This window comes from Gorilla gorilla, chromosome 20 (assembly GCF_029281585.2).
Source record: "Gorilla gorilla gorilla isolate KB3781 chromosome 20, NHGRI_mGorGor1-v2.1_pri, whole genome shotgun sequence".
Taxonomy (NCBI): Eukaryota; Metazoa; Chordata; class Mammalia; order Primates; family Hominidae; genus Gorilla; species Gorilla gorilla.
This window is the reverse complement of record NC_073244.2, coordinates 23,966,768-24,027,715: the sequence shown is the minus strand read 5'-3', so window position 1 is coordinate 24,027,715 and position 60,948 is coordinate 23,966,768. Positions and strand designations below refer to the sequence as shown.

The 60,948-nt window shown below is 52.8% G+C and overlaps 2 protein-coding genes across 4 annotated transcripts; both read right to left on the bottom strand.

The window, feature by feature from the left end:
- Positions 1–1,771: 1,771 nt before the first annotated feature.
- On the bottom strand, positions 1,772–28,395 carry COLGALT1 (collagen beta(1-O)galactosyltransferase 1). The gene is made up of 12 exons (XM_031004317.3): positions 27,963–28,395; positions 24,494–24,604; positions 23,450–23,567; positions 17,407–17,541; positions 16,239–16,443; positions 12,341–12,460; positions 7,643–7,719; positions 7,447–7,553; positions 6,825–6,957; positions 5,331–5,458; positions 4,031–4,237; positions 1,772–3,762 (listed from the first exon to the last, which is right to left on the bottom strand). Exons 1-12 carry the CDS (start codon positions 28,220–28,222, stop codon positions 3,495–3,497), a joined length of 1,869 nt encoding a protein of 622 aa, XP_030860177.2. The 5' UTR covers positions 28,223–28,395; the 3' UTR covers positions 1,772–3,494.
- Positions 28,396–30,298: 1,903 nt separating this feature from the next.
- NIBAN3 (niban apoptosis regulator 3) lies at positions 30,299–56,745 on the bottom strand. 3 transcript variants are annotated; one of them, XM_019015092.4, is made up of 15 exons: positions 56,617–56,737; positions 53,132–53,262; positions 51,649–51,774; positions 50,315–50,429; positions 46,471–46,638; positions 44,625–44,740; positions 44,438–44,542; positions 44,124–44,286; positions 43,317–43,507; positions 41,616–41,774; positions 40,476–40,592; positions 40,278–40,385; positions 37,122–37,233; positions 34,384–34,467; positions 30,299–30,626 (listed from the first exon to the last, which is right to left on the bottom strand). In XM_019015092.4, exons 1-15 carry the CDS (start codon positions 56,669–56,671, stop codon positions 30,376–30,378), a joined length of 2,001 nt encoding a protein of 666 aa, XP_018870637.2. In that variant the 5' UTR covers positions 56,672–56,737; the 3' UTR covers positions 30,299–30,375. The 3 variants fall into 3 exon arrangements, with proteins under 3 accessions (XP_018870637.2, XP_018870638.2, XP_030860176.2); XM_019015093.3 differs by lacking the exon at positions 30,299–30,626 and adding an exon at positions 31,891–32,137; XM_031004316.3 differs by lacking the exons at positions 30,299–30,626; positions 40,278–40,385 and adding an exon at positions 31,891–32,137 and having other exon boundaries at positions 56,617–56,745.
- Positions 56,746–60,948: the final 4,203 nt, after the last annotated feature.

Genomic DNA, 60,948 nt, shown 5'->3' with positions numbered 1-60,948 from the left:
AGTAGCTGGGACTACAGGCGCTCACCACCATGCCCAGCTAATTTTTCTGTATTTTTAGTAGAGACGGGGTTTCACCATATTGGCCAGGCTGGTCTCGAACTCCTGACCTCATGATCCGCCAGCCTTGGCCTCCCAAAGTGCTGGGATTACAGGTGTGAGCCACCGCGCCTGGCCCCTGTGTTAGTTTATAAAAGTCTCGGGTATATTCTTGCACACCCTAAAGGTGTAATAATCCTGAGGATTTGTAAGCATTTGACCCAGAAAATCCAAATGCAACTGGGCATGTTGGAATGCCCAGCCCCCTCTCCCTGGGGTGGGACCACTCTTTCCCTTCTTGTCTCACTTCCCTACTGCTCCACAGCAAGTTCCTGGGGTCACTGATAATGTAAGTGCCCTTCAATCCTCATCTTGGGGTCTGTTTCGGGGGACCCAAACCATGACAGCCCCTCATTTGAAGTCATCTGCGACGATCCTGTGGTTGATCCAAGGTAGAATGAAGTTGGCCACCTGTCCCTGGGCTATTTCAGGGAAGTTTTCTGGTTTTGTTTTATAGAAACAGGGTCTTGCTCTGTTGCCCAGGCTGGAGTGCAGTGGTGTGATCATGGCTCACTGCAGCCGCAACCTCCTAGACTCAAGAGATACTCCTGCTTCAGCCTCCTGAGTAGCCAGATTACAGGTGTGCCCTACCATGCCCAACTAATTTCTCAATTTTTTTTGTAGAGATGACGGTCTCTGTTGCCCAAGCTGGTCTTGAGCTCCTGACCTCAAGCAATCCTCTCACCTCCTCAGCCTCCCAAAGCATTGGGATTATAGGAGTGAGCCACCTCACCCAGCCTAATCCTTTTTGTTTTTTGTTTTTTTTTTGAGATGGAGTCTCATTCTGTTGCCCAGGCTGGAGTGCAGTGGCAAGATTTCAGCTCACTGCAACCTCCACCTCCTGCATTCAAGCGATTCTCCTGCCTCAGCCTCCCAAGTAGCTGGGACTACTGTCACACACCACCATGCCTGGCTACTTTTCGCATTTTTAGTGGAGACGGGATTTCATTTTATTGATCAGGCTGGTCTCGAACTCCTGACCTCAGGTGATCCACCCACCTTGGCCTCCCAAAGTGCTGGGATTACAGGCGTGAACCACCATGCCCAGCCCTAATCCTCATGTTGAGGTCTGTTTTAGGGGGACTCAAAGCACGACAGCCCCTCTTTATTCGAAGTCATGTGGAAGGATCCTGAAGTTGACTCAAGACAGAGCTGTCGGTCCCCCGCCTGTTTGGGGGAAGTTTTATGGCATGACAGGACACAGGGCTCTTACCACACCCTCACCCCACAGTAGCTCCACTGGCCAGCCCTTTTTTTTTTTTTTTTTGGTTTGATTGTGTCTTGCTCTGCCGCCCAGGCTGGAGGGCAGTGGCTCAATCTTGGGTCACTGCAACCTCCACCTCCCAGGTTCAAGCGATTCTCCTGCCTCAGCCTCCCAAGTAGCTAGGATTACAGGCACCCCCGCCCCCGCCCCATTACACTAGACTAATTTTTGTACTTTTAGTAGAGAGGGGGTTTCACCATGTCGGCCAGGCTGGTCTTGAATTCCTGACCTCAAGTGATCCGCCCACCTTAGCCTCCCAAAGCACCGGGATTACAGGCATGAGCCACCATGCCAGACCCCAGTGGGCAGCTTCCCTACTGCACCTGCCCTGGTTTCCTCCCAAATCTTGTCGGCCATCCAGGGGGTGGGGAATATGGGCAGTGTTTTGGTGCTGAGCAAAATCCCACAAACTGCTGTGAAAACCAACCAGGAACATTTATTAAAAAAATAAGCAAGTTATCCCCAAGAGGGTGAAGCACCGCTGGCTGGTTCTGACATTCGATTCAGGCTGAAGGCACGGCAGCTCCTCCAGCCCTTGCTGGGAAATGTCCTACCCAGGCCACGGGCAGTGCCCCAGTGCAGCTGGGTCCCCTAAAAGCCCCCAAACACATGATCCCACCAAAGGCTTGAACAGAGCAACTTCATCAAGCAGGCAGGGACCACACCTGAGACGCAAGGGCAGGGAGGTAAAGCACAGGGGACCGGGGGTGGGCCAGGGACACCCAGCCCCCGTCTCCAACTGGCGCCCCCTCCAGGGGGGCTAACATGTGGCGTGGGGCCACCAGGACCTGTGGTTGCCCCTGGTGGCGGAAGAGCTACCCTCCCTCTTGGGTGGTGGGGGGATGTTGTCTGCACACAGCTCAGACGACCGGGGGTACAGGAAAAATCAAACTCAGTCAACCATTCTTGAACCCAACTGGGAGTCTGTGAGGCCTGGCACACAGGTGCTCAATAAACGCTTGTGGCATGAAGAAGTGAAGGAACCGATCTTGTTCATCTCTGTGCCCCAGCACTCAGCATGTAGCCCATGATCGAAAATGCAGACTGAACAACTGTCACATTCTTTTGTATCACTAGTGCCCGGCACACAGTCAGTGCTCTTCAGGTGTGTGGGAAAGAAGCCAATGAGTGAGAAGTTCCCACACCGTCTAGCAGTGAGGAAAACAAGAAAAAAGTGAAAAGTACCTTGTTTACTCCCATTCCCATCCCATAGCTCAGCTCCCTGCACACAGCAGGTGCTCAGTAAGTATACCGAATCAGGAACTTATCTTCGTGACACGAGTGCCAGGCACACAGTAGGTGATCAATATGTGCTTGAATAAATGGATAGAAGCATCTTATTTATCTCAATATTCCCAGAGCCTGGGCTGGGCACAGTGGCTCATGCCTGTAACCCCAGCACTTTTGGGTGGCCAAGGCGGGCAGATCACTTGAGGTCAGGAATTCGAGCCCAGTCTGGCCAACATGGTGAAACCCCGTCTCTACTAAAAATACAAAAACTAGCCAGATGTGATGGCACACACCTATAGTCCCAGCCACTTGGGAGGCCGAAAAACAAGAATTGCTGGACGCTGGGAGGCGCAGGCTGCAGTGAGCCAACATCACACCACTGCACTCCAGCCTGGGTGACAGAGCGAGACTCTACTCTTAAAAAAAAAAAAAAAAAAAATCCCAGAGCCTGGAATGGCACCCAACACATAGTAGGCACTCAATAAATCCTTGAATGAATTTTAAAAATGAATGTGTATCACTAGTGCCTGATTCTTAATCTGATCAGTAACTGCTTGATGACTGAATCAATCGCTGATGGAGAGAACAATTATGCCTCATTCACTGCCGTAACATGGGAACCTTGCATACAGCCGGTGCTTAATAAATGCTGGGCACATGAACAGATGAAGAGGGCTTGGTTCCTCCCAATTCCCCAGGGCCAAGCCCTGTTGCTGGCATGCGGTAGGCACTCCATTAATGCTGCCTGTGTGCACGTGATTGCTTAGCAAGAGCTGGCTGGACACCACCCCACACGAGAGCTCTCTGTGGCCTGCCAAGGGGTCCAGAGGTGGCCCTGATATCCTCAGTAAGCACGTGGAGCCTAGGCCACCGATGGCTGCTTTGGCTTTCTGGCTGCTACCCCTCAGAGTTCATCCCGGGCAGCACTGTCCAGTGGGGACTGGAGCACGTCCGAGTTCTTGGCCTCACGGCTCAGTGCCTGCTGCTCCCGCATCTTCTGGGACTTGGCGCGGTCCCAGTCGGTCTTGACGTGCTCATTGTTCCATACGACTGAGGTCTCGGTGTCACTCACATAGCCATCGTCTCCTGTGTAGTGTGTGGGGTAGATGAGCAGCGGCTCCACGGAGAAGGCATGCAGGTTGCGGAGGGAGAAGTGGGCCTTGTACTCGGACCTGGGGGGAGGAGGAGGGGAGTGAGGGGCAGCAATGGCTTCAGGGGAGGGGACAGCTGGAGGAAAAATTGGGGGTGAAGTCAGCGGGGACAGATTAAAACGTAAGTGTGCAGGGGATACAAATGGAGACAGATCTGGGAGGGGGCAAACGGAGGCAGAAGCAGGCAAAAGAAGAGACATCTTCTCGGAGCCCGTGAGTCTCACACCCCCACTCTCCCAGGACAGACCCACCGTGAAACCCCAGCCCAGCAGCCGCCTGCCCCTCTCACACTGGGTGTTTGTCGAACATGACAGGCAGGAACTCGTCCACAGGCAGCATCTTGGAGAGTGGCTCAGCAGCCAGCAGTTTGCGGGCGCCTTGCAGGGAGATCACGTAGGCCAGGGTCCAGTAGGAGTAGTCGGCCTCCACCAGGTTCCTCACGCGGGGCACAGCCTTCTCGGGGTGCTCCACCTGCATCCGCTTCCGGCCCACATAGCTGGGGTGCAAGATCGGGCCTGTCACTCTCCTCCCGCCCTCCGGAGGGAGCTTGCCCAGAAAGCCAGGGATCTAGTTACCCCGTCAGGTCCTGGGATGGGAGCAGGCTCAGCATGTTTGCGGAGCGCTGTGACTGGATGGAGCGAATGCAGGAGCCCAGGGGTCTGGCGGTCATGGGGGAGAAGAGTGAGTTTTTCCAAAGGGCGTGAGGGAGCCATGGAGGATTTGGAGCTGGGGAGAGCAGGATCACGCAGACGTTCTCTGAGGCTGAAGCTGCTCTGAGTTCAGAGGACAGTGGAGGTGGAGGTGGGCGAGGTGCCCTGATGGGGGGGGGGGGCAGTCAGGAATGGAGGGGTGCAGTTACTATTCACATGAGGCAGTGTTCCCAGAATGCAGATTAGGGCACTGCACATGGAAGGGAAAAGAGGTGGAGGAAGGGAGAGGACAAACCAGCCCACCTACAGAAGAGAAGGACGGCTCCAGTGCTGGAAACATGTTGGTGGCACTCCCATCCCGGGGCTTGTCTAAGACCCAGGCGCCCTGGCCACGCCCCCACACTCTTCGGCCACACCTCCAGCTCTGACCACACCCCCATGCTCTTCAGCCACGCCCACAGGCTGCCCAGTCAAATTTTAGCCACATCCACCTCCACAGGCCTCAGTCAAGTCTCTAAGCCCTGACCAAGCCTGCAGGCTTCTGGCCAGGTCCCTTGAGTTCTGGGTGATCCTTCCAAGCCCCTTCCCTATAGGCTACAGCCGTGACAGTGCCTTCAGGCCCAGGGACCACGTGAGCCCTCCTGCTACGCTTCCAAGGGTTGGCCACGCCCACCACCCTGACCACACCCAGACATACAGGCTCTAGGCTCAGCTGCAGCGCTGTGGCCACGCCCCTAGGATTCAGCTCCACTCCGCCTCCCAGCCCCACCTCTAAGCCCTGGCCATGTACCTAGGCTCCAATTCCACCCCACCTTCAAGCCCCGCCTCTAAGCCATGACCCATCCACAGGTCCCAGCTCCACCCTGCCCCCACCCCCACCTCTAAGTCCTGGCCTTGCCCCAGGCCCCAGCTTCACCCCACCCTCAGACCCCCACTCACATGAGGTCCCAGTCCAGGCCCTCCCGCTCCACATCCCGCATGAGGTTCATCAGGCGTCTCTTGAAGAAGATCTCGAAACGCAGGTCATCCTCAAACACAAGCGATTTCTGCAGCCCCCGGTCCACCACCTGAGGGAGGAAGCCCCGCCACGTCACAGGGAGGCCAAGGCCAGGCCTGACCCTAAAGCACAGAGCTTTGCTTTGAGAAGGTTTGAAAGACCCGTAGAGAAGCCAGTGCATCTCCCTGCCTCTCCTAGCTCCAGGGACATCTGGACATCCAAACCTCTGCCCTCTCCCATCCATGATGGATCTCAGAAGAGAAAGGCCTCCCAGCCCCTCAAATGCCCACGCCTCATGCACCTCCCGCCTTGCAGCCGCACACCCCCATTTGGCTTCATGTTTGATGATAACAAGTTTTTCTTTTCTTTTTCTTTTTTTTTTGAGACGGAGTCTCGCCCTGTCGCCTAGGCTGGAGTGCAGTGGCACGATCTCAACTGCAACCTCCGCCTCCCAGGTTCAAGTAATTCTGCCTCAGCCTCCTGAGTAGCTGGGACTACAGGCATGTGCCACTACACCCAGATTTTATTTATTTTTCTTTTCTCAAGATGGAGTGTCACTCTTGTCGCCCAGGCTGGAGTGCAATGGCATGATTTCAGCCCACTGCAACCTCTGCCTTCTGGGTTCAAGTGATTCTCCTGCCTCAGTCTCCCAAGTAGTGGGATTACAGGCGCCCACCACCACACCCAGATAATTTCTGTATTTTTAGTAGAGTCTAGGTTTCACCATGTTGGCCAGGCTGGTCTTGAACTCCTGACCTAAGGTGATCCGCCTGCCTCGGCCTCCCAAAGTGCTGAGATTACAGGCATGAGCCACCACGCCCAGCCATTTTTCTTTTTTCTGAGACACGGTTTTGCTCTGTTGTCCAGTCTGCAGTGCAGTGGCACGATCTGGCTGACTGCAGCCTTAACTCCTGGGCTCAAGCCACTCTCCCACTTTAGCCTCCCAAATAGTTGGGACCACAGGTGTGCGCCACCATGCCCGGCCCTGACGACCCAAGTTCGAAGCCCAGTCAGACACCCTCCTCCAATCACAGCCTCTCCCTCTGAGGGTGGATGAGGATGCCTGGGCAGGTGCTGGTTTAAAGTGGCTCTGTGGCCATGACTTCTAGTACTAAACGTCAAGCATAGAGACCAGGCTGGGAGTAACGAGGATTTGTTTACAGGTCCCAGGCCCCAGACACCACCTGCTGCTCAAAAGGGCTCACCCCTTCCCCCAGGCTCAGTTTCCACATTTGCGCAATGGAAGGACGGCAGGCACACCTGGGGTTGATACAGCTGGTGTGGCGCATCATTCACTAAAGAGAGGCCATGGGTCCCATGGCTGAGGCTGGATGCCTAGCCGGGGCTTTGGGGAACTCCTTCAACCCCTTCCCCGTCCAAATCTCCGATGAGATCTAGAGTCATAACTCTGGCCCCGCCCATCACTCAGGACACACCTCCTTCCAGATGTTGTAGTGGCTCAGGAAGCAGCCCAGCTCACCCTTGGTGAGGGGCCGGCCGTGGTAGGGGTCCCGGTAGCCAGGCAGCATCTGGATCCCCAGCGCCTCCACCTGGCTGGTGTTCATGGCTCTGGAGAGGAGGAGGAGAAGGTCACGAAGAAGGTTCACCCTGCCTGCCATTCTGCCATCCCCGGCCATTCCACCACCCCCTGCGGCGTTGAGCAGCTGGTCCACCTCTTGTAGCACTGGCACCCCTTCCAGGCACATGGGGCCTCACTCGCCTGCACATGGTATACACTCGCGGGCAAACCTGCTCTCCTCCCCTCCTGTGGTCTGACTGACTTACCCCTCCATAGTCCCCACCAGTCTACACTGGCAGCATGCAAACCTACCCATTCCCCTGGGTCAGGACTCACTTGCCTTCCATGGTCTACAACTGTGAGGATCTGCCCCTTCCCCAGGGTCCCATTCACTTCCCCTTCATGACGCCCACTGACGTGGTCTACATCTGTTTGGACACCACGCCCGCCCCCATCTGAATCACTTGCCGTCTACCAGCGAGGTCTACACCCACATCCACGTGCGGACCCGCCCCCCCACCCCCAGGCCTCGGACTCACTTGCCGTCCACGGCCTCCACCAGCCGGCACTCGATCTCCTGTGCCTGCAGCGCCCGCAGCATGCGCTCCCGCCGGTCCTGCCGCCGCCTCAGGTTGATCATGAAGACCTGCAGCCCGGAGAGTCCCCAGCCAGATCAGCCCCTGCAAACAAGGGCCCTCCAGCCCCCGCCCCGCCTCCAGGGAAGGCCCAGCCCACCTCGTCGAAGCCCATCTTGTCCGGTGTCTTGGTGGGAGCCCAGATGAAGCGGGAGGGCTCTGCTGGCGGGTGCTTCACTGTGGGGCACAGACGTTGAGGAGTCGCTGCGGTGAGGAGCCTCCAGCCTCTCTCCAACACGCTTTCCCCACCCGCTCCATGGCTCCCAGTCAGACTGGCTCGGCCCACAAAGTCGACCTGGCTCCGCCCACATCAGCGCTGCTCTCTAGGAGCCCCTCCCATGTCATTTGAACCCTGCACAGCGCCCAAAGCCCTGGCCACACGCCAGGCCCCAGCTTCACCCCGCCCCCAGTCCTGCCTCTCAGCCCTGGCCACACCCCAGGCCCCAGCTTCACCGCGCCCAAGGCCCCACTACTCAGCCCTGGACTCGCCCCAGGTCCCAGCCTCACCCTGCCCTTAGCCCCGCCTCTAAGCCCTGGCCACACCCCAGGCTATAGCTTCAACCTGCCCCCCAGCCGCACCACTCAGCCCTGGCCACGCCCCAGGCCCCCGCTTCACCCCACAGCCTCCCCCAGCCTTGCCTCTAAGCCCTGGCCATGCCCCAGGCTCCAACTTCACCCTGCACCCCCCCAGCCCCACCTTTAAACCCTGGCCATGCAACAACTTCGCTCCGACCCCCAGCCCCGCTTCTAAGTCCTGGTCACACCCCAGGCCCCAGCTTCACCCTGCTCCCAGCCCCGACTCTCAGCCGTGGCCACGCCCTGGGCTCCAGCTTCACTCCGCCCCCAACCCCGCCTCTAAGCCCTGGCCACGCCCCATGCTCCAGCTTCACTCTACCCCCCCCCAGCCCCACCTCTATGCCCCTGCCAACCCAAAGAACCCCCATTCCTACCTCACGGCCTTTGCACATGCTGGGTCCCTGCTTGAAATACCCTTCCTTTCTCTGCTCTGTAACCTTACTTCTCAGCTATGATGCCCTGGGCATGGGGGTCACCCTCCCCACTCCCACCTCCCTAGGCTGAGCCAGGCACCTCCTCTGGGCCCCAGCAGCACCTGGACTTGCACCACCAAAGCTCGCATCCTTGCTGCCCTAACCCCCTGGCCCTGTGCCTGTCTGTTGTGAGCCCCTTGGGAAGGACACCACGTATGTCTGCTCACACTGGGCCCCTAGTGCCCAACACAGGGGCTTGGCACACAGCAAGCACTCAGTAATTGCTTGCAGAATGAACCAAGAAATGATGGCATGCTGTATATTCTTGATTGGCCTGAGCCTCAGCTTTCGTCATCTATAAAATGGGCCAATAAGCCACTGAGAGGTTTCACAAAGAGATGTCATGAGATCACACACTATGTCATGGGGTGAACTGTGTCTCCCCAGTGCCAACCACCAGTACCCCAGGATATGATCCTATTTGGACACAGGGTTGTGTACAGAGGTCATCGAGTTAAAATGAGGTCATCAGGGTGGGCCCTAATCCATATGGCTTGTGTGCTTTTAAAAGGGGAAATCTGTAGCTCCTTGGGAGGCTGAGGCAGAAGGATTGCCCAGGAGTTCAAGGCTGCAGCGAGCTATGATGGTGACACTGCACTCCAGCCTGGGTGACAGAGACTCCATCTCCAAAAAAAGCAAAAAAGAAGGCCAGGCACAGTGGTTCATGCCTGTAATCCCAGCACTTTGGGAGGCTGAGGCGGGCAGATCATGAGGTCAGGAGTTCGAGACCAGCCTGGCCAACATACTGAAACCCTGTCCCCACTAAAAATACAAAAAACTAGCCGGGCGCAGTGGCTCACGCCTGTAATCCCAGCACTTTGGGAGGCCGAGGCAGGTGGCTCACAAGGTCAGGAGATCGAGGCCATCCAGGCTAACACAGTGAAACCCCATCTCTAATAAAAATACAAAAAATTAGCCGGATGTGGTAGCAGGCGCCTGTAGTCCCAGCTACTCGGGAGGCTGAGGTAGGAGAATGGCGTGAACCCAGGAGGCGGAGCTTGCAGTGAGCCGAGATCAGGCCACTGCACTCCAGCCTGGGAGACAGAGCGAGACTCCGTCTCAAAAAAAAAAAAAATAAATAAATAAATAATAAAAATAAAAATACAAAAAATTAGCCAGGCGTGGTGGCAAGCGCCTGTTAAACCCAGCTACTTGGGAGGCTGGGGCAGAAGAATCACTTGAACCCGGGAGGCAGAGGTTGCAGTGAGCCAAGATCGCACCATTGCACTCCAGCCCAGGCGACAGTGCAAGACTCCATCTCAAAAAAATAAAAACCAAAAAAACCAAAAACCTAAATTAACAAATTAGCTGAGCATGGTAGTGGCATGCACCTGTGGTCTCAGCTACTTAGGAGGCTGAGGTGGAAGGATCGCTTGAGTCAAGGAGGTTGAGGCTGCGGTGAGCTGTGATTCTGCCACTGCATTCCAGCCTGGGTAACAGCGAGACTCTGTCTCAAAAAAAAAAAAAAAAAAAAAAAAGGAAATGACAACACAAATATATGTGAGAACTTAAACTGGGAAAACTCTGGTAGCCACAGAGACGCTTCTCAGGCCCGTTTCTGATGGGAGTTGGTGATAAATGGAGACCCACCACCCCCAACTGTAGCCGGGTGGGACCTGGACACCTAAGTATGCCACTCTTGGGTGTTGTGGGGGGCCTGCCCCAGTGACTGTGCAGTCTCCAGGTGTCACCTCAAAAAGACTCAAAAGTCTCCCCCAGGCCAGGCGCGGTGGCACACACCTGTAATCCCAGCATTCTGGGAGGCCGAGGCAGGTGGATCACCTGAGGTCAGGAGTTCGAGGCCAGCCTGGCTAATATGGTGAAACCCCATCTCGACTAAAAATACAAAATTTGCCAGGTGTGGTGGCAGGTACCTGTAATCCCAACTACTCGGGAGGCTGAGGCAGGGGAATCGCTTGAACCCAGGAGGCGGAGGTTTCAAGTGAGCCCAGAATGCGCCACTGCATTCCAGCCTGGGTGACAAAGTGAGACGCCGTCTCAAAAAAAAAAAAAAGTCTCCCCAAAACACAAAGAGCAGGGTGCTATTCCATCTTGAGCCACCAGGGGGAGCCGCAGATAGACTCGTTCAGAAATCAGTAAGGCTGGGGAAACTGAGCCCCGGGACAGAGGCCTCACCCCTCCCACCCAGTCTCCATCTATGCAGTGGTGGGAATGGCAGTGGCTTTGGCAGGGCTTTCTGCGCCCAGTGCAGGGCGAGGCCCACATTAGCAATGGCTGAGATGGGAGCACCAGCCCTAGACAACCTCAATTACAGCTCAGCCCTGCATGCTCCTTCAGCTTTAGAGGGACGGCTGCTGGTTTCATAGTTCATGGATTTTTAAAAATTTTTATTTATTTATTTATTGATACAGGGTCTGGCTCTGCTGCCCAGGCTGGAGTGCAGTGGAGCAATCATGGCTCACTGCAGCTTCGACCTCCTGGGCTCAAGGGATCCTCTCGCCTCAGCCTCCCGAGTAGCTGGGACCACAGGTGTGTGCCATCACACCTGGCTAATTTTTGTTATTTTTTTTTTTGGTAAAGACAAGGTTTCACCATGTTGCCCACGATGTTCTCAAACTACTGGGTTCCAGGGATCTGCCCACCTCAGCCTCTCAAAGAGCTGGGATAATTATTTTTTATTGTTATTATTTTTGAGACAGACTTACTCTATTACCCAGGCTGTAGTGCAGTGGCACGATTATGGCTCACTGCGGCCTCCAACTCCTGGGCTCAAAGGATTCTCCCACCTCAGCCTCCTGAGTAGCTAGAATACAGGCATGTGCCACCATATCAGACTAATTAAAAAAAAATTTTTTTTTTTTTGAGACGGAGTTTCACTCTGTTGCCAGGCTGAAGTGCAGTGGCACGATCTCGGCTCACTGCAACCTCCGCCTCCCGGGTTCAAGTGATTCTCCTGCCTCAGCCTCCCAAGTAGCTGGGACTACAGGCATCCGCTACCACACCCAGCTAATTTTTTTTGTATTTTTAGTAGAGATGGGGTTTCACCATGTTGGTCAGTATGGTCTCCATCTTTTGACCTTGTGATCTGCCCGTCTCGTCCTCCCGAAGTGCTAGGATTACAGGCATGAGCCACCGCACCCGGCCAAAATTTTTTTTTATATAGAGATGGGGTCTCACTATGTTGCCCAGGCTGATCTTGAACTCCTAGGTTCAAGCAACCCTCTCACTTTGGCCTCCCAAAGTGCTGGAATTACAGGTTTGAGTCACCATGCCTGGCCTATACATGCAGTTCTTTAGTGAAAACTTTGCTGTCCTCTCAGTTTTCATGTCCTCTATAGCTCCTGACTGTCCTCAGGGGGAAAGTCCCTTCCTCAGCCTGGTCTCTGAGGCCATCCACCCTGGTCCTGGATACCAGCCCCAGGGGATCACTGACCTTGCCTGTTCCCCAGGTTCACGTCCCTTCCAGCCTCCCGGCCTTTGCCCACACTACCACCTCCTGCTGCAATCCCCTTTCTGGTGAACTCCTACTCAACCTGCCCCTTAATGCCACCTCCTCCAGGAAGCCCACCCGACAACCCCAAGCATGCTGTGTACAGCTACCTGCAAACCAGCACTCTGTGAGAGCAGGGACAACCCTCCACCTCGTTCACACATGCCCTTGCACCCAGCACCCCCCACAGGGACTTCCATCTGCCTGGCACTCAGTCAGTGCTCACGGGACAGATTCGAGACATCAGTGAAATGGAGGCAACCTGGCACCTCCCAGGGTGGTGTGCAGGCAGACTCACCCATGACCTCCAGCTGCACGTGCATGAAGCTCTCGGCCTCATCCTGGAGGGTGCTGTGGGCGCGCAATGGCACTGGCAGGAATCCGTACTCCTCCTTGTTGCACACGTACATCTGAACCTCTGCAGTGGGCAGAGAAGCAACAGACAAATGTAAAAACAGGCGAGGCCCAGTGGCTCATGCCTTCCATCCCACGGCTTCAGGAGGCCAACGCAGGAGGATCGCTTGAGGTCAGATGTCTGAGACCAGCCTGGGCAACAGAGCAAGACCTTATCTCTACAAAACTTTTTTTTTTTTAAGACAGAGTCTCACTCTCCCAGGCTGGAGTGCAGTGGCACTACCTTGGCTCACTGCAACCTCCGCCTCCTGGGTTCAAGCGATTCTCCTGCCTCAGCCTCCCTAGTAGCTGAGACTACAGGCACATGCCACCATGCCTTGCTAATTTTTTGTATTTGTAGAGACAGGGTTTCACCATGTTAAGCCAGGATGGTCTCCATCTCCTGACCTGGTGATCCACCTGTCTTGGCCTCCCAAAGTGCTGGGATTACGGGTATGAGCCACCACGCCCGGCTCTACAAATAATTTTAAAATTAGCTGGGAATGGTGGTACCTGCCTATGGTCCCAGCTACTCGGGAGGCTGTGGCAGGAGGATCACTTGAGCCCAGGAGACTTGAGGCTGCCATGAGCTATGATGGCACCACTGCACTCCAGCTTAGGCAACAGGGCAAGGCCCTGTCTCAAAAACAAACCCAACAAAAAAACAGTAAAAATGCATGTTGAGGCACAAAAAGGAAAGTTTGACAAAATGTGAGTTAAGTTACTTCCTTCTACATCTATCCTTTTCTGGATGGTTTAAATTTTTATGAGTGTGTATCTTTTTTTTTGAGACAGAGTCTCGTTCTGTCGCCCAGGCTGGAGTTCAGTGGTGCCACCTCGGTTCACTGCAACCTCCGCCTCTGGGGTTCAAGCAATTCTCCTGCCTCGGCCTCCCAAGTAGCTGGGATTACAGGCACCCGCCACCACACCCAGCTAATTTCTGTATTTTTTTTTAGTAGAGGTGGGGTTTCACCACGTTGGCCAGGCTGGTCTCGAAATCCTGACCTCAAGTGATCCACTGAGCCCGGCCAAGTTTGTATCTTTTTTAGACTAAAAAACTCAATGATGCTCTTTTAATTTAATTATTTTTTTTTTTTTGAGACAGAGTCTCGCTCTGTCACCCAGGCTGGATTGCAGTGGTGTGATCTCGGTTCACTGCCTCCTGGGTTCAAGCAATTCTTGTGCCTCAGCCTCCCAAGTAGCTGGGACTACAGGCACCCACCACCATGCCCAGCCAATTTTTGTATTTTTAGCAGAGACGGGTTTCACCATGTTGGCCAGGCTGGCCTCAAACTCTTGACCTCATGTGATCTGCCCGCCTCACCCTCCCAAAGTGCTGGGATTACAGGCATGAGCCACTACACCCGGCCTCTTTTAATTTTAATTGGTCAATTTCTTCTATAAAGGGCCAGGTGGTAAGTATTTTAGGCTTGTGTGCCAGACGGTTTCTATCTCAATGACTGTGTTCTGCCTGTGGCACTTGAAAGCAGCTACAGACGACACTTAAATGAATGGGCTTGGCTGGGTACTGATGACAATTTATTGATGGGCAATGAAATCTGAATTTCATACAGTTTTCATATGTCACAATATTCTTCTTCTTTTGATTCTTTTCCCCAGTGATTTAAAAATGTAAAAATTGGCTGGGTGTGGTGGCTCATGCCCGTAATCCCAGCATTTTGGGAGGCTGAGGCGGGTGAATCACCTGAGGTCAGGAGTTTGAGACCAGCCTGGCCAACAGGCGAAACCCCATCTCTACTAAAAATACAAAAATTAGCCAGGCGTGGTGGTGCACACCTGTAGTCCCAGCTACTAGGGAGGCTAAGGCAGGAGAATCAATTGAACCTGGGAGGTGGAGGTTGCAGTGAGCTGAGATCATGCCACTGTACTACAGCCTGGGCAACGGAGGGAGACCCTGTCTCAAATACATAAATAAATAAATAATAAAAATGTAAAAATTGTTGGCCAGGCGCCATAGCTCACGTTTGTATTCCTAGCGCTTTGGGAGGCTGAGGTGGGAAGGATCACTTAAGGCCAGGAGTTCAAGTCTAGTCTGGGCAACATAGCAAGACCCCACCTCTACAAAAAACATTCTTTTTTCAATTAGCTGGGCATGTCGGCAGGTGCCTATAGCCCCAGCCAGTCTGGAGGCTGAGATGAGAGGATTGCTTGAGCCCAGGAGGTTGAGGCTGCAGTGAGCTACGATCACACCACTGCAGTCCAGGCTGGGTGACAGAGTAAGACTGTGTCTCTAAAAAAATAAAAATAAAATATAAAAGTTGTTGTTAGCTTGTGGCCATATAAAAGTAATTAGTGGGGCCGGGTGCGGTGGCTCACGCCTGTAATCCCAGCACTCTGGGAGGCCGAGGCAGGCGGATCACAAGGTCAGGAGATCAAGACCATCCTGGCTAACACAGTGAAACCCCGTCTCTACTAAAAATACAAAAATTAGCCGGGCGTGGTGGCGGGCGCCTGTAGTCCCAGCTACTCGAGAGGCTGAGGCAGGAGAATGGTGTGAACCCAAGAGGCGGAGCTTACAGTGAGCCGAGATCGGGCCACTGCACTCCAGCCTGGGCAACAGAGCGAGACTCCGTCTCAAAAAAAAAAAAAAAAAAAGTAATTAGTGGGCCAGGTTTGGCCTGCAGGTCAGTTGGTCAGTTTGCCAACCTCTGGTTTCCAGTAAACAACAAGTCAACATGAGGCTGTGCTTTCTGTCTCTTTAAATATTCGTTTTCCCAATTAAACAATTAATATATGCTCAACTGTAGAAAATTAGGAGAACGGCCCAGGTGCAGTGGCTCCCTCCTGTAATCCCAGCACTTTGGAAGGCCGAGGTGGGCGGATCACCTGGGGTCAGGAGTTTGAGACCAGCCTGGCCAACCTGGGGAAACCCTGTCTCTACTATAAATATAAAAATGAGCCAGACATGGTGGCGTATGCCTGTAATCCCAGCTACTTGGGAGGCTGAGGCAGGAGAATCTCTTGAACCAGGAGGCAGAGGTTGCAGTGAGCCAAGATCGCACCACTGCACTCTAGCCTAGGTGACAGAGCAAGACTCTACTTCAAAAAAAAAACAAAAGAAAATTGGGAGAATATAGAAAAGTATGAAGATTGAAATAACATTTGGGGTTGATCATGGAAAATTGCGTAACGGGTTCAATGTATATTATTTGGGGATGGATGCCCTAAAATCTCTGACTCACCGCTTCACAATCTATGCACGTAACAAAATTACACTTGTGCTCCATAAATTTACACAAATTAAAAAATAATAGTAACATGCAATCAATAGGTATTTTTTTCTTGAGAAGGATTCTTACTTTGTCGCCCAGGCTGGAGTGCAGTGGCATGATCTCGTCTCACTGCAACTTCCGCCTCCCATATTCAAGTGATCCTCCCGCCTCAGCCTCCCGAGTAGCACCACCACGTCCGGCTAATTTTTGTATTTTTAGTAGAGATGGGGTTTCACCATGTTGGCCAGGCTGGTCTCAAACTCCTGACCTCAAATGATCCACCCGCCTTAGCCTGCCAAATTGTTGGGATTACAGGCATAAGCCACTCTGCCTGACCAACCAATAGATCTTAAAGAGCTAGGGAATGAAGCTAACCAGCAAAGCCAGGGCTGGAGAGAAACTGGGTCCTGGAGACATTATCTGAACACCTAGATACAGCTGCACCTGAAGTCAGCCCTGCGCTGCATTGTTTGGGTTCTGTGAATCTTCAGTGTGCTCTGAACTGGCTTAGTGCAAAACCCAAAGAACCAGGCAGATGCCCCTGCGATGGCAGACCCCTCATGTACGTACCTGCCTGCTTGCAGGAGAAGGCAAAGACGATGATGTCGTCAAAGGACCAGGTGTAGTCAGGGTGAGGTGGGTAGAAGGCCAGGTTCCTGGACGCCGCCTTCCGCAGGTCGATCAGGAAGGTCGAGTGCACCATGGGAACTGCAAAGCAGCCCCGGCGGTCTCGCTTGCGGATGGGGATGTAGGCAGGTGTGCGCTTGTAGTAGCCCTGTGGGGAGAGAGTGAGAGTTCCGCGTAGGGGTCTTGAAAGGTGAGGATGGAGACCCGTGATAGTGGGCGGCATGGAACAGGACCAGACGGACAGCCAGGCACAGCAGTGTGCGCCTGTGGTCCCAGGACCCCAGACTCAAGCCCAGTGTGGGACCTGTGGCCAGGCCTGGCCAATAAGAAAGAGCCTTGTATTTCCCCAGCTTCAGTAATGAGTTCAGAGGTAGTGTAGAGAGGAGACTAGCAATTGCCCAATCAGAATGGATGATGGCTGGACGCTGCTGGGATCACTCTCAAGCTGTCTGAGAATGAACCCACCCAAAGGATGGAGAAAGACAGTTATCCAAACACCTGGATCAAGCCATGCCTGAAGTCCCATCCTGACACCACCACTTGCTAGCTGTGTGAGTTTAGGCAAGTCACTTCCTCTCTGTGTTTCTGTTTCCACCTCTGGAATAGCATGGTGGGGGACAATCAAGGACCCTCTATTCTTCCCTCCTGTCTGGCCTCAGAGGGCTGTTTAAAGATTACCATAATGAGTTTTTGTTTTGTTTTGTTTTTGAGACCAAGTCTCACTCCGTCACCCAGGCTGGAGTGCAGTGGCGTGATCTCGGCTCACTGCAACTTCCGCCTCCTGGGTTCAAGTGATTCTCATGCTTCAGCCTCCCGAGCAGCTGGGAGGACAGGCATGTGCCACCATACCCGGCTTATTTCTTTAATTTTTTTTTTTTAGTAGAGATGGGGTTTCACCATGTTGCCCAGGATGGTCTCAAACTCCTGAGCTCAGGCAATCCGCCTGCCGCAGCCTCCCAAAGTGCCGGGGTTACAGGTGTGAGCCACCGTGCCCAGCTTCCATGATTTTTGTAAAACACACACCACGAGGTTGTGTGACAGTAAGTTACACTCTAGCCACGGCACCCCCCTGCTCAGCCCAGTCCCCACAGTCCCCAGGCCCTCACTCTACCTGGGAAGTCATTCCACACCAGAAGTTGGAGTACGCAGCCCGGGAATCCAGCATGGGGGCGACCACCGTCTTGTTCTCAGCGATGAGCAGGCTCAGTGTGTCAGGGTTGAGGATCAGGTTGTCCGCATCTACAAACTGCAAAACACCCCACGAAGCATCAGCATGGGCTGCCAGGGTGACCCCAGGTCAGGCTACCATTCAGAACAGCTGGGGCAAAGGCCAGTGCCCTGGGGGTCTGGCAAAGACCTCTGGAAGCACCCCCGGATGAAATGAAGCAGGGACCCCGTTTTGGGGGCCTGCAGGATCCCCTGGATCATGGAAATAAAGCAAAGGTCTTCAGTTCCTTCAAAGAAAATTCTAGGCACTGAGATAGCCCTGAGAAATAAATGAACAACCAATAAGCAAGAAGGTAGCAAAACCTTCTCTTTTTTTGAGCCGGAGTCTCGCTCTGTCACCCAGGCTGGAGTGCAGTGGTGTGGTCTCAGCTCACTGCAACCTCTGCCTCCTGGGTTCAAGCGATTCTCCTGTCTCAGCCTCCCGAGTAGCTGCAACTACAGCCGTGCACCATCACACCCGGGTAACTTTTTGTATTTTTAGTAGAGACAGGGTACCGTCATGTTGGCCAGGCTGGTTTTAAACTTCTGACCTCATGTGATCCGTCCACCTCGGCCTCCCAAAGTGCCGGGATTACAGGCGTGAGCCACCATGCCTGGCCTAGTATTTTACTTTTTCTTCATTTTTTATTTTTTAAAGGGATAGCATCTTGCTGTGTCACTCAGGCTGAAGTGCAATGGTGTAATCGTAGCCCACTGCAGCCTGGAGTTTCTGGGCTCAAGTGATCCTCTCATCTCAGCCTCCCAAGTAGCTGAGCGTACAGGCACGCATCACCATGCCTGGATAATGTTTTCATTTTTATTTTTATGTTTGTAGAGACAGGATCCCTCTACATTGCCTAGGGTGGTTTTGAACTCCTGGGCTCAAAGCGATCCTCCCGCCATGGCCTACAATAGTTCTGGGATTACAGGTCTGAGCCACTACACCTAGACTAAAATTAAATATATATATATATAAAATCACACATAGAAAATGATTAGGTCTGGACGTTCCCCCTCTACCAGGATGTAAAGACACAGAAGTCATGATATATCACAGAACTACTAGAAGGTTTTTTGTTTTTGTTTTTTTGAGATGGCGTCTCCTGTTGCATAGGCTGGAGTGCAGTGGCGTGATCTTGGCTCACTGCAACCTCCACCTCCCATGTTCAAGCAATTCTCCCTTAGTCTCCCAAGTAGCTGGGATTACAGACACATGCCACCACGTCAGGCTAATTTTTGTATTTTTTGGTAGAGATGGGGTTTCACCAGGTTGGCCAGGCTGGTCTCGAACTCTTGATCTCAAGTGATACGCCTGCCTCGGCCTCCCAAAGTGCTGGGATTACAGGTGTGAGCCACCGTGCCCGGTCTGGATTTTTTTTTCTTTTACTGCTGGTCCACAGAGATGCTTTCTGTTACCCAGGCAGTATCGTTTAGAATATTTGGATCAACTGCCATAAACAACAACAAAAACTAGAATTCCAGTATCCCCTGGCAACTTGAGAATACCATTTCCACATGGCAACCTTCAGTTGCAGAGGGGAGGTGGCTGGGTCTTAGGACAAGCCCTGTGGTCATGTTACACACCCCATCCGGTCCCTCTGGATGTTTGAATCTGTGACCTTTGAATATTAATGCAGAACAAACAGCCAGATCACTGTGGCAGTTCCTCAAAAAGCTAAACATAGAATTACTACATGATCCAGGAATTCCATTCCTAGGTATGAACCAAGAGAATTGAAAGAAAGGACTCAAACAGCTTCTTTGTTTGTTTGTTTATTTGTTTTTGAGATAGAGTCTTGCTCAGTCACCCACGATGAAGTGCAGTGGCGTGATCTCGGCTCACTGCAACCTCCACCTCCTAGGTTCAGGTGATTCTCCTGCCTCAGCCTCCTGAGTAGCTGGCATTAAATACAGGCACGCACCACCATGCCCACATAATTCAAACAGGTCTTTGTACACTCATGTTCATGTCAGAATCCCAACAGCCAGGCCGGGTGCAGTGGCTCACACCTGTAATCCTAGCACTTTGGGATGCCAAGGCAGGCAGATCACATGAGGTCAAGAGTCCAAGACCAGCCTGGGCAACACGGTGAAACCCCGTCTCTACTAAAAATAAAAAAAAAATAAAAATAATTAGCCGGGCATGGTGACATATGCCTGTAATTTCAGCTACTCGGGAGACTAACGCAGGAGAATCGCTTGAACCTAGGAGATGGAGGTTGCAGTGAGCCGAGATCGTGCCACTGCACTGCAAACCTGGGTGACAGAGCAACACTCTGTCTCAAAAAAAAAAAAAAAAAAAGGAGTCTCAACAGCCAAAAAAGGTGGAAGTGACTGAAGTGTGTCCATCAACGGATGAGGAGATCAACACAACGTGGTCCACCCAGACAACGGAATAAGAGTCAGCCATACAAAGGAAGGAAGCACTGATCCAGGCTGTAATGAACCCTGAAAACTCAATGCTGAGTGAGAGAAACCAGACACGAAACGCCACATAGTGTGACATTCCACTGACAAATCCATAGACAGGAAGCAGATTAGTGGCTGCCAGGGCCTAGGGGAGAGGAATGGGGAGTTGGGGAGTGACTGCTGAAGGGAATAGGGTTTTCTTTCTGGGGAATGAAAATGTTCTAGAATTAGAGGTGGTGGTTGCAAAACAAATAAATATATATGTGAACTGACTTCAATTAAACCAAACAAGAAAGAGGAGAAAGTGAATCTCTCCAGGAGATACAATTAAAATTTAGATGCTGGCCAGGGGCGGTGGCTCACGCCTGCAATCCCAGCACTTTGGGAGGCCAAGCCAGGTGGATCACGAGGTCAGGAGATCGAGACCATGCTGGCCAACATGGTGAAACCCTGTCTCTACTAAAAATACAAAAAATTAGCCGGGCGTGGTGGCGGGCGCCTGTAGTCCCAGCTATTCAGGAGGCTGAGGCAGGAAAATGGTGTGAACCTGGGAGGCAGAGCTTGCAGTGAGCTGAGATCGCACCACTGCACTCCAGCCTGGGCGACAGAGTGAGACTCCGTCACAAAAAAAAAAAAAAAAAATAGCCGGGCATGGTGGCAAGCGTCTGTAGTCCCAGCTACTTGGGAGGCCAAAGCAGGAGAGTCATTTGACCCCAGGAGATGGAGGCTGCAGTGAGCCAAGATTGCGCCACTGCACTCCAGCCTGGGCGACAGAGTGAGACACTGTCTCAAAAAAAAAAAAAAAAAAAAAAAAAAGAAACACGAAAATATTATTTTGTGTCAAAAGCCACTTTGAGTTTTGAACCAGCACTTTGAGCTCCACCCCGGTTTGCTGAGGGAAAAAAAAAGCTAAAGCCAGGCAACCTCAAACCACAAAAGCAAAATCCTAGAGGCAGGACAAGGCAGCTTTGTGTCAGAAGGCTCTGGAAGGCTCCAGATCCACCTCTCTGCCTCCTTGCCAGTTCTGACACCCCACCAGGCAAGATGTCCCCTCCCTCTGTCAGCCTCTGTTTCCTCATCTATAAAATGGTCTGGTAAGGCACCAAGCGAAAGGGTCCCCTCAGGAGCTCCATCCATCCTCCCTAGACGTGGCACTGTCCCAGTTCCTCTCTCCCTGGCACCTTCACATCCAGTGTCAAAGCAGAACCTGTCTCCTTCACCTCGTGACGCATCCTGAACCCCCTGCCTTTCTCCACGGCCCCCACCCCATGCAGGCCTGTCCATCAGTTGCTGATACCCTGCTTGGGCCTCTACTCCAGCCTCCTGCTAGTGTGTGGCTTTTTTTTTTTTTTGAGACGGAGTCTCACTCTGTCGCCCAGGCTGGAGTGCAGTGGTGCGATCTCAGCTCACTGCAACCTCTGCCTCCCGGGTTCAAGAGATTCTCCTGCCTCAGCCTCCCAAGTAGCTGGGGTTACAGGCGCGCAACACCATGCCAAGCTAATGTTTATATTTTGGTAGAAACAAGGTTTCACCATGTTGACCAGGCTGGTCTCAAACTCCTGAAGTCAAACAATCCACTTGCCTCAGCCACTCAAAGTACTGAATTTAGAGGCAAGAGCCACCACGCCTGGTCCACAGCGGCTTCTGAAAATCTCAAATCAGAACACAGACCTCCCCTGCTCACACACCTTCCATGGCTCCCCATTCCCCTCCAAGTAGACACCAAGTGCCTCCACTGGCCTGTGTACTTGGACCTCTAGCCACCACTGCATCGTAATCACTTTGCTCACTTGACTCTTTGCTTTTTCTTTTCTGCTTTTTGTTTGTTTGTTTTAAGAGATGGGCTGGATGTGGTGGCTCACACCTATAATCCCAGCACTTTGAGAGGCCGAGGCAGCTGGATCACCTGAGGTCAGGACTTTAGAGACCAGCCTGGCCAACATGGCGAAACCCCGTCTCTACTAAAATTACAAAAATTAGCCAGGCATGATGGCGGGGGCCTGTAATCCCAGCTACCCAGGAGGCTGAGGCAGAAGAATTGCTTGAACCCAGAAGGAGGAGGCTGCAGTGAGCCGAGATTGTGCCACTGCACTCCAGCCTGGGCAACAGAGACTCTGTCTCAAAAAAACAAGAAAAAAGAAAATCAGGAGAATATAGAAAAGTATGAAGGCTGAAATAACATTTGGGGTTGATCATAGAAAATTGTGTAATGGGTTCAATGTATATTATTTAGGGGATGGATGCCCCAAAATCTCAGACTTCACCACTTCACAATCTATGCATGTAACAGAATTACACTTGTGCTCCATAAGTTTATACAAATTAAAAAATAATAGTAATATTCAATCTATAAGTCTGTTTTGTTTTTTTTTTTTGAGACAGAGTCTCATACTGTGGCCCAGGTTGGAGTGCAGTGGCGCGATCTTGGCTCAAGAAAAAAATAAAAAGACTCAACCGTTCCCTTCCCCATGAGACAATGTCCCCACAGGAGGAGGAAGTGCAAGTCAGGCCTCAGCAATTCAATGTGGCCACCACCCCCCAGCCCTGACCCCTTCCTCCTGCTTCTTGGAAGTGACCCAAAGGTTTGGCCATTACATATGATGGTGATAAAAACAGACGTGACACGGCCAGGCACGGTGGTCCATGCCTGTAATCCCAGCACTTTGGGAGGCCGAGGCAGGAAGATCACTTGAGCCCAGGGGTTGGAGACCAGCCTGGGCAACATAGCAAGACCCCATCTCTACAAAAATATTTTTTATTTGTTATTTTTGAAAAATACTTATTTATGTATTTATTTATGAGATGGAGTCTCACTGTGTCGCCCAGTGACTGGAGTGCAGTGGCATGATCTTGGCTCACTGCAACCTCTGCCTCCTAGGTTCAAGAAATCCTCCTGCCTCAGCCTCCCAGGTAGCCGGGATTACAGGCACCTGCCACCACGCCCGGCTAATTTTTGTATTTTTAGTAGAGATGGGGTCTCACCATGTTGACCAGGCTGGTCTCGACCTCCTGACCTCAAGTGATCCACCCGCCTTGGCCTCCTAAAGTGCTGGGATTATAGGCATGAGCCACCATGCCTGGCTTCCACAAAAATAAAAATAAAAAATTAGCCGGGCGTGGTGGTGGGTGCCTGTGGTCCCAGCTACTCAGGAGGCTGTGGCAGGGGAATCGCTTGAACCCAGGAGACAGAGGTTGCAGTGAGCCGAGATTGCGGCACTTCACTCCAGCCTGGGCACCAGAGTGAGTCTCTGTCTCAAAAAATAAAAAAATAAAAATGTACTTGACCCAAGTGTCCAAACACAGGGGACAACTGGGGACAGAAAAGCCCATTCATTCCTAGTGCTGAGGATCAAATGAATCCCAGCTCCTCCTCCACTGACCAACCATATCACCTCAAGCAACTCATCTCCCCTCTCTAAGCCTCAGTTTACCCTTCTGCAAAACAACATTAAGGATGGTCCTGGCATCCTGCTGCTCCGCCTTCCCTGGGGATACCCAGACCTGCCTGTGATCCATATCCCGCCGGCTGAGAAACTTACCAGGATGTAATCAGCCCACATGTCTCGAGCTGATTTCAGGGCTGCCTGGCGCAACTTCATGACATGCTCGTAGCGTGAGTCAGACCAGTGTTTCGGGCCTTCCTCGTCCGGGTAGGACCTATGGGGAGGCAGCTGTGATGTGGACATCACAAGGCACTATCAAAGCCCAGTGAGGGCCTGAGCTGCCTTCGGGGTACTCAGAGAGAGCTTCCTGGAGGAGGGGACGTGTAAGCTGATCTGAGGGATGGGAAAAAGTAAACGACGAGGAAAGAGAAGTGGGGAGAATGTTCCTGGCCGGAGGTACAGCCTGTGCAAAGGCCTGGAGGGAAGAAAGCCCGAGGCACACTGGAGGGAAGGAAGGAAGGAAGCTCAGCGGGGTCCAGTGCAGTGGCCCACGCCTGCGATCCCAGCACTTTGGGAGGCAGAGGTGGGAGGATCACTTGAGGCCAGCACTTTGAGACCAGCCTGGGCAACACAGTGAGACCCTATCTCTACAAAAAATACAAAAACATTAGCTAGGCATGGTTACATGTGCCTGTAGTCCCAGCTACTCAGGAGGCTGAGGTGGGAGGATGGCTTGAGCCCAGGAGTTAAAGGCTGCAGTAAGCTGTGTTCACTCCACTGCACTCCAGCCTGGGTGAGGGAGTGAGACCCTGTCTCAAAAAAAAAAAAAAAAACCAGAAAGGAACTGGGTGGGGGCAGGGAGTCCATGCTGCCCAGGGCTTTAGGGAGTAGATAAACAGCAAAGCCAGTGCTGGGACCAAGACTGAGTCAGTGAGCCAGGGAACAAAGCAGTGGGCGTCCCCAGAAGAAAAAGGGAGTGAAAGAATTCTAGGTACAGGGAACGGCTTGGGCAAAGGTCTGAGAGGAGGATTATGGTCTATTTGTAAAGCTGAGGGAGGGTCAGAGTAGCTTAATGCTGCCTGGCTGGGCTGGAGGCAGGGACTGAGGGCCTGTAATTGTCCTGGGGCAATGGGGAGCCATAGAGGGTGTGTGAGCAGAGACAAAGCCCAATCAGACTAGGAGCAGGGGAAAGATGCTCACCTGGGCTCCTCTGCTGGCCGCCACTCCACGGAATGGTACAAACTCTTCACGGCCACCAGCCACTCCCGCAGCACAGTTGATGTGTTATCCATGTTGTGGTCCGTAGCCACCCTGCAGGGAGAGGGGACAGGCAGCGTACTTGGGGAGACTGAGGCAGGACCAGGCAGCAGTGAGGCAAGTCAAGGACCACCATCCCCAACTGGCCTCCCACCAGCTATGTACCCCTGGACAGGACACTTCTCCTTTTCCTTTGTTTTTTTTTGAGACAGAGTCTCACTCTGTTGCCCAGGCTGGAGTGCAGTGGCGTGATCTCGGCTCACTGCAAGCTCCGCCTCCCGGGTTCACGCCTTCTCCTGTCTCAGCCTCCCAAGTAGCTGGGACTACAGGCGCCCACCACCACACCCGGCTAATTTTTTTGTATTTTTAGTAGAGACGGGGTTTCACCATGTTGGCCAGGCTGGTCTCGATCTCCTGACCTCGTGATCCGCCCACCTTGGCCTCCCAAAGTGCTGGACTTAACAAGCGTGAGCCACCGCGCCCGGCCCATTTCTCCCTTTCCATGTCAGTTTCCTCATCTGTAACATGGGGGTGGGAACAGGACCCAGTTTACCGGGAAGTGGAAGGATTAAACAAGCTAATTTTGGAAAGACACATTAGTGATTGGCTGTTTTATTACTGAGCATCTAAGATCTTGCAAACCACATTCACTAACAAATATGTGTAACTTAATTTTTTTTTTTCTTTTGAGACACAGTCTTGCTCTGTCGCCCAGGCTAGAGTGCAGTGGCACAATCTTGGTTCACTGCAATCTCCGCCTACCAGGTCCAAGCAATTCTCCTGCCTCAGCCTCCCGAGTAGCTGGGATTACAGGTGCACGCCACCATGCCCAGCTAATTTTTGTATTTTTAGTAGAGATGGGGTTTCGCCATGTTGGCCAGGCTGCTCTCGAACTCCTGACCTCAGGTGATCCACCTGCCTCAGCCTCCCAAAGTGCTGGGATGACAGGCGTGAGCCACCGCACACGGCAATTTTTGTAATGTATAGATCAGGCCAGGCACGGTGGCTCACGCCTGTCATCCCAGCACTTTGAGAGGCCGAGGCGGTTGGATCACCTGAGGTCAGGAGTTTGAGACCAGCCTGGCCAACATGGCGAAACCCCATCTCTACTAGAAATACAAAAATTAGGCCGGGCATGGTGGCTCACGCTTGTAATTCCAGCACTTTGGGAGGCCAAGGCGGGTGAATCACTTGAGGCCAGGAGTTTGAGCCTAGCCTGGCCAACATGGTGAAATCCCGTCTCTACTAAAAACACAAAAAATTAGCTGGGTGTGGTGGCGGGCGCCTGTAATCCCAGCTACTCAGGAGGCCGAGGCAGGAGAATTGCTTGAACCCACAGGAGAATCGCTTGAACCTGGGAGGAGGAGGTTGCAGTGAGCCGAGATCGTGCCACTGCACTCCAGCCTGAGCAACCAGAGCGAGACTCAGTCTCAAAAAATAAGTAAATAAAAAATGTTAAAAAATGAAATGTATATATCAGAAACCAGCTGGGTGCAATGGCTCACGCCTGTAATCCCAGTATGTTGGGAGGCCGAGGTGGGCAGGTCACTTGAGCTCGGGAGTTCGAGACCAGCCTGGCCAATAGGGCAAAACCCCGTCTCTAGAAAAAATACAAAAATTAGCTGGGCGCAGTGGCGTATGACTGTAGTCCCAGTTACTCGAGAAGCTGAAGCAGGAGAATCACTTGAGCCCAGGAGGGGGAAGTTGCAGTGAGCTAGGATTGCACCACTGCACTCCCGCCTGGACGACAGATGTAAAACCCTGTATCAAAAAAAAAGTGTATCTCAGCAGGGTGCTGTGGCTCATGCCTGCAATCCCAGCACTTAGGGAGGCCGAGGCAGGCAGATCATGAGGTCAGGAGATCGACACAAGCCTGGCCACAATGGTGAAACCCTGCGTCTATTAAAAATACAAAAATTAGCCAGGCATGGTGGCGCGCGCCTGTAATCCCAAACTACTCGGGAGGCTGAGGCAGGAGAATCACTTGAACCCGGAGGCGGAGGTTGCAATGAGCTGAGATCGTGTCACTGCACTCCTGCCTGGGCGACAGAGCAAGATTCCGTCTAAGAAAAAAAAAAAAAGTATATCTCAAAGTATATCTCATAAATCCCTTACCCTGCCTTCATCTTCTCCTGTGAGCCACACCACTTCAGTGGGCTGCAGTCAATTATTCATTCAACAAACATTTGTTAAGTACCAATTGTGTATTTGGATTATCCAGGCTGGGAAATCAGGTGGAAGGAAAAGCGACATTTGGGAGTTTAGTTTGACCATAGTGCCAAAAGCTAATTCTGCCAAATAAATTAAGTTGACAGTAACACCAGCAATGACAGTAATCATAATAATAAAATCACTGACAGCCAAGCCCATGCCAGACCCAAGGGCTCCACATCCATTAACTGGATAATCTTCAGAGACAAACCCAAAAAGAGAATTATATTAATACGCTCATTTTCTTTTCTTTTTCTTTTTTTAGACGCAGGTCTTACTCTGTAGCCCAGGCTGGAGTGCAGTGGTGCAATCATAGGTCACTGCAGCCTCGAACTCCTGGGCTCAAGCGATTCTCCTGAGTCAGCCTCCTGAATAGCTGGGACTACAGGCACACACCACCGCACCTGGCTAATTTTTCTATTTTTTTTCTAGAGACGGGGTTTTGCCATGTTGGCAAGGCTGGTGTCGAACTCCTGAGCTCAAGTGACCCGCTTATCTTGGCCTCCCAAATTGCTAGGATTACTGCGTGAGCCACTGCACCCGGACCCATTTTCCATTTGAGAAAACTGAGGCAGAGAGTGAGAAGTCACCAGTCAGAGGCTTCTTCAGAGCTCTGCCCCATTCCCTACCAAGAAAGCATCCACTTCCTCCTGGGCCATCTGGTCCTGGACTCCACCCACGCCGGTCTGAGGGCAGGGGTTTGACTGGGGCCTGGAGCCAGGCTGAGTTCAAGCTTAAGGGCAGCAGCCGGCACAGAAAGGCTTGCTGTTAGATGTGGCCTCTGGCAACGCCCCAGTGGGGGCTCTGGGCTCCGTCCTTTGGAGGTGTACGTGCTCCAGAGGGAGTTAGAGCCCCAGTCAGTGAGGCGGATCTGCCCTAGTAGGGTCCAGCAGGCAGGAGCGGTGCCCAGCCCACCCCAAAGGAGCCAGCAGGAGGAACTCGGTCCCGCTTGTGTTTTGGGGAGGGCTGTGTCTGGCCCCATGGGAGGACAGCAGGCAGGGGGCACGCGTGGACCCGTCCCGATGGGGGCGGCGGGCAGGGGCATGCGTAGAACCGTCCCGATGGGGGTAGCGAGCAGGAAGCACGCGCGGACCCGCCCAGAAGAGGACAGCGGGCAGGGGCTCGCGTGGACCCACCCCTATGGGGACAGCAAGCAGGGGCTCGCGTGACCCGCCCGATGGGGACAGCGGGCTCTGCTCACCATAGCGCCGTGCGCTCCCGCGGGTGCCGCAGCCGCTCGAGTGCGCCCAGCGTGGTGGGCAACGCGTGGGCCGCGTTTCGCGCCAACAGCGCGATGAGCACGCGCGGCGCCTGCAGGGGCGACTCCGGGCTCCAGCGCTCCTCGGGGAAGTAGGCGTCGGCGCCCGGCGGGGCCCCCGGCGGCAGTGGCGCCAGCAGCAGAAGCAGCAGCGCCAGGAGCGGCTGCTCGCGCCGCCGGCCCGCGCGTGGGGCCGCCGCCATCACGCCACGCGTCTCCTTTAAGTCGTTTTTCTGCGGGAGGATTCTGGCCGTGCCTTAAAGGGGTCATAGGGGCCCCGCCCGGCCGCGCGCCTTAAAGGGGAGGAGCGCGCCGGGCGTGAAGTCCAGGCCCCGCCTCCAGACGCTCTCCGAGGCCCAAGGCCCGGAGTGACGTCACCTGCAGCCCTACCCAGGACGCCCCGCCCCCGCACCGATCTTAAAGGCACATAGCGCTCGGAGCGCGTGGAAGGGATGTTACGGGTAGCGTTAGGGTTAGGAACCCGCGCTTCCTCCAGGCGCCTCCTACCACTGAGACCTCCGCCAGATGCGCCGCCCAATTTCCCCATGTATAAAACCCGGGCTGTGCCACCAGGCGGACTCGGCTACTTAGGACCTCGTTTGGGACCCAAGAGACCTTAGCCTCAGTTTCCTCTGCTGCAACGTGGGTTTTGCCATCCTGGTTTTGGATCTCACAGGGATGTCATTGAGGGTTGTGGAGAATAAAGGTCATGACGTCCACAGACCTGGCGTCACATTCAGTCCCCGCCTTGGGCTTGCTATATGTGAGCCTCAGTCTGTCCATCTATAAAATGAGATCATAGAGACCCTATAGGGTTGGCGTGAAAATAGAGCCAGGGCATGATAATGGACCGTTCTGAGCACAAGCTCTTCCAGAGACAAGGGCCATGTTTTCATGGAAACGCTGTCGAGGGATTGTTTTCCAATACTCTAGAGCCGCATTTTCAAATTGATTGACTTAGTATCACACTTTATTTTTTTGAGACGGAGTCTGGCTTTGTTGCCCGGGCTAGAGTGCAGTGGTGCAACATAGCAAGACCGTGCCTCTATTTTTAAAAACAATAAAAACTTTAAAAAATACATCTGAACATTATTATTATTATTATTATTTTCTTTTCTTTCTTTTTTTTTTTTTTTGAGACAGCGTCTCACTCTATTGTCCCGGCTAGAGTACAGTGGCGCGATCTCGGCTCACTGCAACCTCCGCCTCCCGGGTTCAAGCGATTCTCCTGCTTCAGCCTCCTGAGTAGCTGGGACTACAGGCACGCGCCACCACGCCCGGCTAATTTTTGTGTTTATAGTAGAGATCGGGTTTCACCATATTGGCCAGGCTGGTCTCGAACTCCTGACCTCCTGATCCGCCCACCTCAGCCTCCCAAAGTGCTGGGATTACAGGCGTGAGCCACCGCGCCCAGCTTATTATTATTATTTTCACAGAGAGGGTCTTACTCTGTGGCTCAGGCTAGAGTGCAGTGGTGTGATCACATGATCATAGCTCACTGCAGCCTCAACCTCCTGGGCTCAACTGATCCTCCTGCCTCAGCCTCCCAAGTAGCTGGGACTACAAGTGCACTCAACCACGCCCAGCTAATTTTTAAATTTTTTGTAGAGATGGAGTCTCACTATGTTGCCCCGGCTGTTCTCAAACTCCTGGGCTCAAGTAATCCTCCCCCTTCAGCCTCCCAAACTGCTGGGATTACCAGTGAGCCATCATGACCCGCTAAAACTTAATTTTTAAGAATGATACAGGCCAGGTGCAGTGGCTTATGCCTGTAATCCCAGCATTTTGGGAGGCTGAGGCAGGCGGATCACTTGAGGTCAGGAGTTCGAGACCAGCCTGGTCAATATGGTGAAGCCCCATCTCTTCTAAAAACACAAAAAATTAGCCGGTCATGGTGGCGCTTTGCCTGTAATCCCAGCTACTCCAGAGGCCGAGGCAGGAGAATCACTTGAACCCAGGAGGTGGAGGTTGCAGTGAGCCAAAATCGCACCACTGCACTCCAGCCTGGGTGACAGAGTGAGACACCGTCTCAAAAAAAAAAAAAAAAAGGTAAAAACAAATTTACACTCTGTGGACTTGATGAGGAAAGGTCTTTTCATATTAAGTCAGAAAAAGGAGGTGACAAGATACATCCCATCCCATCTGGAAGGATTTAGTCCCAAAGGCAAACAATGGTTTTCTCAAAAGGGGCAGGATGACAAATTCTTGTAGCTGCAATTGTTCCAGAATTAACATCTACATCCCGTCCGGGGTAAAAGGAAGACAGCTAAAGAAGCCTATGAAGTGCAAATGTATTGAGCAAATGTATTTCGGAAGGTGGGGTTGGAGGGAAATAGGTGGAAAGGTCAGGAATATCTCATTGTCTTGGGGTAGGCTGAAAACTCCAGACAGAATGGGAGGAAACGGTCTCCATGGAGTGTGAAAGTCCCTCTGCAAGCTGAACCAAGAACACAGGGGAATCCCTGTGGAACCCATTCCGGAAGCAGCTGCAAGACAGCGGAGAGGCTGCCAATATCCAGTTAGCAGATGACTTTGCTGGCAAGCAGAGGAAGTCGGTAAAAGCTTGTCTCCCAGCCAGGAAACTTGACACCAAGTTAAGATTTGGAGCTAGGAAACAAACCCAAAAGGCTCACAGCAAGCGGAGAAAAAAACCCCAAAATCTGTAACCTGTGTCACAAAGCTTTCATATCCTTCAGATATAAAGAGTTATTAGATATCAATAAGAAAAATACAAACACTCCTGAAAAGCAGAAAAAAGCTATGAACAGGCAATTCACTGAAATTTAAAAAAAAAACTACAAACAAGTAAATGGCTAATCAACATATTTGGATTTTGTTTTTTGAGACAGGGTCTCACTCCCATCACCCAGGCTGGAGTGCAGTGGTGCAATCACCACTCACTGCAGCCTTGACTTCTCAGGCTCAGGTAAATCTCCCATCTCAGCCCAGCTTCTTTTAAATTTTATTTATTTATTTATTTATTTTATTTTTTAGTAGAGACAGGTTTCACCACATTGCCCAAGCTGGTCTCAAAACTCCTTGGCTCAAGCAATCCACCTGTCTCAGCCTCCCAAAGTGCTGGGATGACAGGCGTGAGCCACCACTCCCGGCCGCTAATTTTGTATTTTTTGTAGAGACGAGGTCTCACTATGTTGGCCAGGCTGGTCTTGAACTCCTGAGCTCAAGTGATCTGCCCGCCTCGGCCTCCCAAAGTGCTGGGATTACAGGTGTGCACTGCCACGCCTGGCCATAATAAACTTATTTGTAAGTTCAATTTAGTCAAAGAAATTCAAAATAAAATCATGAGATTTCTGTGTGTGTCTAATTGGCAAAGCTTTTTTCTTTTTATGAAAAGTCCTAGTGTTTAGAAAGGATGTGGAGGCTGGACACGGTGGATCACTCCTATAATCCTAGCACTTTGGGAGGCCGAGGCAGGAGGATTGCTTGAGTCCAGGAGTTTGAGATCAGCCTGGGCAGCATAGCGAGACCTTGTCTCTATTATTTAAAAAAAAAAAAAAAATTAGGCCACGTGTGGTGGCTCACACCTGTAATCCCAGCACTTTGGGAGGCTGAGGCGGGCAGATCACTTAAGGACAGGAGTTCGAGACCAGCCTGGCCAACATGTTGAAACCCCCATCTTTACTAAAAACACAAAAATTAACCGGGCATGGTGGCGGGTGCCTGAAATCTCAGCTACTCGGGAGACTGAGGCAGGAGAATCGCTTGAACCTGGGAGGCGGAGGTTGCAGTGAGCCGAGATCCTGCCACTGCACTCCAGCCCGGGTGACAGAGCAAGATTCCGTCTCAAAAAAAAAAAAAAATTTTTAAATAAAGAAAGGCTTGGGGAAAATACACAAATAAATGCTGCTGCTTGGAGTATAAAATGGCACAGTTTTCTGAAGTTGCAGGGGTTACAAAAGCCTAAAGATGGCACATCCGTTTTGGCCCAGAAATTCCACTTGTAGACATTTATCCAATAGAAACAAGGTAGATGTGGGTGAAGATTCAGCTCTGGAATGTTCCTTGAGAAGGCGGTGGGCAGAGTGGCTGGATTTGGGCACCAGAGTCTGGCTGCCTGGGACAAGCCCCTCCTTCCCACTCAGCCTCAGTTTCCTCATCTGTATAATGGAAAATATACGGACGTCAAAAATCAGATGTGTCAGATGCCTGGCATGTAATAAGTGCTTAAAAAATCAGAGTTAATAGAGATGTTGGCTGGGCGCAATGGCTCATGCCTGTAATCCCAGCACTTTGGGAGGCCAAGGATCAGGAGTTCAAGACCAGCTTGGCCAACATGGTGAAACCTCGTCTCTACTAAAAATACAAAAATTAGCTGGGCATGGTGGTGGGCGCCTGTAATCCCAGCTACTCGGGAGGCTGAGGCATGAGAATCACTTGAACCCGAGAGGCAGAGGTTGCAGTTAGCCGAGATCGCGCCATTGCACTCCAGCCCGGGTGACAAAAGCAAAACTCCATCTCAAAAAATAAAAATAAAAAAAAAGAAATGTAGGCCGGGTGCAGTGGCTCATGCTTGTAATCCCAGCACTTTGGGAGGCCGAGGCAGGTGGATCACCTGAGGTCAGGAGTTCAAAATCAGCCTGGCCAACATGGTGAAACCCCGTGTCTACTAAAAATACAAAAGTAGCCGGGCGTGGTGGTGGACGCCTGTAATCCCAGCTACTGGGGAGGCTGAGGCAGGAGAATTGCTTGAACCCGCAAGGTGGAGGTTACAGTGAGCCAAGATGCTGCCACTGCACTCCAGCCTGGCGACAGAGCGACACTCCGTCTCAAAAAATAAATAAATAAAAAGAAAAAGAAATGTATAAGCAGCCAAAAGATGAAAGGGTGAAGGATAGGAGAGAAGGTTCTCAGAAAAGGAGCTAAAAGCAGCTCCTAAACCTCCCGGACAAAGGTGAGGGGCACCAGTGAGGCTACCCTGGTGGACAGCCCTCTGTTGAAATGACAAACACACATACTTTAAATTCTGAGGTTTCCCATTGCGGGATTTGCCCACAGGAACCTGCACTTGAAAAAAAAAAAAAAAAGTATGTACAAGATTAATCCCTGTGGCATTGGCTGTTAGTATGGAAGACTAGAAACCAAATGCCTGTTGGTTTGGTTCTGGTTAAATAAATTCAAGGGCCCATCTACAATCCCTCACATCCAATTGCAAATCCTGAAATATTCTAACACTCATATTTGTATTTGTTAGTTTGTGTTTTTGAGACAGGGTCTCTCTCTGTGGCCCAGGCTAGAGGGCAGTGGTGCAATCATAGTTCAATGCCACCCCATCTCCACGGCTCAAGTAATCCTCCCACCTGGGCCTCCCGGGTAGCTGGGACTACAGGTGCATTCCAACACACCCAACTAATTTTTAAAATTTTTGTAGAGACAGGGTCTTGCTATGTTGTCCAGGCTGGTCTCAAACTCCCAGGCTCAAGCAATCCACCTATCTTGGCCTCCCAGAGTGCTGGGATTCCAGGCATGAGCCACTGTGCCTGGCCTTAGAAGTCTTTCTATGACTGTTTAACTATTTATCCAAGTTAGTGTAAATACTGATCAGTTTCTCCGTCCCAGATCAGCTAGGAAGTGTATTAGTTAGCTATTGCTGCATTAAAAAATTATCCTTCAAATTATGCCCATGTTGCAAGCTCTTGCTGGTGGTAAACCTAAGGCCCCTGTCACTACAATCTCCCTTTCCAAGTTGGCGACAGGAAGTAGCCACTGGGAGATGCCCCCTAAGTCCTAGGATTAGAGATGGGATACAAAGGCTGGGCCTGGTGGCTCACATCTGTAATCCCAGCACTTTGGGAGGCTGAGGCAGTCAGATCACGTGAGGTCAGGAGTTCAAGACCAGCCTGGCCAACATGGTGAAACCCCATCTCTATTAAAAATACAAAAATTAGCTGGGCATGGTGGCATGCGCCGCCTGTAGTCCCAGCTACTCGGGAGGCTGAGGCAGGAGATTCACTTGAACCTGGGAGGAGGAGGTTGCAGTGAGCTGAGATTATGCATTCCAGCCTGGGCAACAGATCTAGACTCTGTCTCAAAAAAAAAAAAAAAAAAAAAGAGAGAGAGAGAGAGATGGGACACAAATTCACCACAATCTCAGCCCCCCAGGGCTGAGCTCACATGCATGTCAGAGCCTGGGTTTAGAGGGTCCCTCTGTGGCTCAGATGCACTCCACAACTTCCCACTGAGCTTGTTCACGAGCTTGGCCAGGCTGGCTGGGTAAGGAGACAAAGTGCATTCTGTTCCGTCCATGAACCCACACTCATGACAATCCCATACACCCCATGTGGGCCTCCACCTCCCCACCCCCAGCAATCACTGGCATGTTTCAGAAGCCTGTGAAGTTCCCCACCTGCTCCCTCCTGTTCCCATGGGACCTCCAAGCAGCCGTCCAGAGTGCAGGATACATCATTGGCACCAAGGGTCTTTTTCAATTCTGAAATGAGATGAACTCTTGGACACACCTGGGGAAGCCCAGGCATCAAGGGGCTTCCCTGCATTTTCCCAGAGAGACTACAAATGTCTCAAGCAGAAATCCTAAAGAGGTGGCTCACCTAGAGCCTCTCTCCAAGCCCGCACCCATGGCAGACATTGCTAACCGATCCCTGCACCCTTCACTGAGCCTGGACACTGCCAGTCCCACCTCCCAACATGCTGCTCTAGGCAGACATCACAAATCAATTCAGGATGGACCCACTTAAGGATACATAAAATCTTTAGGAAGAGAAACTTATTGAGGTCAACTGTTTCTGGATTTAATTCTGCAGTCAGAAAATAGCTTTTTTTCCTATTTAAAACTTCTGCTATTTTAAGGAAGCTCCATTTTTCTTGTTTGGATGCTCACAGACACATCCTCTCCATCATTCCCTGGCTCCCAAGAACCCACCATCTATGGGGGTGTCTCCCAACTCTCTGACCTCACCTTATTTAAAAAAAAAAAACAACTTTTTTTTCTGAGATGGAGTCTCGCTCTGTCGCCCAGGCTGGATGGAGTGCAGTGGTGCAATCTCGGCTCACTGCAAGCTCCGCCTCCTGGGTTCACGCCATTCTCCTGCCTCAGCCTCCCAAGTAGCTGGGACTACAGCATGTGCCACCATGCCCAGCTAATTTTTGTATTTTTAGTAGAGACGGGGTTTCACCATGTTGGCCAAGCTGGTCTCAAACTCCTTACCTCCAGTGATCCACCCTCCTCAACCTCCCAAAGTGCTGGGTTTACAGGCGTGAGCCACAGTGCCTGGCTGCTGAACTCACCTTCTATGTCTGTTCTTCCTCTTTCCTTCAAATGAGGGCTCTTTGAGATTCCCCTCTGTTCTCCACACACCTTCCCTGGCTTGTGGAACCCCTCTCCTTCACTTAGTGACACCTGAAGCCCAACACTTCTGGCACCTCCAGCTCCCACCCGCACCTCCCTCCTAGACTCTGTTCCCTTGGCTGCTGCCCCTACTCGGGCCTGTCCTTTGTTCCCAGAACCGGGGCCTTAGCCTCCTCCCTCACTTCCAGTCTGGCTTCTGTTGACCTCTGCTCACACACCCTCCATGGCTCCCCACTGCCTGCACCATAAGTCTAAATTCCTCTGCCTGTCATTCAAGGCCCTGCGCATCTTCCAGCAGCCTCCAGCCTCCCGCTCCGTGCCCTTGTGCTGGCTGCATGGATGCTGACATTCCCTGAATCCCCACTGCATCCTGTTCACCCCCCAATCAGTGCACACATCTCAGTGATCATGGGCATTAATTAATCCATGAATGAACTCAGAAAGCAGGAGGGAGAAAGATGTTTCTGGAGCTCCTTCCCAGCTCGGGAGCTCCTAAGAGGCCAACTCCAAGTCTGAAAACCTCTAGGGCCTCAATGCCAGCCCAGAGAAAAACAGGGAGTGGTTGTTAAATGAATAAATTTAAATGTCTATCCGTAGTTTTGTTGTTTTAAGACGGTGTCTCTCACGCCGGTAATCCCAGCACTTTGGGAGGCCAAGGCAGGCGGATCACGAGGTCATGAGTTCGAGACCAGCGTGGCCAACATAGTGAAACCCCATCTCTACTAAAAATTCAAAAATTAGCCAGGTGTGCTGGCATGCACCTGTAGTCCCAGCTACTCGGAGGCTGAGACAGGAGAATGGCTTGAACCCAGGAGGCAGAGGTTGCAGTGAGCCGAGACCACGCCATTGCACTCCTGCCTGGGTGACAGAGTGAGACTCTGTCTCAAAAATAAAATAAAAAATAAAAGATGGAGTCTTGGCCGGGTGCGGTGGCTCACGCCTGTAATCCCAGCACTTTGGGAGCCCAAGGGGGGAGGATCACGATGTCAGGAGTTTGAGACCAGCCTGACCAACATGGTGAAACCCCATCTCTACTAAAAAAACAAAAATTAGCTGGGCGTGGTGGCACATGCCTGTAATCCCAGCTACTCAGGAGGCTGAGGCAGGAGAATCACTTGAACCCAGGAGGCAGAGGTTGCAGTGAGCCAAGATCGTTCCACTGCACTCCAGCCTGGGCGACAGAGCGAGACTCTGTCTCAAAAAAAAAAAAAAAAAAAAAAAAAAAGACATACTCTCGTTCTGTCGCCAGGCTGCAGTGCAGTGGCGCGATCTTGGCTCACTGCAACCTCCACCTCCTGGGTTCAAGCAATTCTGCTGCCTCAGCCTCCCGAGTAGCTGGGACTACAGGCATGTGCCATCATGCCCGGCTAATTTTTTGTATTTTTAGTAGAGACGGGGTTTCACCATGTTGGACAGGCTGGTCTCAAACTCCTGACCTCAAGTGATCTGCCCACCTCAGCCTTCCAAAGTGCTGGGATTACAGGTGTGAGCCACCACACCCAGCCTCTATCGGTAGTTTTTGAACTCTGCCTCCTTCTTCTCATCCTGAGAACTCCTATACATCCCTCACAGCCCCAATCCAACGGCCCTTCCTTCAGAGAGTATCCATCCCTGCCCCTCTGAGCTCCTCTACCCTGGACCCCCTCAGGCCAAGTCCTGACTTAAGGTCAAATGGCAAGTATTCACAGGAAGTGAGAGTCGATGTGGCCCTGGTGGGGCTCGGTACATACAGCCAGGGGACGCCAGGCTCCTCTGAGCCATGGCAGGGCGGGACTCACCTTGGTCAATCCTCTGCAGCAAGCACCCCCGGATGACGTCCTCATAGATGCCCTCAGTGGTCAGAGCCTGGCTGCCCACGGCAAGGACATCCCCCTCGAACTCAGGCAGCTCCTGGAACCATGGAGGGTTAGGGGCTCGGATGGAGAGGAGGGCCCCTCTAGAGGCCTACAACACAGGCTTCTGCCCTAGCCCTGGGCCTGATTAGCTGTGGGGTTGGGGGGCGGGGCTTGGGCCTTAGTTTCCTTATCTTTATTTTTAAATATTTTTATTTTAAAATAAACAGGCCGGGTGCGGTGGCTCATGCCTGTAATCCCAGCACTTTGGTTGGCTGAGGCAGGTGGATCACGAGGTCAGGAGTTCAAGACTAGCCTGACCAACATGGTGAAACCCCCGTCTCTACTAAAAGTACAAAAATTAGCTGGGCGTGGTGGCGGGTTGTGGGCGGCAAGCCACCCAGGTGCCGAGGCAAGAGACCGAGGACATGAGCTGTTCCAGTATAATAAAATATAAAACAAGAATAGTTATACCAGATATAGATCTTAGATATGATTATATATGAATATCATTAATGATTAGTTGGTAGCAGTTACTCTTTATTCCAATATTATAATAATCCTCGCTCTACAATCATAACCTAGGAAAAACCAGGCCATACAGAGATAGGAGCTGAGGGGACATAGTGAGGTGTGACCAGAAGACAAGAGTGCGAGCGTTCTGTTATGCCCGGACAGGGCCAGCAGAAGGGCTCCTTGGTCTAGCGGTGACGCCAGCGTCTGGGAAGATGCCTGTTGCCAGGCAGACCGTGGTCTAGCGGTAGCGAAAAGTGTCAAGGAAAAACACTGGCTACTTAGCAGACCAGGAAAGGGAGGCTCCCTTTCCCCGGGGGAGTTTAGAGAAGACTCTGCTCCTCCACCTCTTGTGGAGGGCCTGACATCAGTCAGGCTGGCCCGCAGTTATCCGGAGGCCTAACCGTCTCCCTGTGATGCTGTGCTTCAGTGGTCTCGCTCCTAGTCCGCCTTCATGTTCCATCCTGTACACCTGGCTCTGCCTTCTAGATAGCAGTAGTCAGTTAGTGAAAGTACTAAAAGTCTCTGATATGCAGAAATAATGGCGTAAGCTGTCTTTCTCTTTGTCTCCTCTCTCTCTCTGCCTCAGCTGCCAGGCAGGGAAGGGCCCCCTGTCCAGTGGACACGTGACCCACGTGACCTTACCTATCATTGGAGATGGCTCACACTCTTTACCCTGCCCCTTTTGCTTTGTATCCAATAAATAACAGCACAGCCAGACATTCGGGGCCACTACCGGTCTCCACAACTTGGTGGTAGTGGTCCCCCGGGCCCAGCTGTCTTTTCTTTTATCTCTTTGTCTTGTGTCTTTATTTCTACACTCTCTTGTCTCTGCACACAGGGAGAGACCCATTGACCCTGTGGGGCTGGTCCCTATAGCGGGTGCCTGTAATCCCAGCTACTCGGGAGGCTGAGATGGGAGGATCGCTTGAACCTGGAAGGTGGAGGTTGCAGTGAGCCAAGATCACACCACTGCACTACAGCCTGGGTGACAGAGTGAGACTCCGTCTAAAAATAAAATAAAATAAAAATAAAATAAAATAAAATAAATAAAATAGTCTCGCTCTGTCACCCAGGCTGGACTACAGGGGCGCAGTCATGGCTCGCTGCAGCCTCGACCTCCCAGGCTCAAGCGATCTTCCCACCTCAGCCTCCCAAGTAGCTTGGACTACAGGCATGCACCACCACACCCGGCGAATTCTTGTATTTTTTGTAGAGGTGGGGTCTCACTATCCCAAAGTGCTGCTATTACAGGCATGTGCCACCATGCCTGGCCTCAGTTTCCTTATCTTTAAAATGGACTCAGTGGCCCATATTCTCTAGTGTTGTGGAAAGGATTCATGGGATTAATTAGGCACAGCAAAGCACACCTCACAGGGAATAGTATGAGTGTCTCAGCTGAGACTTCCCCAATTCCCAGCCACTTCCTCTAGAGGATTCTGTTTGTACCCATGTCAGACACCTGCCTGGTGCCCACGAGCCCTGTGTGCCTAGGTACCTAGGACTCCCCTGACCTCCTTCCCACTCTTCCACTCACTAAGCTTCAGCCACACCCACCTTGTCACTGTTCCTCCAACACACCAGGCACGGTCAGGCCTCAGGGCCTTTGCACATGCTGTGCCCTCTGCCTGGAATGCCCTTCCCGGGACATGGCCCATGCCTTCATTTCACAGGGACATCCTTCCTGACTCCCTGATAACTCCCCACCCAACCCTTACCCACACTCTCCATCCACCTCCTCCCTCCGCTGATGCCCATGTCACCAGGTGATATGCGATGTGTGGGACCCATCCCAGCTCTTCTGTGGCAGACACAGGGTAATGATCCCCATCATAGGTGAAGCAGAGGGCATTGTGGAAGCCCAGAAAAGCCACCTGACCCAGCTCCAGGGCTCAGGGTATGGAAGTCTCTCTTTTTGAGACAGGCCCTTGCTCTGTTGCCCAGGCTGGAGTGCAGTGGTGCGATCCTAGCTCACTGCAGCCTCGACTTCCTAGGCTCCATTGATCCTCCCACCTCTTGGCCTCCAGAGTAGCTGGGACCACAGGCACATGCTGCCACGCCTGGCTAACTTCTGTATTTTTATAGAGATGGAGTTTCACTATGTTGTACAGACTGATCTCCTGGCCTCAAGCAATCCCCACACTTTGGCCTCCCAAAGTGCTAGGATTAAGGTCAAATGGCCTCTAATGACCAAAGAGCATTCTTTTTTTTTTTTTTTTTTTTTTTTTTGAGACGGAGTTTCACTCTGTCGCCCAGGCTGGAGTGCAATGGCGCGATCTCGGCTCACTGCAACCTTCCCCTCCCGGGTTCAAGCGATTTTCCTGCTTCAGCCTCCTGAGTAGCTGGAATTACAGGCGCCCGCCACCATGCCTGGCTAATTTTTTGTATTTTTAGTAGAGACAGGGTTTCACTATGTTGGCCAGGCTAGTCTCGAACTCCTGACCTCGTGATCTGCCTGCCTTGGCCTCCCAAATTGCTGGGATTACAGGCGTGAGCCACCGCGCCCAGCCTCAAAGAGCATTCTTGCCCACTTTAAGTGGATGCATGGTGATGCTGTCAGACCCTCTTGCACGCTTCCCATTAACTCACCTTTTTGCAGCCTGGCTCGAGATGGCTCAGCATAAAAGGTAAAAAGATGCAGAGACCCCAGCCTCGGATGAACCTCCTCTGCGCCAACCCGCTGTCCGATTTGAATTTCTGCACAACACACCCAGCGGTGCATCCAGCAACCATCTGAGCACCCAGGCCCACTGCCACCCCATGCCACCCCGTATCCACAGAGCACACCTTCAGCACGCGCCCCCTGACTCTCTCCAGCCTCTGGGCAGCCTGGTCACAGTTGAGGGCCGTCGTCAGACACTGGTCAGCCAGCTGCAGGAAGGTGGCCACGGCGTCAGCCATGAGCTGTGGGAGAAGATGCTATGATGACCCCAGAATCTGTGCTCCAGCCTCCCGGGCCCCACTCCTGCCCAGCTGACCCCTTCTCAGCATCCAGCCTGCTCCAACCAGCCACCTCTGCCCAACCTCCTCCTCCTTGTCCCAGGAAACACCTTTCCCCTCCTCTCAGGACCTGGGGATTGTCTAGTCTGTGGGGGACTATGTGCAAACTGACAGAAAGCCCCTTCCCTCTGGGGGATGGTGCCAGGATGCCCAGAATGGGGAGTAGGGAGCCAGCCAGAGTTCAGCCTCCTCCAGTGAGTGATTTTGTGCAGTGCACAAACTGAACAACTGTGCCAGGTAGTGCTGGATCATCTCACTCTCTGTCTTCTTCTGTCACCATGTCCCTCAGCAGGTCCCATCTCAGACTTCAAAACACTTAATGCTTCTCCCCACTGACATCCCCCATCCTAGTGCAGGCCTCCTCCCTGCCTCCTCTTTTCTTGTCCCCAGCAGCCTGTGCTCCCTATGGCAGGCAGAGCTTCCTAAACCTTAAATCCAGCCATGCCCTCCCCCTGCTCACATACCTGCTCTGGCTCCCCATTGCCCTCAGGAAAGAGCTCACCCCTTAGCCCCACGCTCAAGGCACTGCGCGATCTGCCCGTCCATGTCGCCGGCCTATCTTCCCCATTTCTGAAAAATTGCTTCATGTTCCCCAAATGCAGACAAGCACTCTCAACACTATTCACTCGGGACTGGTGGCAGCCCCATTCCTCCCATTGCTCTCCCATGTTGGAAGTCCCCTCCTCCCGAAAGTCCTGTCAACCCCAGAGATGGATCAGGAACGTCCTCGGCGCTCTCTGTACACCCTGCCCCAGCTCTGTCCACCACATGTGGCTGCTGCCTGGTCACGGACTCATGTCCCCATGAGACTGGCAGCCCCGCTGAGTTGTCTCGATCATCATGGTCTCTCCAGGGCACACTTAGCAGGAGCTCAGTGGAGGCTGTCTTCACAGCCTGGCCTCATCCCAGCCTCCCTCTCACCCTCACCTGCTGTGCAAGATCTTGGGCCCCAAACACGAGGCTCTGCATCCCCAGAAAGCCAAACGGTGCTGCCAGCTGCCCCAAGCGCCCCCGGCTCCGCTCGGCCTCACAGTAGCATGTCTGCATCAGCGCCAAGTCCCATGGCATCTCCCCAAATGAGTAAACCTGTGCTCCCGGAAGCAGTTTTGGGGGAAAAATGCTGTCAGCTGATTGCAAAGGGCCAAGGACCCCATTACCAATTCACCAAAGGAGAAACACAAATGAAAATACATCCCGTCTCAGCTGTCACCAAAGAAACTCATAATATAATAGCGGTGGGCCAGGCATGGTGGCTCACACCTGTAGTCCCATCAGTTTGGGAGGCCGAGGTGGGTGGATCACTTGAGGTGAGGAGTTCGATACCAGCCTGGCCAACATAGTGAAACTCCGTCTCAACTAAAAATACAAAAATTAGCTAGGTGTAGTGGCACACACCTGTACTCCCAGCTACTTGGGAGGCTGAGGCATGAGAATTGCTTGAACCCAGGAGGTTGCAGTGAGCCAAGATTGCACCACTGCACTTCAGCCTGGGCGGCAGAATGAGACTCTGTCTCAAAAATAAAATAAAATAAAATAAAATAAAGTAAAATAAAATAAAATAAAATAAAACAAGTAGCAGTGAGGCACAGTGTCATGGACATAAAATGATAAAACCTGAAAAAACTATAACAAGCGATGCTGGCACAATTGAGAGGAAATGAGCACATTTCCTGGCCCGGATCTATGAATACCATCTCATGTTCTGTCTGTGCTGGGCCCTGGGGCTGCAGAAATGGAATACTCTAACCCAGTCTCTGCTTACAAATTAGGGGAGACAGAGTACAGAAATCACCCACAGTGGTATGAAAGTCAGGCTGTGATAAGAGAAGCACAGGCTACTGCAAGACATAGAGGGGACCAGGGACAGTTCCTGGAGAAGGTGATTAGGAAATGGAGGCTTAAGAATGAGTTGAAGGTTGCCTGGTACATAGGAGGTGCTACTGTATGTATGTATGTATGTATGTATGTATGTATGTATGTATGTATGTATGTATGTATTTTAGGTGCTGCTTTATATTAGATGCACTGAGGTGACCTGCCTTGAGCAGAATTCTCTGGGTTGTTGCCCTACAGGGGAATGGGAGGAGGAGTTTGGGGGATGACCTCAGACTGATTTTGCTAAATTGCCACTTTTCTCATCCAACTCCTTTCCCCTCACGTTTTAAACTGTGCTCCATGGCCAGTGCGGTGGCTCAAGCCTGTAACCCCAGCACTTTGGGAGGCCAATGCAGGCAGATCGCTTGAGCCCAGGAGTTTGAGACCATCCTGGGCAACAAAGCAAGACCCCCATCTCTACAAAAAAATTAAAAAATTAGCTGGGCTTGGTGGCGTGCGCCTGTATTTCCAGCTACTTGGGATGCTAAGGTAAGAGGATTGATTAAGCCCGGGAGGTCGAGGCTGCAGTGAGTTAAGATTGTGCCACTGCACTTCAGCCAGGGTGACAGAGCGACACCCTGTCTCAAAAACAAAAAACAAACAAAAACTGTGCTCCAGTGACCATAGCATGGTGATGGGTCCACAATAAGTAAAAAGCAGCCTAGAACAAATTCAGTGAAGATTCTCCACAGGAAAGACTCAAGTTAACACATCACCCTCTGGCTCACTGAACCCCTACCCACGGGAGCTCACCTCCCTGCGCAGCCGCGTGCCCGAGGGGCTCTGGCGCAGGCGGTGGGACAGTCGGTCCATGCCTTGAGCCAGGAGGGTCCGCACCGCCTCGAGCGAGGCTTCCACGGTGCGCAGCAGGGTCTGCACGACCCGGGGCAGCTGCGGGTCCACCTCCCGGCGCAGGCACGACTCGAGCGGTCCCCTGATATCCGCTGGGAGTGGAAGACACTGGTCTGGAGTCCCCTCCGCAAGGTGCCTCACAGATGGGGATGTGCAGGGGCCCTCGTTCAGCAGGGCGAGGGGGACGCGAGCAGGGACGCTGAGCGCCCTCTTCTACCCATTGTAATGATGAGAAAACTGAGCCTCGGAGGGGCGGGACCAGTCAGGATTCCCACCTGGGTCTTTGTAGGGGCCACCTTGGCCCACCTCTGCCCATGTATCAGCCTTTACCCCCGCCCCTCCCCCGCTGTTCTACTTCCCACCCGCATTGGCCCGGCTCTGGGCCTCAACTCCTCGAGCCTCAGCCTCAAGGCCACGCCTATCCCCCGCTGAGGCCCCGCCCTTTTTGTATCCAAGCAGCCCCCTTAGGACCTGGTTTCCTCGGGACAGACTCTAGGCCCCGCCCCCAGTGCCTCGACCACAAGACCACGCCCACCGCCTCGCTTTGGCCCCACCCGTTCCCTTGCACATCCTATGCTTGACCCCGCCCCTCTCTGACCACGCCCCTCATTTTACGTAACTCCAAGCCCATTCTTCGCTTAGGTCACGCCCCTTTTTCCCCAGCATCGCCTCGCCCCTCCCAGCCCAGGCCCCGCCCCCGGGTCTCACTCCGCAGCCGCCCCGCCACACGCGCCCGCTGCCGCAGCAGCTGGTCCACGTCCGGGCGGATCGTCTTCTCCAGCGACGCAAGCAGCTCGTCCTTTTCGGGCTGGAAGGCGCAGAGCCCGGCGGAGGCCCCGGCCAGAACAACTGCGTGAACGGCGTCTAGAAGCTGCCCAGACCGGCCAAGGGGGGACAAAGCCGAGACACGGGGCGGGGATGGGGGTCAGAGAGATCGGGAGAGGGTTTAGGCGACAGTCGGGGGAGGGGAACCCGAACGCCCGCATCCCGCCCCCTATCCCGGATCCGGACGCCGTGCATACCTCGGTCCAGGCCCAGGCGCGGGCGCGGCCTGCCCCCCGCAGGCCAGGAAGGGTCTGGGCTCGCAGCGCGGGAAGTTGCTCCCGCATCAGCACCGCGGTCAGCACCTGCAGGAGAGGGGGCCATGGGCGCCGCGGTCGGCCGGGAGGGGTCCTGGGGGTCCCGGGTGCGGCCTCGCGGGGCACTAACCTCGGCGTCTGAGCCTAGGGTCACGTCGTCGTCGCCAAAGTGGCCTTGGTGCTGCCGGTAGAGTCGGACGGCGTCCAGGAAGGCCCGGGCAGCAGGGGCCTGGCTTCGCTGCAGGACTGAGAGGGGCTGCTCCTCAGTGCCTGCTGGTAGCTCCCCTGCCTGGCTCCCCTGCCTGGCTCCCCATGGCCCGGGGAGGAAGCCCTCCGCCTGGCCAGGTCCCCAACACCCAAATCTCACCCTCTCTGGAACTTTGCATAGGCAATGCCCTCCACAGGGAACACAGTCCCCCAAGACCATCACGTTTATTCAGCTTAGAAGGAACCCTCTACTGGCAGCCACAGCCCTGTGACCAGCAGTTCAGGCCATACATACTGCAGTCACTAGCTGTTCCTCTAGTTGCATCGTTTGTGCAGTCAACAACCTGCCCAACTGTGTGTGTCAGTCCTGCTGCTCCCCTACTTTTTTCTTTCTCTCTTTCCCTTCCTCCCTTTCTTCCTTCCTTTCCCTCCCTCCCTCTCTTTCTTGCTTGCTTTCTTTCTTCTTTCTTTCTTTTTCCTTTCTTTTCTTTTTCCTTCCTTCCTTTTTCCTTCTTTTCTTTCTTCTCTTCTCTTCTCTCCTCTTTTCTTTTCTTTTCTCTCTCTCTCTCTCAGGGGGTCTCTGTGTTGCTCAGGCTGAAGTGCGGTAGCATGATCATTGCTCACTGCAGCCTCCAAGTCCTGGGCTCAAGTGATCCTCCCACCTCAGCCTCCTGAGTAGCTGAGACCACAAGCTCATGCCACCAAGCCCAGCTAACTTTTGTATTTTTTGTAGAGATGGAGTTTTGCCATGTTGCCTAGGCTGGTCTTGAGCTCTTGGTGTCAAGTTGGGATTACAGATGTGAGCCACTGTGCCTGACCTATTCATCTGGCTGGCCCCTCATCTTTTTTTTTTTTTTTTTTTTTTTTTAAGACAGAGTCTCGCTCTGTTGCCCAGGCTGGAGTGCAGTGGTGCCATCTCGGCTTACTGCAAGCTCCACCTCCCGGGTTCATGCCATTCTCCTGTCTCAGCCTCCCGAGTAGCTGGGACTACAGGCGCCTGGCTCCACGCCCGGCTAATTTTTTGTATTTTTAGTAGAGATGGGGTTTCACCGTGTTAGCCAGGATGGTCTCGATCTCCTGACCTCGTGATCCTCCCGCCTCGGCCTCCCAAAATGCTGGGATTACAGGTGTGAGCCACCGCGCCCGGCGGCTAGTCTTTCATCTTTTACAGACCCCAGCTTCCCCTCATCTGGGAAGCCTGCTCTAATCCCCCATCCCTCAGGCTGAGCTCCCACAGAACCCTGTGTGTCTCTGTTACAGCCCTAGTCACTCACAACTGCCTGGTGTCCCTTCTGGCTCCCCCAACAACCCATTTTCTTCTCGTGTGTGTGTGTGTGTGTGTGTGTGTGTGTGTGTGTATGTGTGTGTGATGGAGTTTTGCTCTTGTTGCCCAGGCTGGAGTGCCGTGCCGCGATCTTGGCTCACTGCAACCTCCACCTCCCGGGTTCAAGTGATTCTCCTGCCTCAGCCTCCCGAGTGGCTGGGATTACAGGTGCCTTCCACCATGCCCAGCTAATTTTTGTATTTTTAGTAGAGACAGGATTTCGCCATGTTGTCCAGGCTGGTCTCGAACTCCTGACATCGGGTGATCTGCCTGCCTCGGCCTCCCAAAATGCTAGAATTACAGGCATGAACCACCACACCTGGCCTAAAAACCCATTTTCTGGGTAAAGAAAGTGAGGAGTGGAGAGGTCCCAAGCCAACAGAGGCTGAGCCGTCTGACCCCAGACCATTAGCCCCACAAATGTCTGACCCATCCTGAGACCCACCTGTGCCCTGAAGCCGGATGCCACCCTGCAGGGCCAGCCTCCAGGTATGCTGTGCCTCCCTGGTGGCTGCAGAGAAGCAGAGGTGCCGGCGGAAGGGGTGCTGCAGGAACAGCGGGAAGCTCACAGGCACTTCCAAGAGGGAGTCAGGCTCTTCCTGAGTATGGTCTCCTGAAAACAAACAGGAGGTCGCATCTTCTAGATATTCATTCACTAGGAGAAAATACCCCTGAAGTGCAACAGCAGTCCCTGGCATGGGCAGTTGCTCAATAAATATGAGTCATACCATGATACTTGCCACCATCCTTATTCCAACAGCACTGGGTGGGGCACAGTTTTGGGGGAGGCAGGGTCACCTTCTTCCACTGCATGCCCAAGGCAGACATCACCAATCCATCCCAGAACTGTTTTCCAGCCTTAGCATCCTTAATACAGTCCTCCTGGCAGCCACCACCAATCCATTCAAGCTGGGATGTTATCTGAGTCCGGCTTTATGTGGGGTTTTGGAGTCAGTCAGACCCGGGTTCCAACCTGACCAAACCACTTTCATTTTCTTTCTTTTTTTAACAAAAGGGACAGGGTCTCACTATGTTACCCAGGCTGGTCTTGAACTCCTGAGCTCAAGCGATCTGCCTGCCTCAGCCTCCCAAAGTGCTAGGATTACAGGTGTGAGCCACTGTGCCCAGCCTGGCCAAGCTACTTTCTAGCTCTATGACTAGGGCACACAGCTCTATGAGCTGTGATTTTCCTGCCCAAATGGGGTTAGCAGTGATACCGATGACCTAGAATTATTGACAAGACAAAATAAGTGAATTCAGCTTTGGTTAATTTATTTGGGGGCCAGCCGTGGTGGCTCATGCCTGTAATCCCAGCACCTCTGGAGGCTGAAGTGGGAGGATCCCTTGGGCCCAGGAGTTCCAGACCAGCCTGCACAAGGTATTTTTTATTAAAAACATAAGTATATGAAAAGAAATATTTAGGATATCCTGTCTCCAGTGTTTTGTTCCACTTTCCAGGATGATAAACACAGACTGCGATAAAACCCAACAATCCAGGCCAGGCGAAGTGGGTCATGCCTGTAATCCCAGCACTTTGGGAGCCTGAGGCAGGCAGATCACTTGAGGTCAGGAGTTCGAGACCAGCCTGGCCAACGTGGTGAAACCCCGTCTCTACTAAAACACAAAAATTAGCAGGGTGTGGTGGCAGGTGCCTATGGTCTCAGCTACTCAGGAGGCTGAGGCAGGAGGATCACTTGAGCCTGGGAGGCAGAGGTTGCAGTGAGCAGAGATCATGCCACTGCACTTGAGCCTGGGAGACAGAGCAAGAGCAAGACTCTGTCCAAAAAAAAAAAAAAAGAAGAAGAAAAGAAAAGGAAATCAATAGTCCAGAAGGTGGAAGCTCCTGATCATCTCAGCCTTCCAGCCTCAGCCCCCAGAGACGATTATGACTGTTAATAGTTTAGGGGACATTTCTCCAGATTCTAAAATCTGCATGAAACTGTGTGAGGTGCATATCTGTGACAAGATGGGATTTTCTGCCTTGGAACTGGTCATTTTGCTCCTTGATACGTCTGGGACACTTTCAGTGGCTAAGTTTTGCTTTCTTTTATTTATTGTTTTTAAATTTTAATTTATTTTTATTTCAGAGATGGAGTCTTCCTCTGTTGCCCAGGCTGGAATACGGTGGTGTGATCATAGCTCACGGTGGCCTCAAACTCCTAGGCTCAAGTGATCCTCCCACTTTGGCCTCTCAAAGTGCTGAGACTGCAAGCGTGAGCCACCTGGCTTTTTTTTTTTTTTTTTTTTTTGACAGAGTCTTGCTCTGTCTCCCATGCTGGAGTAAAGTGGTGCTGTCTTGGCTCACTATAACCTCTGCCTCCCAGGTTCAAGCAATTTTCCTGCGTCGGTCTTCTGAGTAGCTGGGATTATAGGAGTGTGCCACCACGCTCGGCTAATTTTTGTATTTTTAGTAGAGGTGGGGTTTCGCCATGTTGGCCAGGCTGGGACCTCAGGTGATCTGCCCGCCTTGGCCTCCCAAAGTGCTGGGATTACAGGCATGAGCCACCGCACCCAGGTTTTTATTTATTTATTTATTTATTTAAATAGAGACAGGGCCTGGCTCTGTTGCCCAGGCTGCTGGAGTTCAATGGTGTGATCATAGTTCACAGCAGCCCCTAACTCCTGGGCTCAAGTGATCCTCCCGCCTCTGCCTTCTGAGTAGCTGGGACTACAGGCACGTGTCACCACACCTAGGTAATTTTATTTTTTAAAATGTTTTTGGAGATGGGGGTCTCACTATGTTACCCAGGCTGGTCTGGAACTCCTGTCCTCAGGGGATCCTCCTGTCTCTGCCTCCCAAGTACCTGGGACTACAGGCACATGCCACCACAGCCAGCTCACTGTTCATTACCAAGGGCCAGGCCATAATATATTTAATCAACCCTCAAGAGATGGGTATTTGGGCAGATTCTGATGTTTTGAGCAGCATCAACATCTCAGCAGACTACATCTTTGTGTCCTTTGACAGCAAGATAGCTTTTAGGTGAAGCAGAGGGTGCGATTCTAGCTCTGCCCTTGACTAACTGTGTGACAATCCTCAGCCTCAATGTCCTTATCTGTGAAATGGGGTAGTTAGTGATGGGCCTGCCTGCTGGGCAGACTTTATGAGATAGTGCAAGCCCAGTGCTGAGTTATTTGCCAGGCACATGCCTGGAATTGGAATCGTTCCTTCTCTAATTTCTTTTCTTTTCTTTTCTTTTCTTTTGAGATGGAGTCTTGCTCTGTCGCCCAGGCTGGAGTGTAGTGGCGCGATCTCGGCTCACTGCAAGCTCTGCCTCCCGGGTTCACGCCATTCTCCTGCCTCAGCCTCCCGAGTAGTTGGGACTACAGGTGCCCGCCACCACAACTGGCTAATTTTTTGTATTTTTAGTAGAGATGGGGTTTCACCGTGTTAGCCAGGATGGTTTTGATCTCCTGACCTCATGATCTGCCCACCTCAGCCTCCCAAAGTGCTGGGATTACAGGCGTGAGCCACCACGCCCAGCCTACCTTTTGTATTTTTAGTAGAGACAGGGTTTCACCATATTGGTCAGGCTGGCCTCATGAGATCTCCTCCTGACCTCAGGTGATCCATCTGCCTTGGTCCCCCAAAGTGCTCGGATTACAGGCGCATGTCATTACACCGGCTAATTTTTGTATTTTTAGTAGAGACGAGGTTTCACCATGTTGGCCAGGCTAGTCTCGAACTCCTGACCTCAAGTGATCCGCCCACCTCGGCCTCCCAAAGTGGTGGGATTATAGGCATGAGCCACCGTGCCCAGCCTATTGTTTTAATTGTTTTTGTTGTTGTTTTTGGAGGTGGGGTTTCAGTCTATTGCCCAGGCTGGAGTGCAGTGGGGCAATCTCGGCTCACTGCCACCACCTCCCAGGCTTAAGCGATCCTCCCGCCTCAGCCTCCCGAGTAGCTGGGACTACAGGCATGAGAGAGTGCACCCATCCCATATTTTACTGTTTTTATCCTTTGCTATTCTGATTCTGGTCCCTTGACCTAACTCTCCCCCTCACCCTTGCAAGAGCGGGTGTTTGTTTGTTTGTTTGTTTGTTTTCCAGAGTAGGGATGCTCACCCGGAGCAACGCTGCCCCCGGGAGACACTTGGCAATGCTGGAGACATTGGTGGTTGTCGCATCCAGGGTGGGGGCTGCTGCAGGCAGGGAGTGGGTGGAAGCCAGGGATGCTGCTTACCGCCCTGCTGTACACGGGACGCCCCCATCGCAGAGAATGATCTGGCCCCACATGTTAATGATGCTGGGGTGGAGAAACCTGTTCCTGGGAACCCCGGGACCCTTACCCAAGGATTCAGGGCAGAGAGCGTCCAAAAGGCGGAGATATTCTCGCTGGGAAGTCAGGAGCGTGTATCCTGTCAGGGCTGTTGAGCCAAGGCAGTGGCCCCCGTTTTCATATTCCTACAAAAGGTACCCAGAGAACCAATCTGGGACAGCTCTGAACTGTGGCTTCTGTGTCCCAACTATACCATCAAGGGAAGATTTCAGATGAGCTGAAAAATCCTCTGCCCCTCCTACCCCTCCCTCCCTCTCCTTTCCTCCATTCCTCCCTCTCTCTCTTTTTTTTTTTTTTTGGTTTTTGAGACAGAGTCTCACTCTGTCACCCAGGCTGGAGTGCGGTGGCACGATCTCAGCTCACCGCAACCTCCACCTCCGAAGTTCAAGTGATTCTTCCACCTCAGCCTCCCGAGTAGCTGGGATTACAGGCACCTGCCACCACAGCAGGCTAATTTTTGTATTTTTAATTGAGACGGGGTTTCGCCATGTTGCCCAGGTTGGTCTTGAACTCCTGACCTCAGGTGATCCACTTGCCTTGGTCTCCCAAAGTGTTGGCATTACAGGCCTGAGCCACCGTGCCTGGCCCTAGGTTTTGTATTTTTAGTAGAGACGGAGTTTCACCATGTTGGCCAGGCTGTTCTTGAACTCCTGGGCTGAAGGGATCTACTTGCCTCAGCCTCCCAAAGGGCTGGGATTATAGGCGTGAGCCACCAGGCCCGGCTCTCCCTCCCTTTTTTTTTTCCCTCCTCTCTCCCTCCATCCATCCTACCTCTGCCCCCATAACTTTCTCCCTTCCTCCCTCCTTCCCTTCCTTCCTCCTGTTCTTGCCCTCTCTCTCTCTCCTTCCCTTTCCCCTTTCCCTCCCTTCCTCCCTCAGTCCCTGAGCTCCCAGCACCCACGGGCTCCCCACGTGCCGGTCCGGTCCCAAGTGCTGTCTGGGGACCCTCTTGTTGAACCCTCAAAGCCCTACATGGTGTGAAACATCCCATTTCACAGAAGTGGAAACTGAGTTTCAGAAAGGTAGTGATCGCTCCAAGCTCCCCAGCCAGAAAGCAGAGCGGCCAGAGGTGTGACTTGCAAAGGCCCCAAGAGGTTGAAACCACAGCTCTGATACTGACCATGACCCTATCCCTGGCCTGGGCCTCAGTTTACCCACCCAGCACAGCAGGGGATGGGACGAGATGGTTGCCTACAACAGGCCAAACACATAGGGGCACAAGATTCATCCTGGGTGATTGATAGAGGTGGGGCTATGCTGAGATATGGATCCCACAAACCTTGAGGCTGGTGGGGGTGGGAAGGAGGGACCCAGAAGTAGAAAGGCCACGTGCCAATCACGCACCTCCTTGTGGCTGAACCACTCTAGGCGGCCGTCCCCACGCAGAACACAGAAGATCGGCTGCCACCGGGGTGGGTGGCCCCGAAGCTGGGTCAGGGGTCCTCGGTGCTCACGGACTCGGGGCAGCTTCTGCAGGAAGAGGGAGCAGTGGGTGTCAGGGGGCTGTGGGCTGAGGTCCCTGTGGCCCGACCACCCAGACACCCGCTGTATCCTGGGGCGACGCTAAGGTCCCGTGATGCCCCAGGCTGGACAGGGAGAGTCCTAGGCGGGAAGGGGCTCTGTGTCCACAGCTCCTGGAGCCCCCCGCCCTGGGTGGGCACAGCTGGGAAGTGGGGTGTTCCGGAGAGGTAAAAAATCTCAGCCCCAACTGGAGCGTGGGACCAAGCATTAGTAATAAGCGTGGATCCCAGGTTCAAATCACACCTCTGCAGTGTGACCTCGGGAAGGCCATTTGGCCTCTCTGTGCCTCAGTTTCCTCATCGGTCAAAGACCCATCTACCAAGGGGGTGAAGACTGAGTGAGTTGTGTGGGGCACACAACTTCATGGCTCCAGAGATGTCTGGAGGCCAGGCGCTCACGCTTGTAATCCCAGCACTTTGGGAGGCCAAGGTGGGGAGATCACTTGAGGTCAGGAGTTCCAGATCAGCCTGGCCAACATAGTGAAACCCCATCTCTACCAAAAATACAAAAATTACCCAGGCATGGTGGCGGGCGCCTGTGGTCCCAGCTATTCGGGAGGCTGAGGCACGAGAATCGCTTGAACCTGGGAGATGGAGGTGGCAGTGAGCTAAGATTGCGCCACTGAACTACAGCCTGGGCGAGAAAGCAAAACTCCATCTAAAAAAAAATGTTACTCCATTCCACATCATGATATGCTAACTTGTTTGGAGTCTTCTACCTCCCATCAGATTGTGAACCCCAGAGGTTACCACAGGATCTGTCCTTGTCACTGGACAAGGGCTGTGTGTCCTCATGCCCAGCCCATGATGTGGCATGAATTACATGCTCAGTGAATGGTTGTGTGTGTGTGTGTGTGTGTGTGTGTTTGACAGAGTCTAGCTCTGTTGCCTAGGCTGGAGTGCAGTGGCGCAATCTCGGCTCACTGCAACCTCCACCTCCCAGGTTCCAGCGATTCTCCTGCCTCAGCCTCCCAAGTAGCTGGGACTACAAGTGCGCGCTACAGGGTCTGGCTAATTTTTTTTTTGTATTTTTAGTAGAGATGGGGTTTCGGGGTTTCACCATGTTGGCGAGGCTGGTCTTGAACTCTTGACCTCTGGTGATCCGCCTGCCTTGGCCTCCCAAAGTGCTGGGATTACAGACGGGAGCCACCTTGCTTGGCTGCTCAGTGAATGTTTATTTAAACAATGCATATTTAAAGTCATCCTATGGCAATGGCAAAGGTCTGAGGTTGGAAGCATGGCCTAGGGAGGGCTCCTCCAGGACCCTCCCCCCACACTCAAACGTCCTCTGCCCCCACAACACCCACTTTGCTGCGTAGCAACTGGCTTCCGGCCGGCTCCTGAGGGCCCAGCTCTCGAGAGATCTGCCGCAGGACAGACGCTGCCAGCTGCCCACGGTAGCAGGGCAGGAAGTTCCTCAGCAGGGTGTCCACCTGACCTGCAGGGACAAGGGGACAGTGAACCCAGCAAATTGAATCTGCCCAGGAGACCAGCTTGGGGAGGGCAAAACAGACAGGGAAGCCACCTGGGGGCTCCTGTAGTCATCCTGAGCTTCCAGACAAGTTGTCACCAAATTCCATTCATCCTTCACCCTCCATGCCTGTTTCCATCCCTGTGGCTGGGTGAGGGAGCTTCTTTTTTTTTTTTTTTTTTTGAGATGGAGTCTTGTTCTGTTGCCAGGCTGAAGTGCAGTGGCACGATCTCGGCTCACTGCAACCTCTGCCTCCCGGGTTCAAGCAATTCTCCCGCCTCAGCCTCTCGAGTAGCTGGGACTACAGGCGCACGCCATCATGCTGGGCTAATTTTTGTATTTTTTAGTAGAGACGGGTTTTTTGTTTTGTTTTGTTTTGTTTTTTGTTTTTTGTTTTGATGGAGTCTCACTCTGTTGTCAGGCTGGAGTGCGGTGGCACGATCACAGCTCACTGCAACCTCTACTTCCTGGGCTCAGGTGATTCTCCCATCTCAGCCTCCCAAGTAGCTGGGACTACAGAGACTACAGGCTTCTGCCACCACGACTGACTAATTTTTCTATTTTTAGTAGAGACGAGGTTTCGCCATGTTGCTCAGGCTGATCTTGAACTCCTGAGCTCCAGTGATCCACTTGTCTTGTACTTTTTTTTTTTTTTTTTTTTTTTTTTGAGACAGGGTCTCTGTCTGCCAGGCTGGAGTGCAGTGGTGCAATCTCAGCTCACTGCAGCCTTGACCTCCTGGGCTCAAGTGATCCTCCCACCTCAGCCCCACTCCAGTAGCTGGGATCATGTACATGCGCCACCATGCCCAGCTAATTTTTTTATTTTTGTAGAGACAAGGTCTTGCTATGTTATCCAGGCTGGTCTCAAACTCCTGGCCTCAAGCGATCCTCCCACCTTGGTTTCTCAAAGCGCTGGGAATACAGGTTGAGCCACACCTTCACTTATAGCTCACATATCATGTAAGCATATGGTTTGCTGAGCTTTGACACAATCACACATCCGTGAATCCCTCACCACAATCAAGATGAGCAGATCCATCACACCCAAAAGTGTCCCCATATGCTTTACCTGGGGAGCTTTTCAAAAGCTTTTAAAGCTTCAAAGCACACAAGTGAACTTTCTGTGAGTGATGGACATGTCCTGTATCCTGATCTATCTGGGAAGTAGTCATATGGGTGATGGGTGACTAGCTCTTTGAGCTGTTGCCCTAAGGCATGTACACTTGACTGTAAATAAAACATAGTTCCATTCTGCTGCCCGGAATGTGGACCCAATGGCTGGAGCTCCAGCAGCCATTCTGTGCCATGAGGCTACCTTGGGCACAGGAATCCACACATGGCAGAGCCATGAGATGAAAGGACTTTAGGTGTCTAACTTTTACTAGCCTGCCTGCTTCCACAGCTCTCAGTTTGAGGAGAAAAAAAAATCCTTATCTTGTTTAAGCCACTATCGGGGGGAAAAAATTCCCAGTGCTACATAGAGTAACTCTTTGAATCCTTACAATGCCCCCCCAACCCCATGAGCTAGGCATTGTTGCTATCCCCATTTTACATATAAGAGAATGAAGGCCAGGGAGGTGAAGTCACTCACCAAAGGGCACACAGCAAATGAGGGAATGACCAGGGTGTGAACGTGAATTGTTTGTTTGCAAGATACATCACTGGCCTTAGCACATGCTGTTTCTCCTGTCCAAAATGCTCTTCTGGTATCTCCTTCCTTCCAACGCCATCACATCCCTCCAGCCCTGGCTTGATCATTGTCTCCTCAGTGGGCAGTCATCCACCTCTGCTCTTCCCCACCCTCAAGGAACATGTGAGCTCTCTCCCATCATTCTCACCATGCAATTTTGGGTCATGACTTGACCCAAAAACCAAAAAAACACTCTTCCATGCTGCTGCATGGAATGTAGACCCAATGGCTGGAGCTCCAGCAGCCATTCTGTGCCATGAGGTCACCTTGGGCACAGAAGCCCCACATAGCAGAGCCACGAGAGGGAAGGTGTTTAGACCATGAGCCTGTGAGGGTAAGGCCAATACCAACCCCACAATGTCCCCAGCGCCCAGCACAGTTGCTCACCCCACATATGAGGACAGAGGGACCCGAATGGCACTGAATCTGGCACTGGCCCCTCTTAGTCTCAAATTGGGAACTGAGCCTCCATCCCCAGGGTCCTACCGAGGGGCCTGCTGGTCCCTGCCCACTCAGGAAGACATCCCTCAGGGCCTGGCTGGGTCTGGGACACCCTCCACTTGGCCCTGTGCCTCCCACCTGAACCCCTGCCCTAAATCAGGTCACTAGATTTACCAAATAAAAATAGAAGACACAGTCTTCTGGGCACAGTGGCTCACACCTGTAATCCCAGCACTTTGGGAGGCTGAGGCGAGCAGATCACCTGAGGTCAGGAGTTCGAGACGAACCTGGCCAAAATGGTGAAACCCCATCTCTACTAAAAATACAAAAATTAGTCAGGCATGGTGGCACATGCTTGTAATCCCAGCTACTCGGGAGGCTGAAGCAGGAGAATAGCTTGACTCCTGGAGGCGGAGGTTGCAGTGAGCCAAGATTGCGCCACTGCACTCTAGCCTGGGCAACAGAGGGAGACTCCATCTCAAAAAACAAAACAAAACAAAACAAACAAAAAAAAACATAAAGGGGTAATTGGTTTTCAGCATAAGTGTGCACTATGCAAAATTTGGGATATGCTTATACTAAAAATAAGATGCAGGCTGGACACAGTGGCTCCCGCCTGTAATCCCAGCACTTCGGGAGGTTGATGTGGGAGGATCGCTTAAGCTCAGGAGTTCAAGACCAGCCTGGGCAACATAGTGAGACCCTGTCACTACAAAAACAAATAAAAAATTAGCCAGGTGTGGTGGTGCACGCCTGTGGTCCCAGCTATTCGGGCTGAGGCGGGAGGATCGCTTGAGCCCACAAGTTCAAAAGCAAACTGGCCAACATAGGGACACCCTGTCTCTATTAAAAAAAAAAAACCAATGAAATAATTAGTTGGGCATGGTGGTACATGCATGTGGTCCCAGCTACTTGGGAGGTTAAGGCGGGAGAATTGCTTGAGCCCAGGAGGCCAAGGTTGCAGTGAGCCACGATCATACCACGGCACTCCAGCTTGGGCAACAGACAAGATCCTGTCTCAACAATAAAAAAAGATTCACTGCGTGAAATTTACATTAAGAAGGCATCCTGTGTGTTTTGACAGCCCTAGGTCTGAACCGAACCCCATCTGCTGCATGGAGCATGTGGACCCAATGGCTGGAGCCCCCACCCACCTGGACTCCCACCCTGTCCCCTCCCCAGCTGCTCACCCCTTAGGTGCTGCCGCTGCTGCTTGTCCAGAGGGCTCGAGGGCCGCCCGCCCATGCTGCTGCCGTCTCCCGGGGCTCCTCTTCCCTTCCCCACGACCACCGCCTGCGTTCCTTGGCTCAGGGGCACCTGGATGGCGGGTGAGAGGCTTGGTCACAGTGGGTTCAGAGGCCCCGCCCCTGCCCCACCCCACGCTGCACCTGCGTCCTCCCCACTCCCCTGGGGCCCGTGTTGCCCAGAGCCAATGGTTTCTGTAGAGGCTGCAGGGACAGCCCCGGGGGTAGGTTGTGGGGTGTGGGAGAAAGAAAATCATAGCTCGTCTTGGAGGAGGGCGGCAGGGCAGACATCTGGCAGGACCGTCCAGCAGTCGTTGTGTATGGGGGCTGGAACAGGGGGATGGGCAGGGATGCGGCATCTAGTTCCTGGTGCCACACCCCCCCACCACCACTGTGCCTACCCTGTGCACGGTGAGGCTGGACCCCAGAGAGGACACAGCCCTGGCCCAGCTCCTAGGAGTCCCCAGGCTGGGGAGACAGAGCTGGACAGGCACTCCCAGACTGTCCCTGGGGTCAGTGCTGGGGCAGGGGGGCAGAGGCCAAGGTCTTAGAGGATGGGTGGCCTGGCAGGGGTGAGCAGAGACTTGGGGGCACTGAAGCTTCATCCTTGATTCCTTCTTCAGGCCCCCAACACTGTCCCTCCCACTAGTCCATCACCCGGACTCCATTTCTTTTTCCTTTTTTTTTTTTTAGAGACAGGGTCTTGCTCTGTTGCTCAGGCTGGAGTGCAGTGGCACGATCATGGCTCACTGCAGCCTGGAACTCCTGTGCTCGAGTGACCCTCTCGCTTCAGCCTCCAGAGTAGCTGGGCCCACAGGCACACGCCACCACCATGCCTGGCTAATTTTTGTATTTTTTGTAGACACGGGGGTCTTCCTATGTTGCCCAGGCTGGTCTCAAACTTCTGGACTCAAGTGGTCCGCCCACCTCGGCCTCCCAAAATGTTAGGATTACAGGCATGAGCCACCATACCTGGCATATTTCACGTTTTAAGTGTCTCTTAAAGGTGTCCTTCTTTTTTTCTTTCAGACAGAGTCTCGCACTGTCGCCCAGACTGGAGTGCAATGGCACTATCTTGGCTCACTGCAACCTCCACCTCCCGAGTTCAAGTGATTCTCCTGCCTCAGCCTCCCGAGTAGCTGGGATTACAGGTGCCCGCCACCACACCTGGCTAATTTTTTGTATTTTCAGTAGAGACAGGGTTTCATTATGTTGGCCAGGCTGGTCTCAAACTCCTGACCTCGTGATCCACCCTCCTTGACCTCCTAAAGTGTTCTTTTTTTTTTTTTAGACGGTGTCTCACTCTGTTGCCCAGGCTGGAGTGCAGTGGCATGATCTTGGCTCACTGCCACCTTCGCCTCCTGGGTTCAAGCGATTTCTGGCTAATTTTGTTTTGTTTTGTTTAGTAGAGATGGGGTTTCCCCGTGTCGGCCAGGCTGGTCTCAAACTCCTGACCTCAGGTGATCCTCTCGCCTCAGCCTCCCAAAGTGCTGGGATTACAGGTGTAAGCCACGTCACCCAGCAAAGGTGTCCCTTTTCTTGGGCCCAAACCCCGTCTCTAGCACCCCAAAACCCTCCGTGCTGACCTCCCGAAGCTCTCCCACTGCCCTCTGGGAAAGCACCACTGAGGGCCCAGCCTCATCGCCCCAAGAGCCCTCTGGCTCCACTCAGCCCCCTGCAGCTCCCGAAGCCCCCATGTCCCTCTGACCCCCGCGGTCTTGTCCAGTGCCTAGAGAACTCTTGCTCCCGCCTCCTGCACGTGGTTGCCCAAGCTTCACCCCTCAGGTGAAAAGACCAGATACCAGACCCTTGAAGAGCCGTCCCTGTGCCCCTGGACTGGTTGGGCGCGACCTTTATGTCCCAGCATTTGACCTGGTTTGGTTAGTTGGGCGTCTCCACCCCTTCACCTGTTTTGTGCCTGGCACAGAGCAGCCCTCGATGTTTGCTGAATGAATGCATGAATAAACGTGTGCATGAATGAATGAATGAATGGAGGGAGGGAGGGAGGGCATGCAGTCTACACTCCAAGCGGAAATGTGATCAAATGGAGCCATCACAGGTTTTCTGATGAGGGGAGTGTCAAGCACTGAGCTCTGGATCCAGCATTGGCTGGGGAGTGGGGTGGGTCCCTGAAGACCTCTCAAGGACACTGAACACTTCCCAGCAGTCAGGGGCTCCAGGCTGGAGGAAGGAAAGTCCAGAGTGTGGCCCCTCAGACGGCAAGATCCCCAGGGAGCCCCTGAGGCAGGCGGGCAGGTCATCAATGAATAGAGAACACGTGTCCCTCAATGTCCATTGCTCCTATTGGCCTCAGTAGTAGAATCCCTGATCATAACGGAGCCCATGGCTGTCCAATGGAGACTCATCTTCCAGACTTCCTTGCTGCTATGTGGGGCTGTGCAACCCAGGCTGGCCATAAAGGAGTGAGCAGAAGTGTCTTCGGTGAATCCTGGGAAGCTTCTTCATGCTAGAGCTGGAATGTGTACACAATGGCTGGAGCACAAGCAGCCACCTTGGGCCATGAGGCAGAATCCAGATGATGACAGGGCAAAGCAATGATGTAGAAGGAGCTGGGGTTCCTGAAGAATGTGTGACATTGCTCTACCAACCCTGAATGGTGTCTCTCCAGAGAAAGAGCTAAACCTCCATTTTGCTCAAGCCTCTAGTAATATCTGAATGTAATCTTCACTAACAGCCCAGGATTCATTTCTTCTTTTAAAAAAATTTATGTTTTTTCAGCCGGCTGTTGTGGCTCAAGCCTGTAATCCCAGCACTTTGGGAGGCCAAGACAGGCGGGTCACCTGAGGTCAGGAGTTCGAGACCAGCCTGGCCAACATGGTGAAACCCTGTCTCTACTAAAAATACAAAAAATAGACGGGCATTGTGGTGGGCGCCTGTAATCCTAGCTACTCAGGAGGCTGAGTCAGGAGAATCACTTGAACCCAGGAGGCGGAGTTTGCAGTGAGCTGAAATCGGACCACTGCACTCCAGCCTGAGCAACAGGGCGAGACTCTGTCTCAAAAAAAAGAAAAAAGAAAACCATCAGATGATGAGACGGGCAAGGAAGAAAAATGCAGCAGGAGGGGATAGAGGATGGGTATGGAGGGGTCACGGAGGTGAAAGGAAGCGAGGAGTTGGGCGCAGTGGTTCGTGCCTGTAATCCCAGCACTTTGGGAGGTTGAGGCAAGTGGATCGCTTGAGGTCAGGAGTTCGAGACCAGCCTGGCCAACATGGTGAAACTCAATGTTTCTACTAAAAATACCAAAATTAGCTGGGAGTGGTGGTGGGTGCCTGTAGAACCAACTACTTGGGAGGCTGAGGCAGGAGAATCGTGTGAACCTGTGAGGTAGAGGTTGCAGTGAGCTGAGATCACACCACTGCACTCCAGCCTGGACAACAGAGCAAGACCGTGTCCCCCCAGAAAAGAAAGCGAGGGCCCAAGCCACGCAAAAAGCTGCAGGAAAGGAGATACCGGGCAGCAGGCTCAGCACAGGCAAAGGCCCTGGGGTGGGAATGTGCTCAGCGGGCTCCAGGAACAGCAGGAAGTGGGTGTGCTGCAGGGAGACTGAGTGAGGGGCTGATGTTGCTGGGGAGAGGGAGAGGTGAAAGGGGCCACGTGGAGCCTTGTGGGAAGGGTGGATTTCACTCCGAAGGCAAAAGGAGCAGGAAGAGTTGTCACTCTCGCAAAGAGTAGGAGATGGTGACAGCCCCAGGCACAACCGTCCATGTGGGGTCCCTGTGCTGGCAGCTCAGTTTCCCTTCACTTCTCAGCCCCGTGCCCGCCTCTCTGGGGGCCACGGCCACCTGCCCTCAACCAGGCCCACAGCTGAGCTTCCACTCAGCTCTCTTTGCTGTTTACCAACCTCCTTCCGGTCAGGACCCATCCCACTTCCTCACTCTCACATCTGAGTGGCCCGCCGGGACAAGACGTTGAAGGAAACTTCACTTTCTGTGGTTTCGGCTTCACTCTCACCCTGCACAGCCGCCTCTGCGCAGGTTTCAATTCCCACCTCCTGCTCAGCCGGGTGCCTCCTCTGGATCCCCCCACAGAAGCTTGCACGTGGCTGGGCAGCCCCCATGCACCCACCAGCCTCCCACACTGTCGTCCCTGGGGCCCAGAGAAAGCTGAAGGGTGGGCCATAAGCAGATGCATTCTGGGAAAATGTGCAGGAGCCCAGCACATGGAGACTAGACTCTCTGGTGCTTTCAAGGCTCTGAGCAGGTCCGCAGCGTGGCTGAATGCAGTGCTTCGCCCTGTCAGTGCAGTTGGAGCTCAGC

What these genes read in the sequence shown, in the direction of transcription:
- COLGALT1 (XM_031004317.3), bottom strand. Translation starts at nt 28,222, where the DNA reads ATGGCGGCGGCCCCACGCGCGGGCCGGCGGCGCGAGCAGCCGCTCCTG. An exon ending in TGTGGGCTGATTACATCCTG is followed by an intron (nt 17,542 to 23,449) that starts GTAAGTTTCTCA and finishes GGTGTTTTGCAG; the next exon opens with TTTGTAGATGCGGACAACCT. An exon ending in ATGTTCGACAAACACCCAGT is followed by an intron (nt 3,763 to 4,030) that starts GTGAGAGGGGCA and finishes TCCTCCCCCCAG; the next exon opens with GTCCGAGTACAAGGCCCACT.
- NIBAN3 (XM_019015092.4), bottom strand. Translation starts at nt 56,671, where the DNA reads ATGGGCGGGCGGCCCTCGAGCCCTCTGGACAAGCAGCAGCGGCAGCAC. An exon ending in GCCAGTTGCTACGCAGCAAA is followed by an intron (nt 51,775 to 53,131) that starts GTGGGTGTTGTG and finishes CTCTTCCTGCAG; the next exon opens with AAGCTGCCCCGAGTCCGTGA. An exon ending in CCCTAGGCTCAGACGCCGAG is followed by an intron (nt 44,543 to 44,624) that starts GTTAGTGCCCCG and finishes CCTCTCCTGCAG; the next exon opens with GTGCTGACCGCGGTGCTGAT.